This window comes from Plecotus auritus (assembly GCF_963455305.1).
Source record: "Plecotus auritus genome assembly, chromosome: 1".
Taxonomy (NCBI): domain Eukaryota; kingdom Metazoa; phylum Chordata; class Mammalia; order Chiroptera; family Vespertilionidae; genus Plecotus; species Plecotus auritus.
The window spans coordinates 55,061,007-55,133,095 of NC_137770.1; the positions used below are offsets into that span (position 1 = coordinate 55,061,007).

General features: G+C 42.6%; 1 pseudogene across 1 annotated transcript; it reads left to right on the top strand.

Moving 5' to 3' along the window:
* Positions 1-12,842: 12,842 nt before the first annotated feature.
* LOC308234073 (transmembrane protein 248-like) lies at positions 12,843-28,297 on the top strand (annotated as a pseudogene). The gene is made up of 2 exons: positions 12,843-12,921; positions 27,368-28,297. The product of its transcript is annotated as a transmembrane protein 248-like (transcript).
* The last annotated feature ends 43,792 nt before the right edge of the window (positions 28,298-72,089 follow it).

Genomic DNA, 72,089 nt, shown 5'->3' on the forward strand with positions numbered 1-72,089 from the left:
TTTTTAAGTTTTAATCTTAGCAACTGCGACTTTGTTGTCTACAAAAATATAAAGTAAATCTCGTGGTCCACTTTGGAAATGCCCTCAACACCCACTCAAATTGAGATATCTATCTAATGTAACTCCTGGAGGAGATTGCAAAAATGAAATGAGAAAGCAGAAGTGAGCATGCCTTAAATTTTTTTAATGTGTTATATAAGAGAGGCAGCATAATCTAGTGGTTCAGTGCATGGAATCCAGAGCCATGACAGATTGAAGCCCTAAATCTTCCACTAACTACCTCTTTGTTAAATTATCTGTTCCTCAGTTTCCTTATCTGTAAAACGGGGAGAGTAACAGACATACATCTTAAAGTTGCTATAGGGGTTAAATGAGATGTAATAGTACCTGACATATAGTAAGCTCTCAATAAATGTTACTTTATATTACATCCCTTGATATCATAATCTCTATAAGTCCTAATATTAGATCCAGAGGCCTCAAGCAGGTCTAGGAATAAGATCAGAGTGTTTGAGACCTCTCTGGAATTGTACCCCACACAATTGTACCCCAACACACACACACACACTTGTGCATTTTTCTTGGGAACCAGTCCATATTTTCCATCAGATTCTTTAAAAGATATGCAACCAAAAAAAAAAAAGGTTAAGAACCACTTTTGTTTGACTCTAAGGGCATTAAAGCTAAATATTCTTATACATTTCACACAGGTGCTATGGCCCTTGTTTAGCTTGATGAGCATTAATTGGGAGCTTGGCACTGGTCCTTGGCTGTCATTCAGCCATGCAGAGCAACACTCTCACCCAGGTTACTCTCTGTACCGAGGGAAGCCCCAAATGAGAACCCTGTACTTAGGAAAGCTTCAGATGAGAAATCACTCGATGATTTCTGCTGAAGGCCACCCATGTCATGACTTCCTTTATGGGCAATATCCGTGCCTGATTAACCAAACATTACTCAGATTATCTGTGGGAGGACTGAAGATTCACTTCAAGCTTTTGGTTGAGAGTAATCAGGGTTTTATCCCTTCCCATGAAATGCTGGGAGAGCCTTCTGGTCACTTCCAGTCAATACCAAAGGTCATGAGAGTAGGAGACCTTGGTGAAGTGTCCTAAGATGTGTGACAGAGGACTCCTCAGACTTGATGAATTAGACTGTTTTCTTCTATAGTTTGAACCCTCTCTTGCTTTGACTCAGCTTAGGCATTGAAACAGATTTGCAAGGTGTAAATGTCAAACTTTTTAAAAATGGTATGTGTCATCTAAATAGCAATGCCATCAGTGGAGATGTTGTGTTTCTGTTATTTTTTTCCCTTCTACTCTCAGTTGCCTTTTAATCTATGTAAAAATATTTATATAGTGTTTCAAGTCCACAGGATTCAGCACAGACATGCTCTTTTGAGCTCTCCCTTTCGACAATATCATATTTAACTCAAAAGAAGTCATAGGCATATTGAAGGCGGATAGTAGGTACAAATCTGACAAAAAGCTAATGAGCTCTCCTGTGATTACCGGGGAGGATGGTGACTCATTAAATCTCATTTCCTGGGCAAGTCCACATAGGGAGAAGAAATGATCTGAAATACAGGCCTCAGAACCTAATGCAGTCAGATTTACGGGCATCCCGATAAGTAGCCACATGATAATCAATGCAAATAGTAAAATGCTTTAACTAGGCTCACTGAAATATCTAATTGGTTACTTTATTAAATTTTTTAATACTTTTGTTGTTTCTGTTAGGAATTAGCCCCACAGCAGGGAGGGTCCAGAAACCAAATGAGGTTGTCTTTTGGTTGGATTCAATCCCGGCTCTTGTTCCCTGACATAATCTCTCTTCATGAGTATTAACATTGTCAGGGATATTCAAGGCTGTGTGGAAAAGACATTCAGGATGGTGAGAATCCATAAGCACTTCTCCTCTTGGTTCCAAAATATATGAGTATCTATCTGCTTAGAATCAGTCCTCTTCCAGATGCCTTATTGTGAATCATTTTTCATTCTCAGGGTTTTCCTCTGCTAAGAAGAAATGTTTTAAAGGGCAAGCCATAACCAAGATGAGGAAGGCACTGCTATTTGTTTTTGACACATTAACTTCCTTTTAAATGTCCATCTTCACCTTCCTGATGTTTGCTTTATATCTTGTTCCTCACCCTTGTGTTCTGGTAGCTTTCTAATCATGAATTGGTTAAATGAAAATAGCTTAAGATATTGCTCTCCTCAGGGACTCATAAGTGCAAATAAATGATTTTTTCAGGATAGAATTATAGATGTCATAACAGGTTGGGTGTGGTCGTGATATTTTGTATGTCTCAGGTTACACCCACTCATCATGCCAACCTTGTTGCTTGATTATCCCATATATATTGGCACTTAAAACTATTTGTAAGAGGAATTACATGCTGACTGGTAAGACGTGGTGTGTGGTGCCAGTTACTACCTTATCACATACCTCATTTGGGAACCCCATCCTGAAACATGAGAGATCACACTTAGTTTCAAATTCTCCCCTAACTTTATATTTCCAGATTCTATCCATGTCATCAACTTCTAGACTTGTGACTAAGACCTATGATTTCTGCCAACGATAAAGAGAAGGATCATCTACAGGTATGATTTATTTTTAAAGGGCTGTGGGCAAGGTTCCTAATGGGGAAATCATTCCAGTCAGCCTTCTCATAGCAAAAATGGGTTTGCCAGTGCAAAACATCAAGATGATTTAGATCCATTCAGGTCCCAACTCGTGTTCACATCAGACACCCAGTCTTTGAGACTATTCATCTTGTAAGATCACAGTTATCTAAGATGACATATTGGGGTAGATGGGGCCAAAAGATGGGGGTGGGGTACGTGAGTTCTTAGTTCACATCATGAAAAGTGGGTGAAAGTACCATATTTTCTTCATTCAAAAATGCACAGTAAGAAAAACATTTCAATGTTTTATAGTTCATAAAATCATCTTACAGTTTGTAAATATGCTTCATATAGTATTTTGTTATTTCTTCCCCAAATGCCTGTTATTAAATCTTGTAGGCAAGGTTTTCTTATAATGCAGGAAATATTACTTGTTTCCTCTAAGCTAGAAGGTCTTCTTCACAACTTCTTGTTTGCATTTTGGCTTATAAAGACACCATGGCCAACTCTCTTCTATTGCTGATGAGAGGAAGGCCAGGCAACTCTTTAACAAGAGGCTCTCAAGTCGCCGAAATCACAGCTCAGACACAGTAAATGGCTGAACTGACTGAGAGCTAGGCCAAGCAGCCAAGGCAAAGCTGCTGTGGGTGAGAACCTAGCCTGAACCCATGGCAGACATGAGGTTGAGGGTGTATCCAGCGTTAGAGACCAGGGTACCACAAGAGACTATGCAGATTCAGAGCAGCACAGGGGCAGAATCAGTAGAGAAATGGGAGCATATATCTACAGTAATGTATGCTGGGAGATGTGCTTAGAAAACATTTTGGAAGGAAATGCCCCAAAATATTAACAGTGTTGGGTAAGATGGATGGGGTGGGGAGAGACTTAAGCATTCTTATTTTTCAATTGTACATGTCTATTGCTAATCCTATATAATAAAGAGGTAATGTGCAAATTAACCCTCACACCGTCACAAGATGGCTATGCCCACAGCAGAGGCGGGGTTCCAGTAACGAGCGATCAGCAGGGACCTGAGGCTGCATGGCGCTTGGCGGGGGCGGGGGACCTGAGGCTGCGCACCCCCCTCCCCACCCAGCAGGGCTTGACAGTTGACCTCAGGCTGTGCCCACTGCCAGCAGGTCTTGATGGGGGACCTTAGGCCACACCCCCACCCAGTGGGGCTTGACAGGGGACCTCAGGCTGTGCCCTCTGCCCCGGCACCAGGCTGGGGGACCTGAGGGTGTGCCAGGGGACCTGAGGCTGCACCCCCCACCCAGCAGGTCTTGACAGGGGACCTGAGGCTGCACCCCTGACCTGGCAGGGCTTGACACAATGGGGGTGGGGCCAGCCCAATTGTCCAATGGGGGTGGGGCCAGCCGGGTCTGGGTCTCACGCGATTTCGAGGCATGCGCAGGTGAGCAGGGACTTGACTCTAGGTCCCACAGCATGCCCCAGACTCTGACAGAAGGAAAATTTTCATGTACATTTTACTAATTTTCTTTAATCTCTGACACTTCTATTATAGAGAAAGGGCAAATAGCAACATTAAAATATTTCCTCTAATTAATTCCCTTTTAATGTGAACAAATTTTGTGCACCGGGCTACTAGTATACCTTATAATTGGCATGTAAGTTTTTTTATTTAGAAATTATAAAAATTATTAAAGAGAAGAAAATATACCCTAGAACTAAAACCAGTTTTTAGCTGCTGAGGTATGAGCCTGACAAACCCAAATAATTTATTTAGGCAACTGTTGGCACCTATCTCTGCTTCTGTATGACCAGTGCCACTGTCTCTTGGGCCTGCCCTGACCATGTGTGGGCTCAGACCTTCTCCCACCCTGGCAGCAGGACCCAGCCTCCTCCTCGAGTTATTCCCAGGCAGTGTTTGAAAGAGGAAGCCTCGCTCTAGGCTGCAGAGGCCACCCACCCAGGAGAGACCAGGAGGGACCCATGGCTGGGGTTTCCTTCCTCTGAGCCTGGAAGGGTGTGTGGCTTGCTCCACACTGATGGCAGAGGAGAGGATCAAATACCCTGTTTAATGAAAGCAAACACGAAGTTAGTCTCCCATGCATTAGGACCTTTGGTCAGTATCCACCCAGACAGGAGCCTTGTTTCCCCCCAAAGGCCAAGAGCCAGGAAACCTGGACCTCACCAGGGCCCCTGTTTTCTGAGGCCATGTCCAAGCAAGCCAGATTATATGTGTGTGTGGTGGGGGTGGGGGGCTCAGGGGAAGAGATCTTTACTTTCCCTTCTCTTTCATGTGTATAGAACAAGGAAACGAAGGTATGTGGTGGCCAATCTGTGACTGCAATGGAAAATGCCTCCTGTAAACCATCATTCATGATTTAAGTAAAAGGGCAGAGGAGATGCCATTAAGACTACCATGTATTAAGCACCATGTATTTCTTCTCTGGGAAGAGGTTTACCCACAGGCTGAGCCTTCCATCCAGAGTCACCTCCATCTGTGTTGCATTGTCCTTCTGTCATTGGCTGCTGCCTGTTCCTAAGCATCCTTTTTGTTGGAGATACTTCTGTAACTTTGAAGGCTAAGTCCTGGGACCGGTGTGGCTGTCTGGGTGTATGTATATTTTTTTAAATAGGCGCTGTTTCTGAGTTGAAACTGAATCAGCAAAGAATGCCTGGACCTCCATGGTTAAAAATTCTCGAAAAAAAATGTTATTCTTCTAAAAATAGCCAGAAATGGCTCAGTGGTGTTGTCTTCCTTCTGGCCCACCTCCCTGCCTTACTAGGGAGTTGGAGCCACACGAGCATGGCATGAAGGGTGAACCCTAATGAATCGTTACAAGTCCTGGGCAGCAACAAGCAGAATCACGGAGTGGCTTTGCTGTCTGCTGTTGCTCACCTTATAGGCCTATTTTTTCCCCTTTACACTTCAATGTTTCATTCCAGTGTCCCCCTTTGAAAAAGATTGATGTGGCTGGCAACGGTGAGGGAACTGACATGAATAACAAATGATTCTTACACGTTTGAGGTTATAGGCCTATTATCCTTGCCCTTTAGGGAAACACTGGGCTTTACTGAGCTATTGTTATTCTCGACAAATTTCAGTAATTATTAGAGCTCAGAGTTGGGTTGCTTGGTTTCAGCTCAGCTTCTACAAACTGTCTGTGCCTGTTGGGAGGCTCTTCTGACTATCTGGTTACAGCAAGGGAGGCTGCATGGGGCAGGGCAACCTTTCTCAACCCTAAAATTTGCAACTAAGCTTTAAACTAAATGGTTTTGCAACTAAGCTTAAACTAAATGTCTAAATGTTTTTTCATCTTTGGCCTGAGGCATGACCTAGACAAGATGAATGGGTAGAGAGGACCCGGCATAACTGTATTTGTTCAGGAGGAAGTGGAGGAGAAGGGTGGGCTCCAGATAGCAATAGTTTGCTCCCAAACTCCATAGAATGGTGATTGGGAACTAGCAAATAATTGGAAATAGCAGGTTCCTATCTCTGATGGAGCCCAAATCAATCATGTGACTGTGGCAACTGAAGGCATCCTTTGCTCATCTGTAATATGGGTATGGTGAAAAACTGGTTTCAGGCAATGCAGAGGACTAAATAAAATAATGAAAATTTCTTCCTATGTAAATGGTTTTTACAGCTATTTTTTTGTGTACTGCTAATGCCAGCTTGCTTCTCTCTTGTATCTGAAGTTCTGCTCATAACTTTGAAAAGGAGGACCCTCCAATGGGCTGTGTAAAGCATCTACATGGAAGAATATGAGTCAAATTAATAAGTTATATTAAGCACCTATCTGTGCCGTCAGATTCTAAACCCAGCACCGCCATTCGCTGGCTGTGTGACCCTGCGAAAGCTATGCACCATTTTCATGCCTCCACTCCTCTCTCTGCAAATCAACGGTTCCCATTTCTCAAGGTTGTCATGAGAATCAAATAAGGTAACTATCTGTAAAGCACTTAGAAGAGAGCGCTGGAGTTGTCACCTCATCATAACAGGTCACCAGACCTCCTGGTCAGCTCCACGTCTCCCACGGCGATAGGATGAGAACACATTGTTTGCATCACCTCTTAGGAGGCGCGACTACTCTGCCTCCCAGCGGTGCGCCCACCCCCTTCTTGGAGGTGTCTATGGGCATCGTCAGAGTGGTTCTGTTGGTCCATTTCTGGGTGGATGCTTATGTGGCATAGATCCCTATGGGCAGTGTCTCTACCCCAGGCTGCTCTTCTTCCTTCAGGACAGTGTTCCAGACTTTGCCATTAAGAAGAAATTCTAAATCCCCAAATCCCAGGTGACCATAGACGGGAAGCTCAGGCTACATGGACCCAGTTCTGCCTGTGACAGGCAGGTGCTTGACACAGAGAGCACCCTCAATTTGGTTAGAAAAGGTATGCACCCCAATTCAGTCTGAGCTCCCAGTCCTCCCCTTCTCATGCCCTCTCACCAGCATTTGGGGAGTAGCATCCTCCTTTGTGTGCCTCCTTTCCACTCCACTGCTGGGAAAGGAAGCAAACTGTCACTTGTGGGGCCGGCAGGACAGCACCCAGCATGCTCCTCGCGTGTGGTGCACAGGCCTTTGGCTCCACAAGCTCTTTGTTACCAGCCTGAGAGGAGGTGAGCAGAGATGTTGAGGGTAACCCCTGAGAAACTTCTATGGAGACTATTATGCTAAGTGAAATAAGCCAGTCAGAGAAAGATAATATCACATGATCTCACTTATTTGTGGAATCTAATGAACAAAGTGAATTGACCAACAAAATAAGACCTGAAGCAGGGAGGCATGGAACAGACTGACATACCTCGATGGGGGGTGGGGGGGGTGGGGAGGATGAGGAGAGATAAACCAAAGAACTTATATGCTTATATTCATAGCCCATGGACATGGGCAATAAGGTGGTGAAGACCTGGGGGTTGGGGTAGGGGCTAGGTGGAAGGGGGTAAAGTGGGGAAAATGTGAGACATCTGTAGTATTGTCAACAATAAGTAATATAAATAAATAAATAAATAAACAAATAAATAAATAAATAAATTTGCTATGGCTGCTACATGTAAGCATACCTATTGAAATGTGATTTTATGTCTGTGGAATCTAATTTTTAAAAATTGGGTTTACCATTTGTATGTTTTTGTTTCATTTTTCACTTTTCTAGCAATTCATTTTTATTGTTTTGGTGGGTTTGTGTGTGTGTGTATGTGTGTGTGTGTGTTTACAAAGGTATTGGTCTATGACTGATTAGAAAGAAAGAAAAAAGCTTTTCATCACTGATCCTATATAATAAAAGGGCAATATGCAAATTGACCCTAACAACAGTCGCTATGATGTGCACTGACCACCAGAGGGCAGACACTCAATACAGGAGCTGCCCCCTGGTGGTCAGTGCACTTCCACAGGGGGAGCGCTGCTCAGCCAGAAGCCAGCTCATGGCTGGCCAGCACAGCGGCAGTGGCAGTGGGATCCGTGGCAGCACTAAGGATGTCACTGTGGGGAGTGGGCCTAAGCTATTAGTTGGACATCCCCCAAGGGCTCCTGAGCTGCCAGAGGGATGTCTGACTGCCAGCTTAGGCCTAATCCCCGGGGAGTGGGCCTAAGCCAACAAGTGGACATCCCCCAAGGGGTCCTAGACTGCGAGAAGGTGCAGGCTGGGCTGAGGGACCCCCCACCCCCCCGCCGAGTGCACAAATTTTAGTGCACCTGGCCTCTAGTAATTAAATAACTAGGGAGTGCCAGCAGAGAGTTTGAGTGTGTGGACTCTGGAGTAGTAGCACCTCGATAGTGGCCTGGTTCTCTGGGTTACCTCAAATGAGTGTATCTTTATCTGTATGACTTCAGGAACTTATTCTCTCCTGCTCTGATTTCTGTATTTGTAAAATGGGAGCAGTGGTAATGCTACCTACCTCACGGGGTTGTGAGGGGTAAAGAGTGTAATACTCTCAAAGCTCTCAGAAAAGAGCCTCACACAGACTGAGGGCTTGGTGTGTTTTAGGGGTAGTCACCTGCACTGCCAGACCTGATCGCTCACCTGTATCTTCGCATAAGCCAGGGCTTATGACTAATGCATTATGGCTTTTGAGGACCCTAGACACTTTTACCTCTATGGGCCTCATCTTCCATTAAACAAAGATAAGTGTAACACAGGTTAGATTCATTATTCTATATTCATTATCATTGTATTCATTTTTTCCTTCTGATTTTAGAATAAATTAGAGCTAAAACATTTCTGCAGTCCCCTAAACGTATCTTGGGCCCTGAGCACTGTGCCTCTGTGGGCAGCTCAGACAAGTCGGAGTCTTTTGGCTAAGTTGGCCCCGGCATAAGCCCTCTCTTCTCTCACTGGAAAGCTCTTCTCTAAGCATCTTCTTCTCTTGAGCATGTTCCTTCTCCTGTTGAGCATCTCTTCTTCATCATTGGAGACTCTGCCTGAGTTTCCTCCTCAGCTTATTCCAGGGTTACTGTAGTATTATTATTGTCTGTTTACCAGTCTGTCTCCCAGGCTAGACTATACGTTCTTCAAACTCAAGAAACACCTCTGCCCTAACCGGTTTGGCTCAGTGGATAGAGCATCGGCCTGTGGACTCAAGGGTCCCAGGTTCTATTCCAGTCAAGGGCATGTACCTTGGTTGCGAGCAACATGCCCAGTAGGGAGTGTGCAGGAGGCAGCTGATCGATGTTTCTCTCTCATCGATGTTTCTAACTCTCTATCCCTCTCCCTTCCTTTCTGTAAAAAATCAATAAAATATATTTTAAAAAAAGAAACACATCTGCCTCCCCAGTACTAAGCACATTATAGTTAATTAATTATTTCACATGGTTGGGTCAAATGTATCATAGTGGAGAGAGCAGCATGGATTAGAGACCCAGGGAGTCTTGAAAGGTTTAGTTAGAAAACAGGAGAAGGTTAAAGACAATCATTGTATTCCCATTTCCTGCTAGCACCTGAACGGGGTGGATTTCCAAATAGAAAGAAGATGATTTGAGCGTCAAGCTTTACAGGACAGTTGCTGGAGTAGTGGGAACTCTCCACTGATGAACATTACCAAGTCTCTCCATTCATACATCACACTGAGAACAGACCCCTAAAAGCTGGTCTGCTGCCTCATTAGAAGCCAGCCAAATGCTTTCTGTGTTGAGTAATGGGTTTGGCTGAACAGACTCCAGGAGCAAAGCAGCAGCGAGGTTCTCTGCTCATTTCAAAGGTTGAGGCGAGGCTGCTGCAGAGAGGAGGCCCGGCAGGAGGATGTTGTGGCTGAACCACAGAGTAACCTTCTCTACAGGAGGATGGTCCCATCTGCTGAGATTTCCTGCTCTAGCATCCTCCCCACACAGAAGAGACATGCTTTATCTCATAGCACGGCCCAGTCTCTCCAGCCACTGGCTATCGGAGCTGCTCCAATTCCAGGTGCATGCACAGCGCCCCAGAATCTGGTTGAGCATGCAGACCCTGGGCCCACTCCAGAGCTTCTGAGTCAGGGGTCTGGGAGGGAGCCCAGGGCTCACAGGTTTAACAAGAAGCCTGGGTGGATAATGTTGCAGATGGATTAGGTCAGAGCTGAAGAACATAGATGCTGCTGGTTAGATAAGCTATGCTCTGGCCCCAGTGTTCTATGTTTATAGCTCTCATTTCTTGGATGTGTGGAATATAATCCTAAGCATGGAAGGAAGCAAGAAATATTCCCTCTATGTCCCAAACCATCTCCCTTGCAGATCCTGAAGCCTCCCTCATTTTCCTTGCTCTTCTGGTTTTCGGGGTTGACTCGTGGGCACCTGCAAGATAGAGTCGTGTCTCTTTTTCCAATGCAGACCTGATTCCTGTGCCCTGAAGCCAGCTCACTGGAACTCTGCACTGGAGTTCCATTTACTATTAAGGGCTCTAATGAGGAGGGACAGGCAATTATTATTATTTATTTCACTAATTAGCCAGATAATCATTCATTTTGAAACTATTCAGGGTTGGAAATCTGTTCACTTTGTGCCCTTTATGTAATTCGGATTCAAGTTATTTTTCCCCTTTTCTTTACAAAAACAGCTGCTTTGTTAACTGAGGGGTAAGGGTTGGGGGTGAGAAGGAGGGAATTAAAAAAGGAGCAAGAGGTAATTTCTGAGCTGTGAGGATAATGCAACCAGGAGCCAGAGTCCATAAAAACACCACCTTTCTGTCTTGGAAGACATAATGCTTGATGATAACCATAAAACATGGTCGTGCAAAATAAATTGCTGTTCTTTTCAAATCCTTAAGCGTACTACTGTGGGTGTCACTGGAGATATGCAACTCTTTTTTCTGACCCTGAGGTATATTTTATCATAATTTGTAGGGTGGGTGACAGCCTTGTACACATGATTGCCTTTTCCTGCTCAGTTAGCTTGTCAAGGTCATAGTCCTTTGGCCTTTTATGGATGTAGGACTATTAAGAAATGAGCAGGGTAACTGAACAACATGGAGAGGAAACTTTATTTTTCTTCACTAATCAATACACTACATTTTCATAGTTATTTTGGTGGGTGGGAGGGGATGTTGTATTTTTGTTGTGAAATGGAAAGAACTTCTGGGAGGCTGAGATTCATCTTCAATGTCACAAAATGAAGTGTTCAGGAGCACTTCCACCTCCAGGTACAATTTTTTTTTAAAGGTGGATAATTATAATGAGAAGTTGGTGCTTCCATAGGGTGGACATGCAGTATGGCACTGCTTTTGTGAGGCAAGTTTCCTAGATACAACCAGCCTGGTGGATTAGCTGTGTGTGTGTGTGTGTGTGTGTGTGTGTGTGTGTTTTATGACTCCCATTTTGAGAGTTTAAACAAGATCTGTGGATGATAGAAACTGTAGCCAGGCATCTCAATGCAAAGGAATGTGAGATGGTGGCCATTTCACATAGAAATGGAAAGCCTTAGTAAGCACTGGAGTGGGGAAAAGGCTGCCAGCAAAAAGTAGAGGAGGTTTCTCTGCCCCAAAGGATGACCTAGCTACTTCCCATAATGTCACCTTTGCATATCCCTCAGTAGGTTAAAGAATTCAGTGTAGGGAATTTCTAGCCTCAATGAGTCTTTCCCATTAGTGGTTTTTTGTTGTTGTTGTTGTCAATAACACAGGAAATTACTCAAAAGTCTTGCTAAAAACAGTCAAAAAGTCATAAACACGTCCTTGTGCAAGGCTCAAGGAACCATTACCCCCATGTCTTCAATTGCTCCTGCTAAACTTTCAGAAACTCTACCAAAGGGACTCTTTTATGCCCCAATAAAATGGAGGCATCAGGCTTGATTCTGATAGGAGCAGCAGCATGGAAAATGTGCTAGTATCTAATCTACTGACCACGACAGTGATCAAATATTTACTGAAAGAATACGAAGAACTTGAAAAATAAGAAGCCCTTTAGAGCACTGAACATGATCCTAACATGTTAACTTACTGAAGCTGATCTTTATACTTTATATAGAAGACAGTAATGTAAATGAAAGAAATATTCACACTGTTTGAGAATGAGATACAATTACTGAATCCAAGACCCACTTTAATATAGTGTTTGTTAGGTTGCCGAAGGAGGAACACACGAGGCCAGAGTGGTGAGATATTACGAATTTATTCGATCATCTGCACACCAGGTGGCTGAAGGCCTGGATGGCTCCAGTACCCAGTGACAGGAGCCAGTGGCTTTTAAAGGACTGTTGGTGGGCTTTTTTTCTGGGCGGAGACTTCTTTATGCATACACGGAGAGGAGATGATGGAATGTGGTCACCACAAGTGAAATGTGGTCTTGGCAAAGGGAATGTCCGTAGTGAAATAACCTGAAAAGCCAGTTCCTGGGGGCGGGGTATCAATTCAATTATTTGATCAGACCTAACTGTGCTGGCATATTACAAATGAATTTGATTATTTTAAATAATTCTGCCCTATTCTTGAAAGCACTTTCAAGAGCTCTAGGGGAAGAGGAAGAAGAATTTAGACTTCTCCTAAAGGTCATCTTACCAACTCACACCATTGCAGGATGACTAAGAAGGAGAGATAATGGGCAAGTGCCAGAAGTCAGGTTGTAGACAAGCCACTGGAAGGGACAGAATCTTGTAATAATCATTTAATATGGCAAAGGGTAGAAATTAAAAGTTAAGAAAGAAAAATGGCTGAAAGAGAAAACAGGTAGAATTGGATGAGGTAAGCCAGAAGCTCTTGTCCCACTGTAAGGTCCTATGTTTGGTGTGATATTTCAGTGGCTGTGGGAACACTGCCTGTTAATTTCCATGGGGCTAGAGAATGGCGGTGGCCACAGCTGAGAGAGTATTTGCTCCCCTTAAAAATAGGCTCCCAGATCTGAACCAAGATGGCGGCGAAGGTAAACACCTAAACTGCCGCCTCGCACAACAATTTCAAAACTACAACTAAAAGACAAAACGTCTATCACCCAGAACCACGGGAAAGCTGGCTGAGTGGAAGTTCTACAACTAGAAGGAAAGAGAAAAGAGCATTGAGATGTGCACAAGCTCTGAAAAGCTGAGGTACAGAGGCGCACAAATCAGGCTGGCGGCGGGCAACTGGGTGCGCTGCTTTTTTCAACCCGAAGGGAGACAAGCTCCCAATTACTCTGAACTCCAGTCTCTGGGGAGACGCTGGGGACCCAAACTCCTACGGGGAGAAGCTGGACTGTCTGCCACTGGGTCAGAAAGTGAGGGTGGCTTTCTTGCAGAGGTACGCACAGCAATCATTGTTTACTGCGCTGGGGCATGGGACCTGGGGACTTGGAAACGCGGAGACGCAGAGACAGCTGACTGGCAGCCATCACTGTTTGCCACGCTCTAGCCTAGTGACTCCCTGAGACCTCACCCTGCACAATCTACAAAACCACCCAAGCTCCATGCAGCAGCTTTTGCATATAAATGGTCCATCCTATTGCAGCTTAACCTAACAAACTGCAGCTCTGGTCAGACAGCTCCAAAATCTCCAAACCCCAAGCAAAGAGGAGAAAACTATAGTTCTCACTGTAGCTCCTGCTGGGTGGCCTCAGACAGTAGCTGACCTGCACCCCATTGAAGATCCAGAAGCTAGTGTATCTAGTGGTCGGTGCAAGATGACACCAGATTTCAACTACTCACATCCATAAGTGACACATTCAAGAGGCAGACTCAGTGAGCACCAAAGCCCCACTGAAGCAAGTCCTGCCCCATAAGCGTGTCTCCAGCACAGCAGTTCTTCCATTATAGACATAGCGGGTCCTCACAGACAATTGACCTGGAGGTCAATTCCTCCCAGTGTACCAACAGCAATCAAGGCTTAACTACACCAAGACTTAGCACTCAGCCCACAAAGGGGTGCACCAAGAGTGTCCACCTCAGGTGATAGGCTGAACCACTGGTCACCTACCACAGAAAACCACTCCATCAACACAGGGAAGCAGCAAAATGTGGAGACAAAGAACATGTCATGAATGAAAGAAATGGAGGAAAGCAAACTATTGGACATAAGAGTTCTAAACCACATTTATAAGGTTACTCAAGAATCTTCTAAAAACCGCCGAGAAACTTGATGAGACCTCCGAGGAGCTTAGTGAGACCTTCAAGGGCCTTAATAAGAATGCCAAAAAAATGGAAAAGGACCAGTCAGAAATTAAGCATACACTGTATGAAATAAAGAATATACAGAAATTCAACTGTAGATCAAAGGACCCCAAGAATCAAACCAAAGATCTGAAGTATGAGGAAACAAAAAACACCCAACCAGAAAAACAAAAAGAAAAAAGAATCCAAAAATATGAAGATAGTGTAAGGAGCCTCTGGGACAACTTTAAGCGTACCAACATCCGAATTATTGGGGTGCCAGAAGAAGAGAGAGAGCAAAATATTGAAAACCTATTAGAAGAAATAATGACAGAAAACTTTCCCTACCTGGTGAAAGAAATAGACTTACAAGTCCAGGAAGTGCAGAGAACCCCAAGCAAGAGGAATCCAAAGAGGATCACACCAAGACACATCATAATTAAAATGCCAAGGGCAAAAGACAAAGAGAATCTTGAAAGCAGCAAGAGAAAAACAGTTAGTTACCTATAAGGGAGTACCCATATGACTGTCAGCTGATTTCTCAACAGAAACTATGCAGACCAGAAGGGAGTGGCAAGAAATATTCAAAGTGATGAACAGCAAGAACCTACAACCAAGATTACTCTACCCAGCAAAGCTATCATTCAGAATTGAAGGTCAGATAAAGAGCTTCACAGACAAGAAAAAGCCAAAGGAGTTCATCACCACCAAACCAGGGTTATATGAAATGCTGACAGGTATTCTCTAAGAAGAGGAAGAAGAAAAAGGTAAAGATAAAAATTATGAACAACAAAATGACGACAAATACATACCTACCAACAAGTGAATCTAAAAATCAAGTGAATAAAAAATCTGATGAACAGAATGGACTGATGAATATAATAGAATCAGGGACATAGAAAGGGAGTGGACTGACAATTCTCAGGGGGAAGAGGGTGTGAGGGGTGCGAAAAGAGTTTGGACAAAAATCTTACACCTATGGATGAAGACAGTGGCGGGGGGTAAGGGCATGGGGTGGGGTGGGGAATCAGTTGGAGGGGAGCTATGGGGGGGGGGGGAGAGGAACACCTGTAATAATCTGAACAATAAAGATTTATTTAAAAAAATAGGCTCCCAAAGTGGAACTTTCTCAGACCTTGAGACACACAAGGGATTGTCAATGTAAGCTTTGTAAGCAGTGATTCCCATTGGGTTGAAATTGAGAACCTGAGGTCTCTGTGAGGCCAGCATTTCCAGGTAAACTGTCTTGAGGAAACCAAAATATGTTTTCCTGATCAATCTTATCCCTAATGGTTTTCCGCTGACATGTCAAGCACTCATGTGTATCGTCAGAGTGTTTGCACTGAGTGTTCCCTCCTCCTATAATGTTCTTTCCCCAGGTTTGCTCCCTGACTCTGCTCAAATGTCACTCAGCAGCACTGCCTTCCTTCCCCAGCCACCCTATTGAGCATAGCGACTTCTGGTCACTCTCTAACCACACCCTCCTGCCCTCGCCCTTCTTAGCATTTATCATCATCTGATGTAAAGTATTTGTTTTTCTTCCCCCATTAAGAAGGAAATTCTGTGAGGGATAGGGTCTGTGCCATATAGAACTTCCCAACAAGTGGGGGGTTCCTTATGGTTTTATTCCCTGTGCCTCAGCTTATGTCTGCCATATCATAAGAACTCAATGAATGTTTGTTGAATGAATGACTGAGTAATAACAATAATAGCTTTCCTTTCCAAGGGAATAATAGTAATAACTTACTTGTGCCAAGCTGCACCTCTACTTCCCCACATACTTTAGAGCCTGCCATCCACAATGAGCTGTAAGCTGAGTCACTGTACTTTGCACCCATTTTATGGATGAGGAGACTCTCCAAGTGATCCCATGCGCATCAACTTTGCTCCAAGGAATACCAAACTACCCTGAGAATATTAGCATGCCGTATCTTTTCTCCAATAAAGAATTTGCTATCACACACAAATTTAAAAAGAAAAGGAAATCAAAAAAGCATCAACATTACAAAAAAATTAGCAGGAAAGGAGAACTTGACTCAGAAGGATTTTAATTTCAGCAGGCTTCTTAGAAGGGACCAGTTGCTTAAAGTTGCCATGTTTGGGGATAGGGAATGCAGGATGCCTAGTTAAATTTGAATTTCAGACAAGCAATAAATGATTCTGTTAAAGTTATGAGCATGTTCCATATATTGTGTGGGACATACGTATGCTAAAAAATTATACATTGTTTATCTGAAATTCATATTTAACTGGGCATCCTGAACTTCATCTGGCAATTTGGCGCTGAATTTCAGATATAAGTTTTACCAACCCTACCTTTACTGGTTTCCATTTCTAACAAGACAGAGCAGAAACTATAATGGAAATAATAGCAATGAAAACAATTACAGTTACCATTTCTGTTCGCCAGGAACTGTGCCCTTCGCACGCATCATTTCCAGTCCTCACAAGGACCCTGCAGGTAGCATCTATTTTCCATTCTTTAGATAAGGCAAATGAAGCTCAGAGGAGATGAGTAACGTGCCTTAAGTCACACAGTCAAAAAGTCCATTTTCCTTTCACAACACTAATCACCTGAAGTAAAATACTTTGTTTCTGTCTCCTTTACTAGATCTAAGTTCTGTAAGGATACGGTCTGTGACCCCAAAGAACATCCTGATGCCCACATCTCTCTACTTTCCGTGACCCACACTGTTCTTGAGGGTACTAAGTCAGAACCAGGCCACGAGCAGGAAGGGCCATTGCTAGCTGAGCCCCAGAAGGAGTGCCAGGGATCTGAACACCCATCTCTGCCTCCTTGGTCCTCACGTCCTGAGCAACTTTTGTGCCAAGTCTGACCCATCCCTCATGCGACCACTGAGATGCTGAACTTCCTTGCGATTACCATTTTTTATTTTTTTTATTCACTTGAAAAAAAACTAAGGATAAATGGAAAACAGCAGCAGCTGTACTGTTTCATTTCCAGAGTCTCATGCTTTTTATTCTAAATGACAATATTTAACAACAAAATTGCTTCATTTCAACCTCATTGCATTCCTTCAAGAGGGAGTACTATAATTTAAAAATAATAAATGCAACAAAGTGAATATATTGCTTTCATTAATCCCCAATACTGCTTATTTTCAGCACTTTTAAATTATTTGGGTGTGCTCAATAGATTTAGTTGAAGTGGAAAAAGAATCATTCACATTTCAGACCATTTGCAGTTGTCAATTTATCTGCTGTTTTCCAAGCCAAGTAACTGAACTTCAGAGTTGCATTTAGTTTGAATGATTTCCTCCCTGCCCCCTGCCTGGTATGAAACAGTGAATTAGTCAAGTAAAAATGTCTTTGGAATTGAAGGTGCTATAAACAAGGGCATCATATCCTCTGAATGATCAGCCAGCATAGGTGATGTTGATTGCTTGTCATGGTACCCAAGGACATCCAGAGTGACTGTGGCAGCTTGCTTTCTCTATGCCCAAAATGAAGCGAAGAATTAAGGCAATAATCGAAACATTTCATTTCTAACCTGCCCTTTACTCGATCCCCAAGTATTTAAAGGAAAATATGAAATCATAATGTCTTTAAGTATCAGAACTTAAGCACTAAATTGCCAGGTAAAATACAGGATGCCCCATAAAATTTGCATTTCAGACAGACACTGAATAACTCTTTAGTACAAGTATCTCCCAAATATTGCATCCTATATTTTTCTTTGCTACATATGGCAATGCTTTGGAGGACCAAGACTTGCATCTTATTCACTTGCCTGGTGTTGCTTTTTTTTTAAAATATATTTTTATTGATTTCGGAGAGGAAGGAAGAGGGAGAGAGAGAGAGAGATGGAAACATCAATGATGAGAGAGACTCATTGATCGGCTGCCTCCTATATGCCTCCTCTGGGGGTGGAACCCACTGTGACCTCCCAGTTCATAGCTCAGTGCTCAACCAGTGAGCGCACCGGCAGGGCTGCTGTTGCTTTGTAAATATGGCACAAGAGTGCATAATTCTAGTGGCTGGAGTTTATTGAGTGATTATTGTGTGCTGAGCATTATCCTACGTGCTTTATATTTATGATCATCCAGGCCTCACAATTCTTCCAATTAGGAATATTATTATCCCATTTTACAGAAAAATGGGACTTAGAGGTGAAGGTACTTCCCTGAGATCACAGCAAACATGTGGTGGATCGGGGTGGTTGGAGTCTTCACAAAGACCTTTCTGATTTCACTACACCAGTGGTCGGCAAACTCATTAGTCAACAGAGCCAAATATCAACAGTACAACAATTGACATTTCTTTTGAGAGCCAAATTTTTTAAACTTAAACTTCTTCTAACACCACTTCTTCAAAATAGACTTGCCCAGGCCGTGGTATTTTGTGGAAAAGCCACACTCAAGGGGCCAAAGAGCCGCATGTGGCTCGCGAGCCGCAACAGTACAACAATTGACATTTCTTTTGAGAGCCAAATTTTTTAAACTTAAACTTCTTCTAACACCACTTCTTCAAAATAGACTTGCCCAGGCCGTGGTATTTTGTGGAAAAGCCACACTCAAGGGGCCAAAGAGCCGCATGTGGCTCGCGAGCCGCAGTTTGCCGACCACAGCACTACACCATCATGCTTTCTAATGAAATGAAACCAAATGACCAGTTGCCGATAAGATCATGTGTCTAACTTTTCTTTAAAGGTACAAATAACAGTCTTAAGTTCATACAGACATATTCAAGGTTGAGTTTTGCAATGTGTATATTAAGGCATATGTGCAGAACTTGTCTTATTATAAGTTCATCCCCTTGTCATCTTTTTCTGCCTTTTCCCCTGGAACTAGAACCCTCAATTCATTATTGGTAACTGGTCAACGAGAATAAAGGCTATGATTCTTAGAGGCAACCTCAGAAGAGTGTGGTTATATAATTAACCTGTAACATAGAGGGTGAGAGATCCAATTTTGTCACCCCCTTGTTATTAAAAAGAACATCCTAACTATAGCAAAAATATAAATTCAAGGTGTGAAATGCAGTGGTAATAATTGGACAAAACTTCAAATGAGTGTAAGCAGATCCCAAACAATTAGTTGTTTTAAACTCAGTAAAATTACTGTTATTTCATCTAAATTTAAATTCATTATGGTTGCCTGAGGTATTTAAATTTAATTTTGGTGTTTGTGAATTTGCTTGAACATAGTCTCCATCTCCTAATTGCAAAATGAGCAAGTTCATTTGCAAATGGGTCAGGTTCCATGCTGAGGATCTTATCATAACATTTCTTCTTAAATATCTATTGTGTGTAATTATTGAAAGGAGGATGAAACAACATTTTGGGGAAACAATCAAAAGAAGAAAACAGTGCTCACGACACAGCATAATTTTTTTCATTTTTGCACATTTGTTTTTCTATTACTGATTTCTGAAGTAGCTGGAACTGACAGATTCCACAATAATTGTTAGAAATGAATTCATGGTTTCTGTCAGGAAGAATCTGCCTACAGACAGGAAAGAAAACACATCTTGCAGTTCAAAGCAATTCTTTTTTTTCTTTTAATTCCATGAAGAGGGTGTTCAATTAACAGTTTTTTCCTCTTTCACCATAATTACCCCCTTTATTATGGAGGTCTGAGGACCTGACAATTGATTTCTGGAATCTGAGAGCAGGAGGTCCAAGCACCTGCCATAGAATTCACTGAAAGAAATTGAAGTTCAGGTGGGCCTCCTCCGTCCTTCTGTTATCGGGGAAGTTCATATATCCCTTTCCCCAATGAGTGCTGGGGGTGGAGTCCTTACAATATCTCAAGAAAAAGAATTTGCTGAGACTTGCCTGGGAGAACAAATGATTTTTTTAAAATATATTTTATTGATTTTTTACAGAGAGGAAGGGAGAGGGATGGAGAGCTAGAAACATCGAGGAGAGAGAAACATCGATCAGCTGCCTCCTGCACACCCCCCACTGGGGATGTGCCCGCAACCAAGGTACATGCCCTTGACGGGAATTGAACCTGGGAACCTTCAGTCTGCAGGCCAACGCTCTATCCACTGAGCCAAACCAGTCAGGGCACAAATGATTTTTATTTAAGTGGAATTACATGTTTGCGTTTCCGAAGCCCCATTTCCCTTAATCCAGTTATAGAAGAAGTGTAACTGGGGTTTCAGTAGAGCTCAAATCAGAGCCAGTGTCCAGGGTTTCCGTTCCGTATTGCAGTCAGGTCCAGTTCAGCATCAGGCTAGTTACAGTCCATTGTGTGGGGGGCCCACATGGCCATGAATGCAGGAGAGCACAACACACCAAGAACACAAGAGGAACCCAGAGAGACCAAGAGAGCGAACTCCTTTGTTCAGGTCAGGGTGGGGAACATCTAGCCTACGGGCCATATAAGGCCCACAAAATCATTTGGTCTGGCCCTGCCAAGGCATTAGGGGTGAGTTAATTAAATGTTTGACCAAATATAGCAGGCTAATTTTTAAGGTGATAATTTTGTATGGCTCATGAATGATGTTATAAATATCCAAATGGCCCTTGGCAGAAAAAAGGTTCCCCACCCCTGGTCTAGGTGATTAAATGTCTCAAATTCCATGCCCTGGCAGTAACCACACCCATTCTGGCCAATGATCTGTTCCCAAGTCTGACTGACAGACAAGTACCTTCCCAAAGCCAGATTCCCTGGGTGCTTGTCTATCTCCTCTCTGTTGGACCCCTGGGGAGTTAAAGCTACAGCTCTCTAGCAGAGCTGCTCAAGTGACATGCCCATCATATTTGGCCTTCCCTTTGCTCCTTTCCTGTTATTAATAACTAGTTCATTACAACAGCATCACTCCCAGGACTCATTTATTGAGCACCACCTGGCACCCAGCACTAGGCTCAGTACTAGAAATGAACAAACACGTACTGAACTTGAGCTTGCCATGCTGTGACAGAAGTCTGAATTATTGTGGACAGATAGCAGCATTGTGCTGATGGACTAAAATGACTGACAGGACAAGAAGCAAGGTCAAAGGGTCATGTCATGATTCTTCCAAGAGAGATGGCCTCAACCCCAGACAGTGTCCACATGTGACAGGAACAACTGTGGATCATTTGGTCATGGTAAAACATCTAAAGAAAACAATGATTTGCCAGAAAATGAAGAGAATGCAATTGCAGCCCCAAAAGAGCTGCCTTGTTATGTAATGGTTCAATCATAGGACCAATCCAGGGCCTGGGAAGGAGTTAGCCAGCTTCACCAGCAAAAAGCAAAATGATTTACATCTGGAAGCCACAGCTGGCATGAAAATCAACATTGAATCAGTTCCTTCCTCTAAGTCCATGTTCCATTAGAATAACTACGGTAGGTGACATTTTTCACATTTTAATTGGTGTTTTGCTGATTTTATCAGAATTTCTGCTGATCAAAGCAAAGTGGCTATTTATTTATTTTGCAATGAAGCTAACTGTTCACTGCGAGTTTAATGTACTGTAATGAATTTTAAATATCTTCCCAGTCATATTACAAAGTGTTTGAATCAAGATGTCCTTGTTACACTTAAAATTATTAATTACTCAAATGGACAAAAGGCAACTTTCAGATATAAAGTCACATTTCAAATGGATCTGAATTGGGCCAAAATGTTGTGCTGCATTTAGGAGATGTCAGAAAAATAAAAATGTTTTCCCCCTGCAGTCTGCTTAACCCACTCGTACCTGCTTGGTTGTTAGACATATGATAAATACTTTCATTATTAGTTTATCTTCATAGCTCACAGAACAATAAGTTTTTATGTTATTTACACTCCAGTGACTTTGGTTTAATTGGCTTCTTTTATGTTATTTATATAAATATAAATCATACTGGGTTTTAAAGTATTAATGGTGCATTTTATGTTATAATGCTATTTTCATCCAGACTAGCACTCCATAAATGCATACTCTCCAGCTAAGGACCTTTACAAAATCTACTGCAAGAGTTGAAACAGTCCTGTTTGGTGTGGCTCAGTTGGTTGGAGCATTGTCCCATGCACCAAAAGGTTTTGGGTTTGATCCCTAGTAGGGGTGCATATGGGAGGCAACCGATGGATGTTTTTCTCACACATCTACGTTTCTCTCATACATCTATGTCCCCTCCTCTTCATATCTGTCTCTCTCTCTCTCTCTATCTTTATCTCTCTCTCCCTCATCAGGTATGTAGAGCTGAAATGACATCATGTCTGGAGTTTCTTTCAAAATAATTTGCCAAGCCCTGACCTGTTTGCTCAGTGGTTAGAGTGTCAGCCCATACACTGAAGGGTTGCAGGTTCTATTTCCGGTCAAGAGCAAATACCTGAGTTGCAGGTTCAATCCCTGATCCTGGTCAGGGCTTGTGCAGGAGGCAACCAATCAATGTGTCCTTCTCACATTGATTTTTCTCTTTTTCTCTCTCTTCCCCCTCCCTTCCTAAAAATCAATGGAAAAAAAATATCCTTGGGTGAGGATTAACATTAACAGAAACAAAACAACAAAGACAAAAATAAATGATGAAAGGCATATAAAAGTTAATAAGAGAGGTTTTTGAATGGACAAGTGATGTCATTTCATTTGGTTAAAAAATTATGTGCCTTAGGGGTGGGGTTGGAGAACAAATAAAGCACTGTGGTAAGTTTAACAGAACAATAATTGTTTAATGTGATGGAACTGGTCATTTAGTTTCAGTTCATTTAGGGAAAGTTAGGTACCCATCTGAAGCACAGCCTTGATCTTGATGGTGACAGAGAGGGAGTGAAGGACGAAATACTTCTTGAGCACTCCTTTTTCAATGTCACTCAAACCTGACCCAAACACAGGTTTTCTTATTGAAAGTCGTGTGACATGAGCTGGTTCATTCACCTTTGACTATGTTCAGTTTTTAAAGTGCCAAATAAATTCAGGACAAGATGGTTTTAGGATTTTGTTTTACAGGGTGAGCCCATTGAAAGAACTCTTGGAATAAAAAAGAAAGAAAGAAAGAAAGAAATCCTTGCTGGAAAGCTTTGGTCAAGTTCCTTAACCGCTCTTGGCCGTGGTTGTCTTATGTGTGAAACACGGAGAGCTGTAGCACGTGCATCAGGATTGTTTTGAGAAACAAATGAAATAAGATACGTGGAGCTCTAGCATAGTACCTTGTTCCTAACAGTTGCTCAATAAAGAGTTATTATTGTAATGCAACTTCAGTATCCTTCCTCTATATAAGTTTAAAGGGTATCAACAAGTAATTCATTCTGCTAAATATGGCATGTTTTAAACTCAGATAGAAACTACTGGGGAAGTAACAAATATTTATTTAGTGAGAATGATGTCACCAAAGAGGAGAGATAATGTCTGGCATCTAAAGAAGTACCAGAAAAAAAAAAGAAGAAGAAAAGAGAAGAAGTATGGAAATGAGTACTACACAAGACACGAGGGAAATAGCTTGTAGACTATGGCAGCTGCTCTCAGAATGAATCGAGTGCTCTGAACAAGGGGCACGGTGACCAGCTGATGGAAAGAAACCTAGAGATAGTTCGAACTCCACCTGATGACGGGAAATCATATTCACGCGGGTGAGTGTGGCATATGTTTGCCTTAAATAGCACTTTCCGTTTACCAAGAACTTACACATTTTCTCACTCTGTCTTCACACCAGCCCAGTGAGGTAAGTGGCTCAGATGTAACTGTCTCGTGTACAGAGGAAGTCGCTGTGTCTCTGGGAAGGAAAGGGGTTTGCCCAGGGCAGAGCTTGCGCCAGATCACCCTTCCTCAGAAGGAGCCGCCTCAGTGAGTTGTTAAACCTCACAAAGTAGCTAACAATGAGCAAAAACAATGTATTTCATTCTTACAACCATCCTGTGCATCGGTATATGACCACTAACCTCATTTTACAGATAGGAAACAGAGGCACAGGAAAGTGAAGCAATGTGTACATTAAAATGTAGTTAGTGGGAGACCAGGAATTTGAAGTCAGAAAGTCTGGCCCTGGAATCTACACTTTTTAAAAAATTTGTTTTATTGATTAAGGTATTACATGTGTCCATATCCCGCCATTGCCCCTCCCACCCCACTCCCATACATGCCCTCACCCCCCAGTGTCTTGTGTCCATTGATTATGCTTATATGCATGCATACAAGTCCTTCGGTTGATCTCTTACCTCCCTCCCCCCTCCCCAGCCTTCCTGCTGTAATTTGACAGTCTGTTCGATGCTTCTCTGCCTCTGTATCTATCTTTTTGTTCATCAGGTTATAATGTTCTTTATTTTCCATAAATGAGTGAGATCATGTGGTATTTCTCTTTCACTGACTCTACAATCTACACTTTTTACACTACTCTCTCCTGTGACCAGAAACATAATTATCTGTGGTTCTCAAACTCTAGCAAGTATCAGAATCACCTGGAGGGTTTCCTCAGGTGAGGATTAACAAAACAAAAAACAAAACAAACAAACAAAAAGCATTGCTGGTACTCACATCCCGAATTCTGATTCATCGGGCCTGAAGTGAAGCTCTATAATTTGCACTTCTTTTCTTTTCTTTCTCTTTTTTTTGTTTTGTTTTGTTAATCCTTAACCAAGGATATTTTTCCCATTGATTTTTAGAGAGAGTGCAAGGGAGGGGGATGAGACAGAGAGAAACATCCATGTGAGAGGAACACATCGATTGGTTGCTTCCCCCATGCTCCCTGACCGGGGCCAGGGATTGAGCATGCAACTGAGGTATGTGCCCTCGACCAGAATCAAAACTGCAACTCCAGCCCTAGCTGGTTTGGCTCAGTGGATAGAGCATCGGCCTATGGACTGAAAGGTCCCAGGTTCAATTCTGGTCAAGGACACATGCTTGTGTTGCAGGCTCGATCCCCAGTAGGGGGCGTGCAGGAGGCTGCCAATCAATGATTCTCTCTCATCATTGATGTTTCTGTCTCTTTCTCCCTCTCCCTTTCTCTCTGAAATCAATGAAAATATATATATTTTTTAAAAAACTGCATCCCTTCAGTCTATGGGCCAGTGGTCTAATTACTGAGCAAAACAGCCAAGGCTCTTTTTTTTAAAAAAAAAAAAAAAAAAAAGATTGATTGATTTTAGAGAGGAAGGATGGGAGGAGAAAGAAAGAGAGGGAGAGAGAGAGACTTATTGTTCCACTTACTTATGCATTCATTAGTTGATTCTTATATGTGCCCTGTCTGGGCATTGAACCTGAAGCCTTGGCATATTGGGACGATGCTCTGGCCAGGGCTGGAATTTGCATTTCTAACAAGTTCCCCATGAGATGCCAATCCTGGTGGTCTGGAGACCATACTTTGAGAACCACTGGTCTAGACTAGAGAAACAACCTTTTGATGGTGCAGACACACTGTATATACTGCATGGTTCTTTGGTCTATGAAAGAGTGTTGGTAAATATCTGACTTGGGGGTAAGGGACTACACCTGGTGCTCCCAGGAGGCTCATATCGCGAGGCTTTTTTAACGCCCACAAAATACCAAGGTGAAGACACTTGTTTGAATGTTTATAAAGACCTCCCCTGGAAAAGCTAATTTGTGTAGTTATTGTCATTCTCGAGATAGTCTGAGGATGGGAAGCAAGGAAAAGCATATGCAATTAGTGGAAGTCATTTTCACAGGAAGTCTGGAATGGACAAGAAAAAAGAAGCTGGAAGAAATGGGAACATCATTCCTTTCCTTCCATAGCAAGGGTCCACCAGTGTTGTAGGAGAGTTGTATGTATTCACATCTCCAGAACTATGGCTGCTTTCCTGAGATTTTTAGCATTATTATTATTTTAACCTGAGGCCCAGTACATGAAATTCGTGCACTGTTGGGGGTTCTCTCAGCCCGGCCTTTGCCCTCTTGCAGTCTGGGACGCCTTGGGGAATGTCTGCTGCTGGTTTTCTTCTGACTACTTTTAAGATGTTCTTTGCCTTTGTTTTTGTTTTTGTTTTGTTTTGTAGTTTTCCTCTAATGCACCCAGGTAATAATTCTCTTTCTCCTCGCAGTCCTCACAGTCCTTGCAGTCCCCTCAGTCCAGGACCCCATAGGGGATGTCCTCCTAAGCCGGCAGTTGGACATCCCTCTTGTAGTCCAGAACCCCTCTCTCCTTACCACCTGCCTGCTCGCTGGTCCTTACCACTCAGCTTGCTGCTCCTTAGCACTGCCACAAAGTCAGGAGAGGCTTCTGCCACCACCACTGTGCTTGCCAGCTATGAGCCTGGCTTCTGGCTGAGCAGCACTTCCCCTGTGGGAGCACACTGACCACCAGGGGGCAGCTCCTGCACTGAGTGTCTGCCCCTGGTGGTCAGTGCACATCATAGTGACCACTTGTTCTGAACATTCTGCTGTAACAGTCGCTTAGGCTTTTATTATATAGACTAGAGAGAGGCCCGGTGCACGAAATTCGTGCATGGGGTGTGTGTGTGTGTGTGTGTGTGTGTGTGTGTGTGTGTCCCTCAGCCCAGCCTGCACTCTCTCCAATCTGGGACCCCTCGAGGGATGTCCGACAGCCCATTTAGGCCCGATCCCACAATGGGCAGTCAGACATCCTTCTCAGAATCCAGGACTGCTGGCTCCCAACAGCTTGCCTGCCTACCTGCCTGCCTGCCTGATTGCCCCTAACCGCTTCTGCCTGCCAGCCTGATCACCCCCTAACCACTCCTCTGCCAGCCTGATCGACGACTAACTGCTCTCCTGCAGGCCCGATTGCCCCTAACTGCCCTCCCCTGCTGGCCTGGTCACCCCCAACTGCCCTCCCATCCAGGCCTGGTCCCCCCCAACTGCCCTCCCCTGTAGGCCTGGTCCCCCCCAACTGCCCTCCTCTGCTGACCCGGTCCCCCCCTAACTGCCCTCCCCTACTGGCCTGATTGCCCACAACTGCCCTCCCCTGCTGGCCATCTGTGGTGGCCATCTTGTGTCCACATGGGGGCAGGATCTTTGACCACATGGGGGCGGCCATCTTGTGTGTTGGAGTGATGGTCAATTTGCATATTACTCTTTTATTAGCTAGGATGATCAAGGTGGCAAACTGGTTACGTTGCTTAGAAATACCCAGACGTGAACTTGTTTCTTCATTAGCTGAGGTGTTGCAATTAAAATAACACAGGAATAAAGAATATAATAAGGGGAAACCATGGCTGCGAGACCCTGACCAACCCGTGCCACAGCTGCATGCACCTGGCTGGGCATCTGGTCCTTGTGTCTGTGCTGCTCCCAGAGCAGCAGAGAGGATGGTGCCAAGTGGCCCAGACCCAGCACGAGTGAGGGTGGAGCGGCCACAGGCTTGGCCCGGGGCACACTGCTGCCCCGGACGTGAGGTGGATGACCAGACATCAAACTCCTGGAGAACCTGACACTGCCATCAGCAGTGGGCCTCCCCTGGTGGTCTTGATGATCAGTGTAAGCGCCCTGGCAATAGCTTTCCTGACCTTGGGCTACTTCTTCAAAATCAAGGAGATTAAGTCACCTGGAATGGCAGAGGACTGGAATACTTTTCTGCTGCAGTTTAATGACTTGGACTTTTGTGTATCAGAGAATGAAACATTAAAGCATCTCACAAATGACACCGTGACTCTGGGAAGCACAGTGACCAGTGGGCAGGCAGAGTGTCCACCCAGTCCCCACAGGCACTGGAGGATTCAGGCCCTGTTAACATCTCAGTTGCAATCACCCTCACCCTGGACCTACTCACACCCTTTGGAGGGTCCTCTCGCAATGTCACCCATCTGTACTCGACCATCTTAGGGCATCAGATTGGACTCTCATGCAGGGAAGCCCACAAAGAGATAAACATTAGCTTTACCCTGCCAGCTGCTTGGCACACGGATGGCTGTGCCCTTCAGTCACTGTGAGCAGATGGCGTTCACAGCCTGCATGTCGCTCACAGCCAACCCTGGTGTGTTCCCCGTCACAGTACAGCCACTGCACTGTGTTCTGGATGCCCACAGCAATGCCACACTCTGGTACCCAATCTTCATGACTGCTAGAGATGCCAACACAAAATATGCTCAAGATTGCAATCCTTTCTGGTGTTATAAGGGGGCCATTGGAAAAGTCTATCACACTTTAATCCCAAGCTTACAGTTATTGTTCCAGATGATGACGGTTCATTAATAAATATGCACCTCATGCACACCAGTTACTTCCTCTTCGTGATGGTGACAACAAGGTTTTGCTCTGCGGTTATTAAGGGCAAACCTAGCAAATTGCCTCAGAGCACTGAATTTTGTCCTGAGAAGGTTGCTTTGGCTGATGCCTAATCCCACAGCTGCCCGTTTTCTGAGAGAGACGGAGTAAACCGTAAGTACTGCCTGCTGACGCCAGCCTGGGCCTGAACACTCTGTGAATACATTCTCTTGCAATGTTGGGTTTTTCCAGCCAAAGACATTTCAAGTGCCTGTAATTGATTTATACATGTTTATAAAAACCTATTCAGAAATTGATCCACTGGTGCACGTGCCTCACACTGGGTGCAGTCTGAACCCCGCAGCCTTTCCTGTGGACTTGGCGGGATGATCCACATAGTGCCCGCCACGATGCCTGATCTCCCTGCCTCAGAGCAGGCCTTGCTGTCTTTACCAAGATCTCAGGGCAGTTCATGGCTGGAGGGGTTGAGGTTTGCTTCGGTTCGAAACAGTCTGCACTTTTGACGTGATATTGCATTTCCCAAGCCACCAATCCATTTTGTGGATTTTACGTGTCTGTGGCTTAATACTCATAGTACCAATAATAATACCCTTTTCTCTGTTTTGCTTGCAAGGAAACATACATAGCTTTTTAAGTTTTCTTTTGGAAAAAAAAATAGCCACATTGTAATATTACTCTAGTTAAGACACACTTGTGCTTTCAAAATCTTGAGTAAAATGTTCAATATTTTAAAAAAAGAATATAATAAGGACTTTGAGCTATTACGCTCCGTTAATATTGAATGTAGTTATCCAAACTTCTCCCTGTTTTATGCATTTATTCCACTTCATATAGAAACATACTACACTAACAGTTATGATTGATTGCATTGTTCATTTGAAACAGAAATTAAGTCTGAAATAGTAGTGATCTGACTCTGCATAGAGAGCTGGTGCCTTGCTGCTACCCTGCCTGGACTCCAGCGATCTCTGCCCACCGGTACCCTCAGCACTGCTTGTCCCGGGGGCCTTACATCGAGGCACTTGTCTTTGTCAGGTTCCACCAAGCTCTGAGAGGGAATCTGTCCTCTGCCAGCTTGGCCGAGTATCCAAGGCACTGAATTTAACAGAAGAACTAAGTACTTGGCAGGGAATAAAACTTTGAACCCAGGACTGTCTGTTGCGAATCAAGATCTCAGTTAGGAATAATCTCATTTAGGGAGAATTTTCTGGAGGAGAGAACATCAATCTGACACAGTGTAGTATTCTGTATCACTGGGGTTGACCAGACCACCCAAAAAACAGGTCTTTAGTTGGCATCATTTTGGCCACCTCCCCTTCTCACCGAGATGCTTACACTAAATTGCATTTCTTTCAGCTGTTTGCCATTGGCTTTCACCAGGCAGCATTAAAAAGAAAGGGCTGGAAGACCTTATACTTATTACATTTACTTTTGGGTTGTTGAAACACTTTACCCATTACTTCACACATGTAAGCATTCAAACTTTTTCTTTATATTTATAAAATGTTTCAAACTTACTGAAAGTAATAGACCCAAAGTAGTTATGAAACACTTACTTTTTGCCATATCTGTTTCATTTTGAAAAAGAAGTAGAATGTTTTAATTACAGTTTACTATTCCCCCCACTCCACTCCTTTCCCTTCCTGACTCCCTAGAAATAACCACTGTCCCAGAGTTTGTATGTATCTTTCCTGTCCACATTTTGTGTGCTGTTAGTGCATGACGAAGTATCTACAAACAATATGTAGTCTTGCTCCAGAGGTTTTCTAAAGTTTCCATTAAGTGCCATATAGCACATCTACATTTGCATACAGTGGGTTCTTCCTGAGGAGATTTGTGAGAAACTTGTGTTGGGTGTGATGCTGAGCACGTTTGTCTCAGGGACACCATGGAACATGTACGTGGAACTCTGTGCAGGGCTGGTTGGGATTCTGAACTCTCATTTGTCCACTGTCATTTTGTCTGTTTACTTCATCTGAATAGTTCCTTACCTTATTTTCCATCTGCCTACATTTATTCATTAATTTCTTGAAGCTTGTTGCATTTATGTTTTTGTATCAAGATCCCTTTTTTTCTTACATGTTTGAGCTCCACTTCCTCTCCCATTCAATGCCTCCTCCAGTTACATACTAGTTACCAGCAGGCACTAACACCCATCCCCTCACCCCTTTGAGCACTGAACCCATGACAATAGGCAGGATTTACTATATACTAAGCAGGACATTATTTAGCAAAATAAATTTGATGAGCCTAAAATCCAGATGCATTATCTGTTAATATCCAGGAAAATAGGTACAAAATGTGCAATGAGTTTCTATGTTAAAATACTTCCTTCCCGGGAGTGGGCCCCTGTAGTTTATTCCCCAGTCCAAAAGTTGTTTTCGGTAGTAGAAACAGCCTTAGGATAGTAGACTGATGAGCACACATAGCAATATTTTTATAATTCGGAGCCAAGATGATAGCACAGCAAAGGAGCAGAAGCCTGAGGAAGCTATTAACAATTTAAGAATTTACCATTTCCAGTTAGTACAGGAATGTTAATTCCATTTCCAAGGAGAAGCATAAAAATGGCATGTGTTAGGACTCTTAGAGATATACTTTGTATAGTAGAATATTAAAATCTCAGAGTTTGGTGTTTTTACCCTCTGAGATTTGCTAAGTTTCCCTCCACCTTATAGTTAAGCACAACGCTGGGATAGTTTTTAAAGGCAGTCATTCCAAATGCATCTGAACTCATCTCCTTGGAGTTACAATGGGCGCCTTGAATGGCTGTGTTAGCCTCAAGATAACCAAGTGATCCCCAAGATTTAGGCAAGAGACAAAAGTAGTTATACATTAATTTTAGTATGAAAGAGCATTTTTGAACAGGATAGAAATGTTTAATCAAATAGGGGTAAGTTTCTACAAGACATACAGAGAAATGAGTATCTATAATTGTTTTTAAATAACAAATAATTATGAATTTTAGTATCATATTGATTCACCCATGTGTTCAACTAAGGCTCTCTATTTTCATATTCAGCACATCATAGCTCTAATATCTGCACAGATTATTGTGTTGTTAAGTAATACAGCTTTCTTTATGAATACACCGATTATAATAATGTCATACTATCTTATTCATTTTTCCACATGTGCATATACTTATAGATAAAAATATTTACTGAGTTCATTGTACTGCAGATACTCAGGTACTAGAAATACAAAGATAAATAAGGTCTGTACCATGCTGTCAAGAAACTGACATCTTTTTGGTAACTGATAGAATTATAAGCAAGTAATTATAGTAAAATGTTATTATTGATATTGTTGATTAATATGAAAAATGTATGAAAATACTGATAAAGAAGTAAATGAATCCTGCCAGAAACCATCAAGGGTAGTAAGAAACAGAGGTTACATTTGAATAAGGATAATTTAAGATAGCATTCCCTGACTCCCCAGAACGGATTTAATCTTCCTTGATCTCTCTCCCCAGAATAATGTATGCCTATCTCCATTAGTATGTATTATTGTATTTCATTATAGTTAACTAGAGGCCCGATGCACAAAAATTCGTGCAAGAGTAGGCCTTCCTTCCCCTGGCTGCTGGCACTGGCTTCCCTCCGGCACCCGGGACCCGGGCTTCCCTCCTCGGGCTGCCCGCAGGCACCCGGGACCTGGGCTGGCTTCCCTTGGGCCGCCCACAGGCACCGGGACCTGGGTTGGCTCCCTCCAGCCCCAGCTTCACGTCTGGAATGACGTCTGGAAGACATGGGTCTAATTAGCATATTACCCTTTTATTATCATAGACTGGAGGCCCAATGCATGAAATTCATGCACCGGGGTGGGGGTGGGGGTGTCCCTCAAACTGGTCTGCACCCTCTCCAATCTGGGACCCCTCCAGGGATGTCTGACTGCTGGTTTAAGCCCAATCTATGGGATCAGGCCTAAACCAGCAGTCAGACATCCTTCTCGCAATCCAGGACCACTGGCTCCTAATCACTCACCTGCCTGCCTGCCTACTGCCCCCAACTGCCCCCCCTTCCCTCCCCTGCCCTCCCCTGCTTTCCCCTGCCAGCCTGGTCACCCCCAATGGCCCTTCCCTGTCAGCCTGGTCACCCGCAACTGCCCTTCCCTGACAGCCTGATCATCCCCAACTGCCCTCCCCTGATGGCCTGATCGCCCCTAACCCCCTGCCAGCCTGATCTCATCCCCAACTGCCCTCCCCTGCAGGCCAGTTCACCCCCAACTGCCCTCCCCTGCCAGCTTGATCGCCCCCAACTGCCCTCCCCTGCAGGCCTGATCACCCCCAACTGCCCTCCCCTGCAGGCCAATTCGCCCCCAACTGCCCTCCCCTGCAGGCCTAGCTGCCCCCAACTGCCCTTCCCTGACAGCCAATTAGTCCCCAAATGCCCTCCCCTGCTAGCCTGGTTGCCCCCAGCTGCCCACCCCTACTGGCCTGATCTCACCCCCTACTGCCCTCCCCTGCCAGCCTGATCTCGCCCCCAACTGCCCTCCCCTGCTGGCCTGATCATCCCCAACTGCCCTCCCCTGATGGCCTTATCGCCCGTAACCCCCTGCCAACTTGATCTCATCCCCAACTGCCCTCCCCTGCAGGTCAGTTCACCCCCAACTGCCCTCCCCTGCAGGCCAGTTCACCCTCAACTGCCCTCCCCTGCCAGCCTGTCACCCCAACTGCCCTCCCCTGCCAGCCTGGCTGCCCCCAACTGCCCTCTCCTGCCAGCCTGATTGCCCCTAACTGGCTCTGCCTCGGCCCCCACCACCATGGCTTTGTCTGGAAGGAAGTCAGACATCCGGAAGATGGCCTGTCAACCCAGTCTAATTAGCATATTACCCTTTTATTAGTATAGATAGATTATATAGGATAGGATTGCTTAAAAGGGGGGGGGGTGGAGCCTTTTTCAACAGGAGAAGATGCTCTTGGCAGACAAAAGGGACTTCTTTAAGTGGAAAAGAAAAGACCATCACTAGAAATAAGAAAATATATGAAAGAAAAAAATCTCATTGATAAAAGCAAACATAGTGAAGGTAATAGATCAACTACTTATAAAACTAGTATGAAGGTAAAAATAGTAAAATCATCTATATCTACAATAATTAGTTAAATAAAAATTTATAAAATATGATGGCAAAAACATAAAATGTGGTGGCAGGGATGTTAAAATGTAGTGTTTTTAGAATGTGTTCGAACTTAAGCGACCATCAACCAATTGCTATATACATAGGTTGTTATTGTGAAACCTGATGGTAACCACAAACCAAGTACCTATACTAGATACACCAAAAAATGAAGAGAAAGAAATCCAAACATAACACTAAATAAAGTCATCACAAGTGAAGAGAGCAGAGAAGAAGAAAGGAACAGATAACTACAAAAACAACCAGAAAACAATTAACAAAATGGCAGTAAGTACATATGTATCAATAATTATCTTAAATGTAAATGGACTAAATGCATAGGGTGGCTGAATGGATAAAAATATATATTATATTTAAATATTATATATATTAAATATTATATATATTATATAATAATATATATAAGAGACTCACGACTCACTTCAGGTCTAAAGATATACACACAATGAAAGTGAATGGATGGAGAAAGATATTTTATGCAAATGGAAATGAAAAGAAAGCTGGGATAGCTTTTGTCTACCAGAGAAAAAAGACCTTAAAACAAAGACTGTAACGAGACACAGAAGGCCATTACATAATGATAAAGGGATCAATCTAGTAAGAGGATATAACACTTATAAATATCTATGCACCCTATGTAGGAACACCTAAAGACATAAATAAAAAATTAACAGACACTACAGGAGAAATTGACAGTATTACAGTAATAGTAGGGGACTTTAGCACCCTACTTACATCAATGGATAGATCATCTAAACAGAAAATCAATAAGGAAACATTGGCCTTAACTGACACATTAGACTTAGTAGATACAAATGGAGTATTCCATCCCAAAACAGCAGAAACACATTCTTTTCAAGTGTACATGGCACATTCTCCAGGATAGGTCATATGTTAGTTCACAAAACAAATTTCAATAAACTTAAGATAATTAAAATAATATTAATCAACTTTTCCAATCACAACAGTATGAAACTAGAAATGAATTATATGGAGCACAAACATATGGAGACTAAAAATCATGCTACTAAACAATGGGTCAATGAAGAAATCAAAGAGGAAATTAAAAAATACATTGAGAGAAATAAAAAGGGAAACATGGTATTCCAAAATCTATGGGATGCAGCAAAAGCAGCTCTAAAGCAGAAGTTTATAGCAATACAGGCCAACCTTAAGAAACAAACAAAAAATTCAAATAAACAATCTAATCTTACACATAAAGGAACTAGAAGACGAAGAACAAACAAAAAATGTTAGTAGAATGAAGGAAATAATAAACATTAGAGTGGAAATAAATGAAATAGAGACTAAAAAACAATAGAAAACAGTAGTGAAACTAACAGTAGATTTATTGAAAAGATAAACAAAATAGCCTTTAGCCAGACTCATCAAGAAAAAAAAAGAGAGATGATCCAAATAAAAAAATCAGAAATAAAAGAGGAGACGTTAAAACCAACACCACAAAGGATCTTAAAAGAATACTAGGAACAATTATACACAAACAAATTGGATACCCTAGAAGAAATTGATTAATTTCAAAAACATGCAATCTTCCAAGACTGAATCAGGAGGAGATAGAAAATCTGAACAGACTAATTACTAGTAATGAAATTAAATCAGTTATAAAATAAAATAAAAAAAACTCCCAACAAACAAAATTCCAGGACCAGACGTCTTCACAAGTGAATTCTACCAAATATTTAAAGAAGAGTTAATGCCTATGCTTCTCAAACTATCCCAAAAAATTGAAGAGGGAAGAACATTTCCAAACTTATTCTACAGAGCCAGCATTACCTCAATACCAAAACCAGACAAAAATACTACCAAAAAGTTACAGGCCAATATCCCTGATGAAGATAGATGCAAATATCCTTAGCAAAATATTAGCAAACTGGCCCTAGTCCGTTTGGCTCAGTGGATAGAGTGTCGGCCTGTGGGACCAAAGAGTCCCACCCAGGTTTGCTTCCAGTCAAACGTACCTTGGTTGCAGGCTTCTTCCTGGCCCAGGCCCTGGTTGGGGCTATTGCAGGAGGCAACCAATCGTTGTGATTCTCTGTCTTTTCCTCTCTCTTTCATTCTCTCTAAAATCAATGGAAAAATATCCTTGGGTAACGATTAAAAAAAGAGAAAAAAAGGCAACCTACTGGCAGTTGAGTGTGACTCAGTGGTTGAGGTTGAACCTATGAATCAGAAGGTCACGCTTATATTCCTCATTAAAGCACATGCCCAGGTTGTGGGCTCATTCCCTAGTAGGGGTCATGCAGGAGGCCAGCAATCAGTGATTCTCTTTCATCATTGATGTTTCTGTCTCTCCCCCCCCACCTTTCTTCTTTTCTGAAATCAATAAAAATATATTTTTTTAAAAAAAATAAAGATTGGGTTATCTAAACAAAAGTCAACCTATTGAATGGGAGTAGATATTTGCAAGTGATATATCTAATAAGAGATGATATCCAAAATATATAAAGAACTCATATAACTCAATAAGAAAAATACCCCAAGCAATTTAATTTAAAAATGGGCAGAGTGCCTGAATAGACATTTTTCCCAAGAAGACATACAGATGGCCAACAGACACATGAAAAGATGCTCAACACCACTAAGCAAATCACAATCACAATGAGATATCACTTCACACCTGTCAGAATGACTATTATCAAAGACAGCAAATAATAGATATTGGCAAGGATGTGGAGAAAAGAGAACTTAGTGCATTGTTGGTGGGAATGTAAATTGGTATAGCTACCATGAAAAACAGTGTAGAGGTTACTAAAAAAAATAAGAACAGAACTGCCACATTACCCAGCAATTCCACTTTTGGGTATTTACCTGAAGAAAATGAAAATACTAATTTGAAAAGATATATGCACCCCTATGTTCATTGCAGCATTATTTATAACTAGGGGCCCAGTGCATGAATTTGTGCACCTTGAAAGGAACTGTGGGCCATGAGGCTGCAGTGGGCACAGGAGTGGGTCTCGGTCCATCCTCCACGCCCCTGCCCAGCCCCTCCCACCTTGGCCCCTGGTCCCCTCTCTGCCGGCAGCCCCGCTCCTGCTGCCACCACTCCCACATGCTAACAGTGCCAGCCCCACTTGCACCTGCTGATAGTGCAGAATGATTGGGGCCGGCTCCAGCAGTGGGTGCGAGAGGTGGCTGCTGGCACCGATTGCCCCTCAGGAGCAGGGGGAGGTGGAGAAGCCTGCTGGCCCTGATTGCCCCTCAGGAGCAGGGGGAGGTGGAGAAGCCCTGATGGGCAATTGGGGCCAGCAGCCACCACTCACACCTGCTGACGGTGCTGAGCAATTAGGACTGGTGCCGGTTGCTGGCAGTGGGTGCGAGTGCCGGGTGGGACCGTGGCACACAGGAGCAAAGAATTTTCAGTAATCACCAGAAGCTCCCATGATGACAGCAACCTAAACCCCACCTTGGTCTGGAGCCCCCGCTCACCTGCTGCACCATCCCACCATGGCCAACGCCTGCCATGTTCCACGTGCGCCCCCTGATGGTCAGCGCACATCATAGCACTGTTCGTCATTCAGTCTATTTGCATATTAGCCTTTTATTATATAGGATAGCCAAGATAGAGAAGCTACCTAAGTGTTCATTGATAGATTAACACATTAAGCGCCCAGCCTGTTTTGTCTTCCAGACGGAAAGTATAGTGTCAGTCACCGGTGACTGACTGGGCACTAACGTGTTAATGGATAAAGAAGATGTGGTGCACATACACTCAGGAATATTACTCAGCCATAAAAACAATGGAATCTTGCCATTTACAACAACATGCATGGAGTTGGGATATTATGCTAAGTGAAATAAGTCAGACAGAGAAAGACAAATACCATATGATTTCACTTATATTTGAAATCTGAAAGGCAAAACAAACAAAACAGAAACAGACTCATAGACACACACAAAAAAACTGATCAATAGAGGAATGATTAAATTAGGGTAAATTTAGTGGCAAGAGGGGAGGGGTTGAGGAGGTAGGAAAAATAGGTAAAAGGGATTAAGAGGTACAAACTTCCATTTATAAAATAAATAAGTCATGGAAATTGAATGTACAGTATAGGGAATATAGTCAATAATATTGTAATAACTATGTGTGGTAACAGATGGTTACTAGACTTGGTGTGGTGATCATTTTGTATGATATTTAAATGTTGAATCACTATGTTGTACACTGAAACTAATATAATATTGTATGTCAACTATGCTTCAATAAAAGAGAAATTAGAACAATAATTTATTACTCTAAAAGGTGTCAATTATAAGGAAAGATTAAGCATTTAGGTTGTCTTTCATGTACAAACAGTTCATTGGATAACCAAGTAGCCCTAGGTGATGAGTGAGAGTTCTTTACAGAAAATTTCCACATAATAGAAGTATAAAGAATAATATATTTAGAAAGTCAGCATTTTAACCTCTAATTAACAGTAGATTGGGGCAACAATCATCAATTGATAAAACCATTAGATAACATTTTGTTGGAAACTTCCAACTGGAAGAAGTAGATTATCATACCCCAAACCTATTGGTTAATCTTAGCATCAGACAGGGCATGCTTCCTCTCCTGACAGGCCTCCAGTTATAATGTGCTATTTATGATCTATAAAGTACTATGTATGATCTGAACCAGAATCTAATAAAATTTTTAAAGCTAACTTCAATTTGGAGAAGATATGAGAGATTAATGAATAACCAATTGACACTACAAAGAATTGAACAGACAAATCCCAAATTATGGATCTTCTGTAGAACAATACATTTGATTTTTTCTCAAGTCAATTACCTGAAAAAAGGGAAAAAATAAAGGGGAGGGAGGAGAGACAATTCTAAATTGAAGGACTTCAGACAATTAAATATAATATGTGGACCTTCTTTGGGTCCCATAAAACCAAACGGAAAAGCATTTTAAATACCTAGGAAAATCTGAACATGTCTAAATTTTATATGATACCAAGAAAATTTATGTTTACTTATGTGTGTAAAAATGGTAATATGGTTATGAAAGGGAATATCATATTTTTTAGATATGTACACTCAAGTATTTAGAGCGGAAATGACATGACGTCTGGGTTTTCTTTAAAATAATTTGCCAAGACCTGGCCAATTTGCTCAGTGGTTAGGGTTTCAGGTTCAATTCCTGGTCAAGGGCACGTACCTGGGTTGCAAGTTTGATCCCAAGTCCCAGTCAGGGCATGTATGGGAGGTAACCAATTGATGTGTCTCTCTCACATCTCACATCAATGTTTCTCTCTCTTTCTCTCTCCCTTTCCCTTCCACTCTCTCTCTGAAAATCAATAGAAAAAATAACCTCAGGTGATGGTTAACAAAAAATAATAATAATGTGCCAAAAGAGGAGGGGGTGGGGGAAGAGAGAGAGAAGCAGAGAGAGAAGGGGAAGAGGAAGAAGAAGAAGAGGAGAGAGGATAACAACGGATATGATAAAGACAGGGAAAGCAAGAAAAAATGGGAAAGTAATCATGGCTATAAAAATATTTCCCTAAACTAAACTGAAGAAAGACTCAAGTGTTGATGACATCCCTCAAGAATCAATATATCATGTAAATCCAGAAAATGTGTACTTGGTTGGGGGAAATTAACAAGCTTGAGTATGAATATGTATTATTTTTTTAGCCAACAAAGAACATCTATTCCTTCCAAATAATTCCTAAACTTTTACTGTAATTGACAGTTACAAAGAACTATTGATTTTTTTTAATGCTAGTGTTGTGGAATTTTGATTTTCAAATTTATCTTATTGGATCTCTCTCTCTCTCTCTCTCTCTCTCTCTCTCTCTCTCTCTCTCTCTCTCTCTCTCTCTCTCTTCTCTGTCTCTCTCTCTCCTCCCCTCTCTCCCTCTCCCTCCCTCCCCTTCTCCAATACAAAACATACTTTTGCTAGCTGTGGGTTCCTAAGTTGTAGTGATATTAAAGATAAAACAAATTCACTCCCCAACATTGAGGGTATCTTAGCTGTCTTCTTTCTCTTCCCTAAGTTTATTTGGTTGTTTCTCACACTTACTATTCTAGAATAACTACACCCAGTTTATGAAGTTGTATAAACTATCCCGATACCATTTTGTTTAGAATTCCACTGATTTTTGTAAGGATAACTGAGATAATTAATATATTACAATATTATATGGTCTCACCTAGGAGCAAGGTATATATGCCTCTACTATTCTGGTCTTCTTTTAAATCTGCCAATAGATTTTACAGATTTTTTTTCACATTGTTCTTACACATTTCTTCTTTTCTATCACTGTGAATGGGCTTTTTTAAAATGGCATTTCTAATTAATTATTAGTAGTGTATGAGAAGTTCTTGATTTTCATATGTTGCTCTTATATCTGGAATCTGAGAAAATTGTCGTAATTGTTAAAAAATTGATTGGAAATCATCTAAATCTTTATCAATAGAGGAATGATTAAGTTAAGGCAAATCTAGTTAATAGGACATGATACAGCTATTTAGAAAAAAAATATGTGTTTATAGTGATAGAGGGAGGGAGAGAGAGAGAGAGAGAGAAAACCATCTCCAAGATAAAGTGAGGCCCTCGCCGATGTGCTCAGTTGGTTGAATGTCATCCCATGCACTGAAAAGTCACTGGTTCGATTCCTGGCCAGAGCACATGCCCAGGTTGTGGGCTTGATCATCAGTTGGGGTGTGTGCAGTAGGCAGTCAATCGATATTCAGTTGGGGTGCGTGCGGGATGCAGTCAATCGATATTTATTTCTCTCTCCCTCCCCCTTTCTCTCTCCCTAAAAAAAATCAATAAAAACATATTTTTTAAAATAAAGTGGGGAAAAAACAAGTAAGAAAAAAAGAATAATAGCATAGTGTGGCTTAAAGATGTAAACGACTACAGGTGGATATATGCATAAACCCTATAAATGCATAGAATAAGGTCTGGAAAATGCATCCCAATGTTAATTGTGGTTACCCTTAGGTTGGGGAATAAAGCAGGTTTTTTTTTTCTATTTATTTTTTTGTATTTAAAATTTTTCTAAAATGTGAATTTAAAAATGCTTTTGTAATTTAAAAAATTTTAAAAGGTGAAAAAATAAGATGCTGGGAATAGACAAGTTGATAAAGATTGACATGGAGGAAACTCCGGGGAGGGTAGATATAAGTCCATAGAAAACCCTCACGGGTCATTAATTTCTACAATATCTTTAAAGTCACTTCCATTTGGCTTTGGAAATCTGTGGCTCTACACAACCTGTCAAGAAGTATTACCAGATCTATTAGAGCAGAAAATGAAGATAAAATGTAACACAACTGCCCAATGAAATCAGTGGAGACAACCCCTCCCCTGTGTTTATCTACCTCATGTGATGTCTCCCATGCTAGGGCCATGGACTAGTGAAAGACCTAAATAAATTAGCTGGCTAAATGAATTGGATAATTTTCCTTCTAGTCCTCTCTCCTTGTCAGCTGGAAACAAGATGAGACCAGCCTTTATTTCCTAGGTCTTTCAGGGTCTAGTTTCTGCATGGGAAATTCTTTCAACCTGAAGTTAGGAAGCGGATTCCTGTTAGTTTACCTGCATCAGGTAGCTTGAGGCACACTTGTTTGCTCTGAAGCAAGGCTATCCCTGGGCTTGGTATGTGAGGTCTTTATGAAAGGTGCCTGACTGTCTCACATCACCGTAGATATTTGTGCTGTGTCCCTTGCAATGAATTAGAGTTACATCTTAAGTTGTGCCATCAGCAAGTTTTGGCAGATGTGTAACCTGGACTTTTATTTTATACACATTAAGTGGAGATCAATGATGAACACCTAACACAGTGTCTAGCAGTGGTTTTCAAAGTTTAATGTAGGAATCATGTCAGCATGCTGATAGGGTCTGGGGTAGACACTTGCATTTCTTAGAAGCTCCTAGGTCTGTGGATGTGGCTGGTTTGAGGAACCACACTTAAAGTATCAGCAGTGAATGGCATATGCTTGGTACTCAATAAATATTTGTTGAATGAGTCCTTTTCTGTCCTAACCTCCAGAAACGTGGAACCTCCTGTAGAGGCACACACTTCCTCTTTCGTGTCTATGTTAGACAACGAGGAATTTTTACTGGAAAGCTACGTCTATCAAGCTATTGTGTTTCACATACTTCCACCCTCACCCCAAAGTTCTACTCACGCAGTTTCATATAGCCAACATCATTCTGCGCAGCCTGACCTGGTCACCCTCTCCCATCCCAATGTAGCATAATTACCTGTCTCTGCACCTGTAAGATGCCCCATTGGAGCAGCACGTCACATCACAGGCAAAGCCAAGAGGGAAACGGAAGGCCCTTTGTGTAAAACCAGGTTTCCCCCAGAGCCACAGTCCCTTTCCTACTCTGGGGCAGTGATTTGCAGGAGCACTAAGTTGGTTCACAAAACTTAACAAACCAAAAAGTAAAAATCTAGCATCACATGGACTCTGATACAGAGGTGCCCTAAACAGAACAAGGATTAAAAGTTAACTAGACTGGTCCTGGCTGGGTGGCTCAGTTGGTTGGAGTGTTGTCCTGTACACCAAAGAAGGTTGCGGGTTTGATTCCCAATTGGGTCACATACCTAGGTTGTGGGTTTGATCCTCAGGTGGGGCATGTATGGGAGGCAACAGGTCGATGTTTCTCACATTAATGTTTCTCTCTTTCTCTCACTCTTCCTCTCTCTCTAAAAAAAATAAAAAATATATATCTTCAGGTGAGGACTTAAAAAAAAAAGTTAACTAGACTGCTATCTTGAGAAATGTATTGCCTACTTAGATTTTCCTTTCACTGGAGATAAAACAGTGTTTGCCTATTGAGCTATGGTGAAAATGCCTCATAAATTAGAATCTCAAGCCTGGTTCTTTTTGGAGTTATTTTCCTTAGAGTAGGATCAAAAGCTGAGCTGGAAAATGATGCAAATATGTATGTTGAAATATTCTTTTGGAATGAACTAGGTATGTTTTGGACAGATGGAGATGTTAGTTTTATTGTGTGAAACCATGTTTAATATTTTAAGAACTGTCTTGTTCAAGGTGACTGAATTGTGTAGACAGAAAAATTCTGTTGTCTTATAATCAATTTAACAGTTATTCTCACTTATTGGCCACTCATCTGGGGACTCTGAGGGTACAGTATTAGCAGAATTCACTTGGGGATTCTAGCATGTGCACATTAGCAGAATAGATTGGACTGTGATTTGTAGCACAAGCCTGCTTTTACAGGGAGCATTTTCTACCCACCCACAGCTTCGCGGTGATGTTGGAATCTGTCTAGTCGGTGGAGGATCAGTAGCTTAAGGAGCTAATGAATATTCATTTCTTTTCCCTGGGTGCAAAGTAAAATAACCAGTAATTAGTATAATATTTAATACTTCTATTCAAAATAAATAAATCTTTTGTGAAAAAAAAAACCCTAATTATTATAATGTAGCAAATTCCGCGTATGTAACTGGAATTGGATGTGGTAATTTGAAAATGTTTCTAAGCCCTCATTTACATGTTTGAGATTAGTTAATTATTCCCCTTGTATGCATAAAACAGAACTTTAAATTTTTACCTGCATTTATTATTCATTTTCCTATCTCCCAAGCTTAGCTGAGTCTAATATTTAAATTTTACATTTTCTTCGATACTGGAGATATTTGTATTTTGAAGTAATGTTTTGAGTTTGCTCTTGTCCTCCCCTTCTCTTGTTCCACAGATATAGGATGCAAATGGCTTATGGCTAATTCCCAGGTGGTGTTTCTCATCTGATCCTTGGTTCATGGGGCAAGGTTTAGCAGTTCCAATTTTTTTAGATATACATTTTAATACATAATATATGTCAGCACTGAGCAGGGTACTTTCATACATGTCATCATGTTTTATTCTGCAACCGTACCCTGGATTTGTTTTTCTACTGCTATTTTATAGATGAGGAAACTGAGCTCAAAAAGGTTAACTCCTTTCGTGCAAAGTATAAAATTCTAAATTATCCATGTATCTGAGTCTAAATCCAGTTTACACCACAGCGACAAGATTCTGAACTTGTTCTTCCAAGTTGCTGAGGCGGGAAAGGTTTGGAGGAGGTGATGGTATGCTTGTGTGCAAACAAAAATTCTCCAGGGTGTTGTCATGGGCTTGGGTGCTTGTAAGTGCCAACCACTGCTGGGAGTGAGGGACAGCCCAGCATCATTGGCTTTGCAGGCAATTACTTTCTGGGTCTGTGATCAGCAAGGACACCAGATCTACAGCCCAGCGGTTTCTCAGTGATACTAGCTAGTGCCTGCCAGAGAGAATTCACATTCTTGCCCAAATGCAAATGTATAGCTCTATGTAGGATGTGGTCAAAATCCACAAAGACTTATAGTGCTGTAATTTCTCAATTCTGTGAAAAAAATGGGAAGCTGACATACTGGGAGTTTGTATGATTCATTTGGGGTAGGGAGCAGAGACAAGAGCCTCTGTTTTAGATTCTTTTGAAAGTCCCAGGACTAGAATAAAATTCTGATTTCTGACCATGTACTACAGGCCCCAAGAGGCCCAGCTACTGCCTGCTTCTCCCAGCTCCTCGTGTGTCCCCTTCCATTCCTTTTCCGTGCTCAGCCCCCTCCGGCCACACTAGTCACCTCCTTTCTATTCCTCCAACTTGCAAGTTTGTTCTTGCCTCAAAACCTTTGCATTTAGCCCTAGCTGGTTTGGCTCAGTGGATAGAGTGTTCACTTGTGGACTGAAGGGTCCCAGGTTCGATTCAGGCCAAGGGCACATTCCCAGGTTGCGGGCTCAACCCCCAGTGGGCATGTGTGTGTGCAAGAGGCAGCAGATCAATGGTTCTCTTTCATCACTGCTATTTCTATCTCTCTCTCTCCCTCTCCCTTCCTCTCTGAAATCAATAAAAATGTATTAAAAACAAAAACCTTTTCATTTATTGTTCCTCCTACTTGGGGTGATCTTCCCTGCTACCTCCAGGTGGCTGATTTTTTTTTACCTCATCTTTGGGCTTCAGTTCAGATACCTCCTCCACAGGGAGCCTTCCCTGCCGAGCCACATCTACAGGGGCCTCTCCCCATGATCACCCATATCCCAGCAGGGACTCATTATCCTAAGACCCTGTTCACTCAACTTCAGAGCACGTTTGCTTTCTGAAATGGTCTTTATTTTTATACTATTTTGTTCTCACTTTGGCATCTAGAGCAGCTCTGATACATAATAGGTACTTGATAAATGTGTTGAATAAATGAATGCATAAATCCACGAATGAATGGAAATTAGACTCAAAGAATTACACATTCTAGCATTTGAAGACACTTGCTAGCTAATCAATCCCAACTTTATACCCAGTATCTGTATTTGATTATTTCCAGTGAGAGAAAGCTCATTCGTTTACATAATAGAGTCTCCAATTTTTATATTGAGAGGCAGTGTCGGACTATGAAAAATAAGTCAAACTCACCTTAATTCAAATTGAAATCTGTTATATACTAGCTGTGAATCTTGGTAAGGTCAGTTAACTTCGCTGTGTCCTGTTTCATCTGAAAAGGGAGTAACAATACTTACCTGGGCAAACTGTTGTCAGAAATAAACAAAGCCATGTAGACAGAGAGTCATACTGGTACATATTTATAAACACTGAATTCATGCACTGGTGGGGTCCAGCTGGCCCAGCCCTAATCAGAGCGGATCGGGGTTGGGCCTATTGAGAGGAGGAGACAGGGGGGAGTTTGGCTGGCCGGCCCATACTGATGGGGCTCGATCAGAGCTGGGCCAGCTGGGGGGGAGGAGCTGTGGGTGATTGGCCAGCGGGCCCCGCCCCTGATTGAGATGGGGGGGCTGATTGAGGGTGGGGTCAGCCATGGGGAGGGGCTGTGGGTGGTGGGCCAGGTGACCCTGCCCCCAAATGGGGTGGGGGAACTGATCAAGGGTCAGCGGCTGTGGGAGGGGCCCTGGGAGGTTGTCCAGCCAGCCCCACCCACGATTGGTGTGGGGGGGACTGATTGGGGGTGAAGCTGGCTGGGGGGAGGGGCCACAGGCAGTTGGCCAGCTGGCCCTGCCCCTGATCAGGGTGGGGGGGCTGATCTGGGGTGGGGCCAGGCACGGGGAGGGGCTGTAGGAGGTTGGCCAGCTAGCCCTACCCCCTGATCAGGCCGGTTCGCTGGCCACAATGGGCATCATAGTGACCAGTCATTCCAGTCGTTCCAGTGTTCTGGTCACTGGCTTTTTATATATATGGACTAGAGGCCCAGTGCATAAAATTAGTGTACAGGGGGGTCCCTCAGCACAGCCTGCACCCTCTCCAATCCTAACCGCTCACCTGCCTGCCTGCCTGATTGCCCCTAACTGCTCCCCTGCCTGCCTGATTGCCCCTAACCACCTTTGCCTGCCTGCCTGATTACCCCTAAATGCCTTTGCCTGCCTGCCTAATGCCCCTAAATGCTCTCCCCTGCTGGCCTGATCTCTCTAACTGCTCTCCCCTGCCAGCCTGATCCCCCTAACTGCTCTCCCCTGCCAGCCTGATCCCCCTAACTGCTCTCCCCTGCCAGCCTGATCCCCCTAACTGCTCTCCCCTGTCAGCCTGATCCCCCTAACTGCTCTCCCCTGCCAGCCTGATCCCCCTAACTGCTCTCCCCTTCCAGCCTGATCCCCCTAACTGTTCTCCCCTGCCAGCCTGATCCCCCTAACTGCTCTCCCTTGCCAGCCTGATCCCCCTAACTGCTCTTCCCTACTGGCCTGATCTCCCCTAACTGCTCTCTCCCCTGCTGACCTGATTGCCCCTAACTGCCTCTGCCTCAGCCCTGCTACCGTGGCTTTGTCCCAGAAGGACGCCTGGAAGATGCCCAGTCTAATTAGCATATTACTCTTTTATTAGTATAGATGGTATAGAAAGGTTAGCATGTTAAGGGGGTCAGATAAATGTTATTTTTCTTCTTTTTCTGTTCTCTCTGCTGCTTTGTCCTGTACTGTGCATCACACACACATTCACATGTAATTATTCCCATGAGGTAGGTACTGTGCATCAGATCTGTTTTACAGATGAGAAAACCAAGGGTAATGCTGTTAAGTGATTTGGCCAAAGTGCCCCTTCTAAAAAATGGTGCAGTCACTGTTGTCAGGTTTTCATTGCGCCAAAGCTACCTCCTTCCTCTGCCCCCAACACCAAAGAGCAAGCAGGTTGATAAAATGGAAGGATATAAATCTATTGGCCAATTTAACTCTCAGAATGGCAGAGGGCATCTGCTTCACCCCCAGGAAGCATAGTTGACTAGAGCTAGAGGGCCTGTGCAAAAGAGATGAGCAAACATGTGCAAAGGAGGATGCAGCAACCTCTCATGCTAGGGGCCCAGTCCCTCTGCCTTTAGAGCACCACACCCCTTCTTTAGTTAATTCTGGCATTGACTCTGAAGTGAATTAAAGTGATGGGCAAGTTGTTATCACTTGTCATGATTATTGCATACCAAGGAACCCTAGCAAATTGCTACTGGGCACTGTGATGCTCCAGCCATAGTTGCTGGGCATCATGGGAGCTAATTTGGAGATGGTCACTTAGGAGGGCAGCAGGGCATCAGAGAGCATGTGATTCAGAGTCAGACTTGAGTTTAAACTCATTCCATCATGTACCAATGGTGTGACATTGGGCAGGTTGTTTTCTAAATATTCTATTTGCTCCCTCTGTATAATAAGAATAATTCCATTTACCTCCCAAGGCTTATGTAAAGAATTAAATAGACCCAGCACATGTCAACTTGTAACATATGATAGCTACTGCAACCACCCCCTTCTCCTGCAGATAGCGTCCTTCTCCAGGTAGAAAGTTGATGGAAATGGTTGGAAGTATCTAGTGGCTCCTGCCATGACCCCACTGTAACAGGGCCAAAGCAGGGAGGCTCTTCCTGTTTCCAACCTGTGTTTTGCTTTCCAAGAAATAAGTGAATTCTGGGGGAATTAGACAGTTTACTTCTGAACACTTCTTGTGTAGAGTGGAAGTAATGTGAGTAATAAATTATCCTCTCTTCCCCAAGATCTTCCTGGTCATTATTCTCTAATGTAATTAGAATGCCAGATGTGGATCCATCCGTCTTCATCGAGAAGCACTGGTAAACTGGGGGAAATGCTTACTGCAAAGGAAGGGTAGATTTTCCATGGAGTGGTGGAGATTGACTTAAAAACTTGAGCTGACATTCAGGGCTTTGTTGTGCTTTCTTTTCCAATATGCATGTCTAGGCGCTTGCTTTCCTTTTAATAGTCAGTCAAGTGTCTTTGTTAGAAATCTCCCTAAGGTGTCTCTAGAGTATATTCTTGCTTATGTGGTTTTCCTCCCTTCACATGAAGGAAAACATCCAAACTTTCTTGGGATCCCTCTCACCACATCCCTCGAAGTTTCATGAGCCTAGAATCTAGGCTATCAGTATCATTTGTGGTTGTTCGTGGCATCATTGGCTTACATTTGTGTGGCTAACACATCCAGATATGACAGTCAAAATACCTACCAAATGAATCTCAGAGGGAAGGGGGGAGGTAAGGGGGTGGGAAGAGATTAACCAAAGAACTTGTATACGTATATGCATAACCCATGGACACAGACAATAGTGTGGTAAAGGCCGAGGGGAGGGCATGTGTGAGAGGGGGGAGTGTGCAGGCTAGAAGGGGTCAATGGGGAAAAGGGGGACATCTGTAATATAATAAAGATAAATTAAAAATAAATTAAAATTAAAAATAAATATCTACCAAATGGATCCATTACTGCTAGAAGACAATCCATACTGATGGAGAAAGTTCTATCTCTTCTGAATCTTCAAAGAAAAATAAGCAAATCTGTATGATCTATATGCTTCTCTCCATTGGAAATGTAATCAGGTGGTATGATCTCAGCACCTGTTAGAGATTTCCCAGTACGGAAAATCTTTCTTCTGTAGCCCTAATATATTCATTTAAATTTCTGTCTTTAATATACCTTTCTCCTTCCCTCCCTCTTTTCCTTCATGAGAATGACTGTAGCTGGGTGAGGGTAGGGGTCCTAGCTATCTTGCTCACCACTCTTTCTCTAGCACTTAGCACATATAGTAGAAGCTCAATCAGGTTTTGCTAAATATGAATGGACTCTTACTGAGTACCTTTTATGTCCCTAGTTCTTTGATTCCTAGGGTTAAAATTGTGTTTTCCAAACTCAGTTATTTACATACTTCCTTTGGGATATTTGCCAGATCTCTGAATCACTTTTTTCCTTTTATTTGACATTTTTTTTAAATGGACTTTACATTTAGCATCATCCAAAGCAATAATATTCATGAAATTATAGATTTGGTATCTATTTACAATTTTTTCTAATGCCCATTAAAGTGAATTTGTAACTATTAAAATAAAAAAAATTCTTGTGTCACCTAAAATCATCTAAACGACCTCTATTAAAATACCAATCTATGTAGAATGAGTTTAAAATGCATTGATCACCTCTACTAGCTATGAACCTCTGAAGAAAAGGGGGCCCAGGAACAGCAGTTCTGCAGAGGAAAGACTTCCTAGTGGGGGTCGGTGCTCAAGGTTGCAGATGGCCCCTACATCCCAAGTGTCAGTGGGTACTGTGGGAAGTGTCTGCTGTATGGTTCTGGCTCTTTGTGACTTTGCTTGGGTAAATTCAGGGTGTCCCCAAAAATGTCTATACACTTCAGCAGCTGGTAGCTCACTTTTGAAAATGCAATAGATTTTAATAAACACTGCCTTTATAATTATTCAAAGTGTATATATACATTTTCAGGGGATACCCTAAGTTTGCTGAGCCTCTCATTCCTCAAATCTAGTATGAAAGCAATAACCACATCACCTCAGGGTTTGGAAAGCACTGAAAAAGTGTGAAAGACCATTTATATCCAATAATAACTATATGGCAGATGCACAATAAATATTTTTAAATTTATATTATCACGAGGTCAGTAAGCAATTAATATGAAGTTGAATGCCAGAAAGCAGAAAGAAGTTAAGAAAAAGGCTAGAAAAATATTTCATTTACTTATTTATTCATTTACTCATCATTTATTCCTTCATGCAGTTGTTTTATAAATGTTTAACTATATCTTGCCCCAGAATGAGGTGCTAAGAATATTACAGCAAAAAGACAGACATAGTCTCGTGGGAGAGACAGTTACACCAACAATCACACTTACAGTTATTTGGATGCAGCAGTGGTAGATGCCACAGTGAAAAATCCAAAATGCAGCAGTGGTGTACAGCAGGGAACCAGCTAATCTGAGGAGTCTGGGAGGGCGTGCTTCCTGAAGAGACATGGAAGCCACGGCCTACAACATCTGTACAGGTTAAGCAAACATATAAGGGAGCACTGAAAACCTACTTTGCAAATTGTTATGAGGCCGGGTGACCCCTCTCCTTACTGCTTAATCTGTTTCTCACCAACCAACTAGCCCTTGACATTCTGGTGGGTTTCTCTTCTTACTCTCTTACCAGTTGGTGGAGCACATTGGCCGCCACTGCCTTTAAAAGGGCACATCTGGAAGTGTGGCCTGAGAAAAGATCACAGACCGGAGAGAATGTCACACAGAAAGCACCAAGGAGAATCTGTCTCCATCCCTCATCATAAAGAATTAACTGTTAAAAAGTCAGTGTTTCCTCTTCTTGTGGGAATTCCCTTTACCAAAGAAAGGAACATATGTGATAGGCACATTGTAAATGTAGGGCGATTAGAATGTAAAATCTATACCATAACATGTGTAAGTGCCTAAGTGAAATCTCTCATTCTGTCCTACATATAAATATCACTACCTGCCCTGACCGGTTTGGCTCAGTGGATAGAGCATCGGCCTGCAGACTGAAGGGTCCCAGGTTCGATTCCAGTCAAGGGTATGTACCTTGGTTGCGGGCACATCCCCAGTAGGGGGTGTGCAAGAGGCAGCTGATCGATGTTTCTCTCTCATCGATGTTTCTAACTGTCTATCCTTCTCCCTTCCTCTCTGTAAAAAATCAATAAAATATATTTTTAAAAAAATATCACTACCAAGCATGTTAGGCCCCTGTGGGGTCCTAGTGGGGTTTTCCTTGTCAGGTGGGCCGAGAGAAGGGGCCATTCGCATGCATCAATGAAAACAAGAGTTATTCTGCTTACAGTAGCCAAGCCTCCCCCTGCTTACGCTCCCAGAATGCTTAGATTTGTTTTTCTTCAGTTGATTTTATTCTTTTCTTTAAACAAGAAATACATATTCATTATAAACAAAAACAACAAATACCTATTGGTAAACTATAGTGAAGTAAAAATTAGCCATTATTACACTGCCCAGGACATATTAACAACCGTACGCATTTTGTAGTATATCCATGTATATAATTAACTTGAGTTCATAGTGATATCACACTGTTGGTTATTAGCCTTTTACAATTTTTTTTAAACTTTCCACAACGAGTGATTTTAGAATAAACCTTAGGCTTTCTCGGGAGCCAAGTCTCCTAACAAAATCATTTGAGGAGATTACTCATCCTAATAATCCACAATTCACAATCCCTCTCAGGAGAGTTTGTTAACCTTAGGGATTAACAACAGGCTGCTCGCAATGCCTGCCAGTTGCTGCTTCTGTGGGGGCCTGGGGACTGCTGGGGTGGGGAAGCATTTTTGCAAATTTGCACAGGAAAGTGTCACTTAGGCTTTCCCCCTTCGTTTCTCTTCAGTTTTCAAAAGCAGAGCTAGCAATAGCCTTGGGTAGAAGAGTGACTTCGGCTGCAGTTGATAGGAGCTGAATGTTTTGGAGGATTGCAAGGAAAAGTCATTCTGCAAGAATTTTAGGTTAATAAAGATGAATTCAAACTCTTCCTGGTAGGGTGACAGTATACCTGAGTTCACACGTGGGGTTCATGCCCAGCTGCCGTTGGGTTGTTTCTCCTGTTCCATGTTCTTGAGGCGGCTCACATGGCCATGCTGTAAATGTGCTCAGATGGGACCCCTGTGCTTTCCTGTTCCATCACCAAATGCTTCCAAACCCCGGCCCCCTAGTTTGCACCCACTTCCCCACATTCTGGGACCATTATGCTCCAAACTTCCAGACACAGACCATCAGGGGGAGAGCTGGCGATAGAAGGGACCATGGGCAAACCGGGGTTCACGCTGGTGAAGGCGAGTTTGTTATGAAACGATGCAGTTAGTGTACCAGCTGAGGAAGGAGAGATTGCTACATTGTTCTCCCAGGGCCTGTGTGGGCTGATGATGGAGGAAAAGGAATGCAACACGGATAAGCACATCCAGAATGGCATAGCAGGCGAGAGAGGAGTCACAGCCCTGTCGAGGTGCCCAAGATAAACTTGGCTTGAGGGCCCATAAGATTTTAAAAAGGATAGCCCAGCCGGCATGGCTCAGTGGTTGAGGGTCTGCCTATGAACCTGGTGGTCACAGTTCGATTCCAACCAGGGCATATGCCCAGGTTGAGGGCTCGATCCCCCATAGGAGGGGTGCAGCGGGCAGCCAATGAATGATTCTCTCTCATCATTGATGTTTCTGTATTTTTCCCTTCCTCTCTGAAATCAACAAAAAAATTTTAAAGAGTTTAACAAATAAACTTATGTTGGGAAATTTAATGCTTTCATTATAATCATTGTCCAAAACTTCTGTTGGAACTTCAATTTCTAAATGACTCTTGAAAGGTAACAATGATTGTTTAGTCTCTCCAAAACAAAAACTATGAAAAGCAGACCAAGCACAGAAGGTTAGTTCGCTTAGTTATGATGATGCTAACTGACGTCTCCTCAGTACTTACTATGTCTGCCATTATCTTGTTTATTAGCTTATTAAATTCCAGTGGCAGGCCCTAGTCAGTTTGGCTCAGTGGATAGAGCATCAGCCTGTGGACTGAGGGTCCTAGGTTCGATTCTAATCCAGGGCACATGCCTGGGTTGCTGGTTTGATCCCCAGTAGGGGGCGTCCAGGAGGCAGCCGATCAATGATTCTCTCTCATCATTGATGTTTCTGTCTCTCTCTCCCTCTCCATTCCTCTCTGAAATCAATAAAAAATTAAAATTAAAATTAAAAAAGCCTTTCTTCTGTCATATGTTTCTAAAACAAATTCCAATGACAGTATGAAGTAAATGCTCAGTGTTTCAGAAGAGGAAACTGAGTCAAGAAAAAGTTTCCCCAGATCTAGTTTGACTCCTAAATCCATGTCCTTAACACTGAGCTCTCCTGCCCACCCCAAGTTCCTTGGTTTTGCATTGTGACATTCCTGCAAGAGCTGGCACTCTCTTGCCACATGGGAGAGATGAACTTGAGGCTCTCAAGTGCTTCTTAGCAAACTGGAGAAGCTTTGCAAAGCATCTTGCTAATGGGCCTGCTCCTGGGGGCTCATTTTTCTGGGTTCCTAAAGCCAGGACAGAATGAGAGATTTCACTTAGACAATCAATTTAGAGTGGAAACAGTGCGTAAAAAGTTGTGATGCTCAGAAATGATGAGAAACATGATTTAATAGAAGTTGCAGTTTCGCTTTCACTTGAGCTTGAGGCATCTTAAAGGAAGGGGGGAAGCATGCTAGTGTTCAGCCTGTTCTGGTTCCACTGTCTGGCTCGAGTCAAACTCTTGTCTTCTCTGAGGCTTGCTTTTTTCATATACTAAGTAAGAGGACTGGGGGGGCCATCCCCACTGTGTCTCAGTGCTGAGTGGGAGATGGGTCTGTCTCTGCTGTGGCTGGAAAGTTACAGAAAGAGGGCCACCTCTGCTTGTCTTCCATTTCTGCTTTACCCGGAACCCTCATATCGGGGAACAGCATCCCTTTGGAGAGTCAGGGTACAGACAAGCAAACTTGTCCTTCCGTCTAGAGCAGTGGTTCTCAACCTTCCTAATGCCACGACCCTTTAATACAGTTCCTCATGTTGTGGTGACCCCCAACCATAAAATTATTTTCGTTGCTACTTCATAACTGTAATTTTGCTACTGTTATGAATCGTAATGTAAATATCTGTGTTTTCCGATGGTCTTAGGTTCTACAGTAGTGGTTCTGTCGCGACCCACAGGTTGAGAACTGCTAGCAGGGTTGCCTAAGACCATCGGAAAACACAGATATTTACAAACCCAAGAGCTGTGGATGTCAGATAGTGTGTGTGTTTGTGTGTGTGTGTGTGTGTGTGTGTGTGTGTGTATTAAAAAACCCCAAATCCAAAAACCAAAACAGAAGGCAGAAGGCAGGGACCAATGTATGCTCAATACCGTTTTCCCAAAAACATCTATTGCTGCCTTCTTTCTGATTTTCCCACAGTGATATAGAGGGAAATGTCCCTATGATAAGAAAAACAACTGAGCAGGCGCACTATGCAAGCCACACGGAGCACAGTGGTGAGGGCCTGGCTGGGGCTTGCTCTCTGTGCTCTGCAGGTGTGCTCCTAGGTCAGCAAGTGGACACAATGTCAGTTTTAGAGTATCGAGAGAACTCTTGTATTGTTTTTATGCTGATTATTTCTATTCACCCACAAGTTTTCTTATGGGTTAGCAGGAATCTGGCCTTCTCAAAAGTGCCTACAGTTACCTGTGCACAAGGAGGGGAAGGAGGGAAGTGGATCCCAGCAAAGATCACTTATGAGTAGTTTACTCAGCTTTTGGAAGTCTGTGTTTCTGGAAGCAGACAAGCCTTCCTAGTGTAGTACCTGGTATATACTGGGCACTCAAAAAACATCTGTGGAATGAGAGAATAGATAGCTACATGGAGAGATACATAGATACAGAGGTAGAGAGATAGTCCTGTGTTGATGACAGGTAGACAGTTAGAGGCAAAACTGGGGCTAACACCCAGATCTGCCAATTCCAAACACAGTGTTCTTTCCTCAGTCTTCTGCCTGCTTCAGTTTTCTCATATACAATTTAGTCCCTTAATCTCATGCAACTAAACTCATGGTCTCCTGGATGCTTCCTCATGCTCAAATGTATGATCTCTTCTCACAGTTTGGAAAAGTGTCCCAACACGAAACAGGTGGGATGTGACTGCTGCCCCTTCTCAGGTAAACCTGGAGGTGGACACAGGGTAGACTAGGTAGGAAGGAAGGAAGAGTTCTGTGTCCACCCCCAGCTAAACAAGTCGTCAAGTAGCTGAATTCTTCAGGGTTAGCAAAGTGAAGCAGAAGCCACATTGCTAGCCCTTTTAGGATTGCTATTCAAATGTGAGGCAGAATACTCTGAGGGCCTGTGCTTCTCCTCAGCCTTACTGTCAGCGGAGAGCTGAAGGCTGCTCTAGCCTGGGATTTACAACACTCACTTGTCCTTGGCATCCTCCTGCCTTGGTTTTCTTAATGGGAAATCACGAGGAATAACATTTCCTGCATGCTGTTTGAGAAACACATTCTAAATGTTTTTGGACTCTTGAGTGGTTTCTAAGCTATTTATTCAACACAATGCGTTGTGCAAATTCATGTAATTTGAAAATATTAAAAAATACAGTTACTCCTACTAAGAATTAAGTCAATGTCAATGCTCTTTTAAAAAGCTGTTTGAGCCCTAGCTGGTTTGGCTCAGTGGATAGAGGGTTGGCCTGAGGACTGAAGGGTCCTGGGTTCGATTCTGGTCAAGGGCATGGACCTTGGTTGCAGGCCCAGTCCCCAGTAGGGGGTGTGCAGGAGGCAGCTGATCAATGTTCTCTCTCATCGATGTTTCTCTCTGTCTCTTTCCCTGCCTCTCTGTAAAAATCAATAAACTATATTTAAAAAAAAAACTTGCTATAGTCAGTATATCTGTAAAAAAAAAAAAAGCTGTTTGAGAATTTTTTTCTTTTACATCATTCATGTCTTAATTAGGTAAAATTGACCACTTACTTCACCAGGAACATTGGGAAATAAAAGAATTCTAGACTTTTATTGGGTGGATCTCTATCTGTCTGTCCCTCTATTGGTATGTATATCTATCTATCCATCTATCCATCTATCTATCTAATATTAGCACTTTTAAACAAAATGATAGCCTAATAAATACCTATGTATCCATTTTCTTGATTAATACTTATCAACATGTTACCATAAATGCTCCACCAAATTCTTTGCACTGAGTATTTTTTAAATTACCAATGTCATGATTTTTACCCCTAAAATTTTTAGTATATATCTTTTGAAAATAAGGACAGACTGCCTCCTATATAACCAATAACATATCTCACCTGACATAATTGTCAGAGATGCCTCAATGTCATCTAATAGCCAGTCCCTGTTCAGTTCCTCAGTTGTCCTCAAAATGTCTTTTACAGCTGGTTTATTCAAACCAGGATCCAACCAGGAACCACACATAACATTTGCTTGTTATGCCTCTAAACAAAAATCACAAAAATAGAGAATTATGAACAAGCACCAGGTTAGGGATTGATAGATCTATTTTTAGTCCTAGCTCTGCCCCCCACCAGATGCCTGCCATAGAACACAGCACTTAGGCCTCTGTGCCTCTTTGATCTCATCTATAGAATTCATTCACTTACTATTCATTCTTTCATTTAACAAATATGTATTGAGTACCCACTGTGGCCTGGTTCTTGCATTGGGCACTGTTCTAGAAAGAAAGTCAGCTTCCAGAAAATGATAGAATTGCATAATTCTAATTCTTGTGGATAATCTATGCCAAGATCCATCTCTTTCTTTCCTCTCCATTTTCATGACATTGCTTTATTGAGGATACAAGACCAGTTGTCCCATAGAATGTTGAATTGTTTGATTTCCCCCCCCCTCTTGTGATGTCATTTGTTTTGTTTTTCTACCTCCTATATTTCCTGTAAGGTGGAAGTAGTATCTAACGGCTTGACTAGATTTGGGTGAAACAATTTTGATGAGAATATTATGGAAGTGGTGTTGTGTACTTTATATTGCATTTCATCAAGAGGTATATGATGTCTGGCTGTTCTACCTGTAGAGTGCTAGGACTGATCCCAGGTTTATGTCACATCACCTGATTCCCCATCTTTTCCCCATCTCTTGGGGTGGGGAAGGTAGTACTTTGATACCAGATAAATCTAATTCCCTATCAACCTTTCCCTATTTCCCATAGATAATCCTTTGTTAAATCTATTTTTTCTTAGGGGTTGCAAAATGATGATTTTTCTAATTTTATCATTTCTTCTACATTTACTAACCAGTACTCATCTATAAAGAATTCTTTATCTCATCACCTGGGGCTTATTGACTACACTAAAATGTAAACTATTTACCAATTTTCAGAGTAAGGAGTCGGTATGATAGCCACCTCCAGCGATAAATGGGATTTATTTGCTTGCTTTCTCTTTTGTAGTATCTTTATAGACTCATGGATTTTTAGATGTTCACTGTGCTTCAATCTATTACAGTCAGTTATTCATTTTGATACTTAATTTATCCCATCTTTGTGGGTATCCCTTCAAGTGGGGTCAATATTTGAAGATGATAAATGATGGAAAGATACGTTCAGCAGAAAACACTTCTAAGAACTTGGGTGTGGCCCTAACTGGTTTGGCTCAGTGGATAGAGCGTCAGCCTGCGGACTGAAGGGTCCCAGGTTCCATTCCGGTCAAGGGCATGTACCTTGGTTGCGGGCACATCCTCAGTAGGGGGTGTGCAGGAGGCAGCTGATCAATGTTTCTCTCCCATCGATGTTTCTAGCTCTCTATCCCTCTCCCTTCTTCTCTGTAAAAAATCAATAAAATATATTTTAAATAAAGAACTTGGGTGTGCCTGGTACTGAGCTAGATGCTAGGCAAAAAGGGCCACATTCACACCTTAACATGTAAGAGGTAAGTCCTGAAAGTCTGAGTGAGTAAGCAAGCGCAAACTGCGGAGTGAGCAGGTTTGCCTTTGAATGTGCCCTCTTGTCACCAAGCAAATGGGCAAATTGAGTCAGCTGTGGCCCCCTGGGGATGCTGTCAGGTAGCTAGTTGCTGGCAATGACGCAAATCTACAAAAAGGTAAATCAGAACTGAGATGTGAGGTGGGTTTCAGTTTTTCTCTGTTTGTTCTGTTTCAGCTATTCTCCTAATTGCAGTCACAAAAGCCAAATCAAAGTGATCTCAGCATTTGAGGCATAGTAGTTGGGGTGGGGTGGGTGGAGGTGAAGGGGAGTTGAGAAAAGCAGGTGTGGAGGGGAAAGGATGCTGTGTTCTTCCTTCAGTACATACTAGCTGTGTGGTGGGGAGGCAAGGCAGCTAGCTCTCTTCATGCACCAGTTCCCCATCTACAAACTGGGCCCGAGCCCTGCCCGGGCCCCCCACCCTCCACCACCAAGGCTTCTGGTGATGACCAAAGGCAAATAGGAGACATGGGAGCATGAGACTAATTGGAAGACTCATTATTGTTGGATAATGTTAAACAATAATTTTAATTTTCTTTTAAGGAAAGGTTTTATTGAGCCAAAAATGCTAGCCAAACGACCCACCTGCAGCATGGCTGGGTGGAAAAGGCTTATGTGTACATCATCTGGGAGTTTGCAAGCATTTTTATACATTGAGTAGGAGGAAGAAAGAAGAAGTAAGCTGTCTGAAAGAATTTGCATTAGTTATAGAGTAAGAGGTGGGAGAAGGTGACGTGGGGCCAGCTCGGAGATAGGCACCGAGTTTGCAAAAAGGAATATCCACTCCTGTGGAATGGCTGCTGTGGGCAGCAGTCCGCAAAGCCCATGTGCAAACAAGAAGGGGAGGCTCCTGGAGTTCGAGGGTGACCGGCCAAAATAATCTGTGCAAATAGCCATCTGGAAATTAATCCGAAACTCCAGGAGACATAGAAGGAATGTGAGCAGTCTTTTGTCATTTGGCCCACAGCCATAAACAGACTAACCGTGCTGTCTCTCTCTCACTTTCCTGCCCTGTGATTTAACTTAGAACTTCTCAGAATTTTCTCCTCGTCAATAATAATCAGGGGGAGGATCCTGGCCAGTTGTCCTAGAGCCTGTATCATGATTTTGGAAGTGTCTGATGTTTTTGTCTTGTAGCACCCTTTATCTTGTTCTTCTACCCTGTGTATGTTCTAAGCCTGCAAGGAGGAGCAAAGGCTTGGTTAAATTCTGGTGAAATGTTTTGATAAGAATACTTTGGAGGCCTAATTTCCTCTCAATTTAAAATAGTAACAGCAGGTACCATTCATTCAGTGCTTAACTTATGTAACCTTTTCAACTATCTCCCATTTGATATAGGTGCTGTTGTTATTCCCATTTTACAGATGAGGAAACTGAGGCTCAGAAGGGTTAAGTTACTTACTCAAGATCACAGCTAATAAATGACAGACACAGGATCGAAACCCGAGTTTTCAGGCTCCAAAGTTGGGGCTCTTAACCACTCTGCTGTTAAGTGAATACTTTCTAGAGAAATCTGTAAGAGGTGTTTGCATCGTTTGAGTTCCACTTCAGAGATTTGAATTTTTAATCTGGGCTTCTGGGTAGCATAAGATCATTGAAGATGGTGCTTCAGGCAACAAGATGACTAAAACACATTTTTTCATCACATCTTTTTTTGTGTCCTGTAGTCACCTTCTCTAGTGGGTCCCTGGAGGGGCTCGACTACCTGCCTAGAAAAGCAAAGCTGATACTTTCTGTCATTTTTTTGGCTCTAACTTGAAGACCTACATTCATCCTTCAGACAGCGTGGTTTGCCCACCTCAGTGAAGAGCATCTCACTTGGGGCAGAACGTCCCATGGTTGCATGCACAGGCTCTCCACGGAAGCTTTGGGGTTGAATGGGGCTCTCTTGGATGCTTCACTTGTGTTTTATGTTAGGAGAACCTGCCTCGGGTTGTGTTCAGTGTGTGAACTTGAGAGCAAGGCTGCCTTTGTTTTCAAGACACACACAAAGCTTGGTGCATGGTAATCACTCAACAAAGACCAGCTATTGTTACTGGAATGAATGGCTTTCTTAGCTCCCAAGTGGGTTATGAAGAGTATCTTTAGGTTCTTCTTTGGAGATTAAGACTAAGAAACACTAGGCCAGAGATTCTGAACAGGGTTCTAATACCACCTGCAGGGTGCAACCTCCTTCAGGCCGGGATGCGGCCTATTTGTAACAATGATGAGGAATTCCCCTCCCTCGTCCGTCCCTGCACATGCACACGGGTTACACCTGTGTCCTGGGACAAGCTGGTGTTAATCCGCACCCCCCATGCCAACCAGGCAGTGCCTTTGAAGCTCCACTTCCCGTGGATCCTTCCAGCTGTGCCGCTCAGTGACTTGAAAAGACCTTTGAGTCCCACTGACCGGCTTGAATCTCAGTCTCCCTACAGAGTCGCTGTGTGACTCTGGGCAACTTACCCAGCTTTTCTGAGCTTCATCTCCCCATCTGTGAAAGAGAGACAATACCTACCTCATGGGTCATTGTGAACACTTAATAATAAGTTAAACAGTGCCTGGGCCTCCCTTCGGAGGCTCCTCCTTCCTACTGTAACCACCTGCCAAGGCCACAGAGTGGCAGGGCGGTGCCTGGGAACAAGGGCATCGCATTTACTGCTCTTTTTAGCAGACAGAGTTGAGATCTTAAAATAGTGAATTTTTAAAAATTCAATCTGCTAAGCATTTCCCCCATCCAACACACTGAACTGAAACCAGTAAGATAATGTAAGAATTGCTAATTACTGAACCAGATGATTCAAACAAAGGAATAGTTTATTCTTAAAAAGCAATATGTTTATCCTTTTCATCTTAAACCCTGAAAGGTTGATCTTTTTTTTTTTTAAATTAGAGTAGTCAAAGTCATAGAGACAGACAGTAAAAGGATGGTTGTCAGGGGGCTGGGGCCAAGAGGGCTGGGGAGTTATTGTTAATTGGGTACAGAGTTTCAGTTTTGTAACATGAAAAGAATTCTGTAGCTGGATGGTGGTGACCGTCACACAACAATGTGAATGTACTTCATGCCATGGAAATGGACACTTAAAAATAGTAAAAATGGTACATTTTATGTTATATGTATTGGGCCATAATTTTTTTAAAAATGATGTTCAAAACACGAATGAGCACAATCTTAGTTCCCATAAGCCTCTGAATCCAACAAGGAGGCTGGAAAGAGGCACCCCTGGCCCGTGTTCTAGATTCTCACACAAGGGAGTCACAGCCCCTTTTCAGCAGCAGCATCCCTGTGTGTGGTCTGCGGCCACCGGCTGTGGCCAGTATTGGGGCAATCCTGGGATCTGGACATTTTTGTCTCATTTCTAAACCGGAGTCCACGGAAAGGAAGGGACCTATTTGTTGAGGACTGTGCTAAAATCAGGTTGGGGAGAATTTTCAGGGAAATAGCTTCATAAATTGTGTGTAGATGCAAAACTAACAGGCACATGAAAGATTTGTATTTTGAAAACAAAACCCCTGTGGGATTCTCTCAGCAGAAAATGAAAAGGTCTTCTTAACATTCCGTTGAACTATTAGAGCCACTTTTTGCTGTTGCAAGCACTAATGCAGGTACGGACACCGCCACGGCCCCAGATTGCAGCGCGGCAAATTAGCAAGGTTTTAACTTGGCTGCAAATATCAAGCTGGCTGCTTGTCATTATGCAAAAAGGGCCGGGTGGGCGGAGGGGACCGGCACCTAGCGGCAAAGCACATTATAATTGTTTAAGCAGGCCCCACAAGTCATGCATTTCAATTATTTGTTCAAAGCAGCCTGCAATTAGGAGTTGCAAACAAGGCTTTTGAATGCAAAGTCAGACAATTAAAATGTTTCATGAGTGCATTAGAGAAAGAAGTTCTGAATTAGCACTTTGAATACACAGACCTCTTTTTCTAATCTCTAGTCCCTTTCACTCTTTGAAAAGAGAGAGAGAGAGAGAGAGAGAGAGAGAGAGAGAGAAGGCATTTGGGGCTGTGGTGGAGGTGATTTGGATGTTTACTTATTTATATCAAATGCTTGACTAATCCAGGGAAGATTGAACCATCCAAATCGATCCCTCATACATTTCAGTGTCTCTTGTTACTAGCCAGATCCTTGTCCCACAATAATGGCCCAGGTGCCAAAACCCTTCTCCTAGGGGGGTCGTAAATCACTTTAAGCATCTCTCCTCCCTCTGGCCTCCCCACTCCCCACTCTGTCCTTTGAAGAAGCGGGTCTATTTGAACCAGTGATTTGTGACTTTCCAGTATTTAGGGCACAGCCCCGTGCTGGTAGCACTGACACACGGGATGGGAGGGAGGGTCACTGCACCGTGCTGGGATTGGGAGGAGAGTGCCTGTGTGTTCCGGGGTGACGGGTGAGCAGAAGCTGGAGCTCTGCGGAAGCACGAAAAATACTCTACCCTGCCTTATTTCTTTGAAGGAAGACCAGCTGCTGAGACCCTTCCCCTCCCCCACCTCCACCCATTCACACATTCCCTTCCCCAACCCACAAACACCCTACTGATACTTAAATTTTATTTTATGATTTAATGTAATCTAGGACATCTTTAAAAATTTTTGTCAGAATGCTCACTGATAGGTAAGGAGGTTTTTTCCAGCATAAGGGAAAAGTGAATGTTCATCCTTTGACCTTTTTTTTTTCCTTTAAATATTAAGACTTCCTAAAAGGCATTATTTGTGCAAGGAATCAACAATTAAGTATTGCAACCCAAAGTACTTTATGTTAGTATTCAATATGTGAGATTAACCAGGAAAACCCTGACAATTTAAGGTAAAAATTGCCAACATACCAGTTTAATGTGTGTGTGTGTGCGTGTGCATGCCTAATTTGAGAGTCTAGTGGCTAGTAGCCTTAATTTATCATTTCCTGTCTGTAGTTGATTTATGAAACATCATTTAAATAATCCTATCTCTTCTCCTTTATAATGAAAACACTTTTTAAGAACGTTGCTTGGTTTGGGTATGGGGAAGCCCTTACAAAATAGTCCCACTCTCTACAAGGATAGTTTGAATATTGCATATGCAATTTTTTTAAGTTACTTTGCCTCCAAGCAATCATTGAGGATTCAGAGCACTGTTAAAATGCCTTCATAGGATCAATACATTTTATTAGTGGAGAAATTTTTATGATTTTCCATGGGAAATATTTCTATGATGTAGGCCTATGTAAAAAAAAAAAAAAAAAAAAAGTTGTTTTTTTTTTTCAGTTAGACGATGCATAACTAAGGATGCTGACATGATTAGTATTAAAATCATGTTACTTAAATATTTTTATCTATAGGTACAACAAAATAATTGCTTTCTTTCTGTTTCTTTTTCTTTTTTTAGTGGGCATCATTTCGAATCTCTGGCTTTTTTTAAAAACAGGCTCTGACATTTAAAATATCTTTTGACATGCCCAGGTGATAAACTGAATTACTTTAGATTGATTGTATTTTTGGCAATCTGTTTTTGAAAGTAGTGTCAAAAGAGGGAGAGAGACTTTTATTTTAAAATTTTAAAAGCTGCAGATTCTTTACCATAAGCTTGTGTCAGGTAATTTACAATAGAAAGGGGTGGGGTGGGGTGCAGCTGTGGGGAAGCGCTGCATAACATCACACTTAGATGCCACAAGATTCCTCTCCCATGAGGCCCTTAACAACAGCTGCTCAAGTGGGAAACTTGAATCTGAAGGTGAAACCTACTGAAATAAGCAATAGCCAGGTCACATGTTAAACTATTGCAACGTGACAAATAATAAATTATATCAGATTTGACGATTTCTATGTTGCTTCACAACTTTTTTGGCCTGCTCACTTACTCATTAGGTTTCTGAGTGCTAGGTTGGTAGCTGGCTTTTTTTCTCTAAAGAGGTAATTCCATCAGAGAGTGTGCCTATACACTGTACCAACACAGCCGTAGTTAAAACAGTCTGAAAACCAGCTTTTCAGGCCTCCTTATTCATTTGAGTGGGCATAGGGGGAGAAAAGAAATACCCCACAAAGTACTTCTCTCTCAGGCTACTTTCCTGAGGGTGAGTAAAAGAACAAGCAGTTGCTACTATAAATAAGAAAGGAAGAGAGAAAAGACCTTCCGACTCCTGCTTTTCTGGAACTTGTGCGAAGCTGGGAACACAGCTGCAGCTTTTCAGGAGGAAGATAGGGGACAGGATTCCACTCTCCCCTCGCCCCCACATTAGACCCACTTACGCTGAACATTTTATTCCAACCCGTTTCACGATCAAGAGGTAGTGGGAATCTTGCCACTAAAATGCCACCATCTCTGGAACCCAGGCTGGAAGCCAGCCAGCCCTTTGGATATCTCAGTAGGAGGCAGAGCGTAGGTTCTGCTGAAGGACACCAGCACAAACGCCTTTTATGCAAGGGGACATGGGAATACTTCAAATTATCTACCTTCAAAAGCCGGGTGTTTGAGTCGTGCCCCTCCCTGAGAACGGATTCCCGAGTCTGTGAAATGGAAAGACAAAGGTGTTCAGGGCCAGGTAACGGGATGAAGACTTTTCCCAGCTGTAGAATTCAAGGATGATGAAAGGGAGATGCAGCAGAATATAAAACAAATTGTGCACTAGAGGGTGGAAAATACAGATTTGAAAGTTAAGTGTCCGGAACAAGAGAGAGATGAGTCACTGGAATTTACAAGTTACTAAAGGAAACAAAGATAAAGAGATCATGAGAGGAGTAGTAACACTCCCAGCAAAATGGCATTTGTTAACTGCAAAACTAGAGGATGGCAGAAACTGTTCATCAACTCAGGAAAGGGGTGGTAATTATAAGACAACAGCAGATCATAACATTTACCGAGTGACCTACAGGGACATGATTGGGTGTCTGGCAATTACGTCAAATGGTAGCACAGATTTTTCCTCTCCCTCAAAATGGTAAATCGGAGGAAATTAGGTCTAGAGGGTGTTCCATTTCTAGGAGGGGAGACAGTGACGCTTGGTTTGCTGTGGGGCAATGCTGTTCCAGACACAGGGAAGCAGCCTTTCTCTGTACCAAACAGCATGATCTCTTATGTTAAGGTAGAAAACACATCTGGCTCTTTGAATGTTAAAATGTAGTTATAAAATGTAGTACATGTGAGAAAAAGTGCATAAACACCTGCATAACTATGACAGTCTATCCTTCCAGCCCTAAATCCCTCCTTCCCACGAAGTACTATCCCAACTTTTTGTTATCATTATGATTTTTTAATCCTCATCTGAAGATATTTTTTCCATTGATTTTTTAGAGAGAGTAGAAGGGAGTAAGATGGGAGAGAGAAAAAAAGAGAGAAACATCAACGTGAGAGAGACACATCAATTGGTTGTCTCCTGCTCCCTCCCCGCAACTGAGGTACATGCCCTTGACTGGGAATCGAACCCAAGACCCTTTGGTCCATGGGCCAACTCTCTAACCACTGAGCAAACCAGCCAGGGCCTATCCCAACTTTTGTTGGAACAATTCTCTTGCTTTTCTTTATAATTTTATTACCTATGTATACTCCCTAAACTATATAGTTTAGTTTTTTTTAACTATATATATTTTTATAAATATAGATCAGAGGCCAAAGGCCATTTGGATATTTATAACATCATTTGTGGGCTATACAAAATTATCAACTTAAAAATTAGTCTGTGGGGAGCTGGGGGGAGGGAAGTTAATCGGGGGAAAAAGAAGATATGTAATACTTTAAACAATAAAAACATAAAAATAAAAATAAAAGACTCCAGCAAGGTGAGGAAGAAAAAAAAATTAGTCTGCTATATTTGGTCAAATATTTAATAAACTCAACCCTAAAGCCTTGGCAGGGCCAGACCAAATAATTTTTCAGACATTATATGGCCCACAGGCCAGACATTTCCCATTCCTGATATAGACAGAAATGAAACCACATTCTAAATATCCTTTGGGTCTGGATTCTTTTGTTCAACATTACTTTTGTTGGATCCATTCGCATTGTTGTGTGCAGGAATCGTTTGTTCACTCCCATTGCCAGATCATTCTTCACTGTATGACACTGTCACAATTTATCTGTTCCATCGTTTATGGACATTTTGGTTCGTGCCAGAGGTGAATAGCAAATCCCCTTCCCTGTTTTCTCCTGGGTACCTCTTCTTCCTGGGACCATCTGGACTACAGTTCCCAGCTCCCTTCCAGTAAGGCATGGACATGGGTTCTGGCCTGGCCCATACGAACCTCCCATGTATTGTCCTCTGTGATCTTTCCTATCCACTAGACTGGAGATGACCTCTGGGTGACCTTGAAAGCCATGTGTGGAAGATGGGAGAGCCACAAAGGAGAGAAATGCTGGGTTCCTAAGCCACCAGCAGAACGAGAGCTGCTCAATAGAGAACCCTGACCGGGAACATCCACACTGGGCCACTATGGGAGTAAGAAATAAACCTTCATTGTGTCAAGCCCTGAGATTCCACAGGTTGTTGTAGCAGCAGCCAGCTTCACCTTAACTAACAGAGTTGTTTTCATGTTTGGCAATTATGAGCAATGCTGCTATGAACAGTCTTGAATACATATCTTGCTGTACATAGTTTGCATTTCTGCAGGGTATATACTTGGGAGGGCAGCTCCTAGGTCAAGGACTATGTAAATTTCCAACTAGTTCCCAAACTACTTCCCAAATGGTTGGCCAGTTTACATTCTCATCAGCAGTGTGTCCGACTTCCTGTGCTCCACGTCCTTGTCGGTACTCGGAATGGCCAGAATTTTTAACCTTCTGCCAAACAGAAAGAAGTATAGTTATTTCTCACTGTGGTATCAAATTTGCATTTCCTTAACAAATGAGATTGCTCATATTTTCATGTGTTTATTGGCTATTTGGATTTCCTCTTATATAAGGTCCCTGACAAAGTGTTTGTCCAAATTTACCTTGGGTGTCTTTTTCCTGTGGCATATAGGATTTCTTTATATATTCTGGATGCTAGATTTTTATTAATTTTATGTATTGGCAATTATCTTCATCCATTCAATGGCAAAAACTGTCTTTGCAGGTTTTTTTTTTAAGTGCTGTCTTTGGTAAATATAGTTTTCATGTAGTGGGATTTATTAACATTTCCTTTATTGTTAATATTTTTTAAGTGTCTACATTAAGAAATTATTTTCTTCTCTTTTCTGAAATTCTAAAAATATATTCTCATATTATCTTATAAAATCTTTATAGGTTTGTCATTTACATTTAGCTTTTTAATCCATCCATAATAATTATTTGTATATTGTATAAGATAGGAAACCAGTTTCAATTTCCCATGTGGATATCCAATTGTTCCAAAATCATTAATTGAAACATTTTCAAATTTTTTCCACTGCTCTGCTTTGCTATGTCTGTCACCTATCAGGTGTTCATACATGTAAGGGTTTGTTTTGGTGCTCTCTAATTTTTTCCAATGGTCTATTTACCTCTGCACCAATTCTACAATATCTTGATTATTACCTATAATAATAAAAGGTTAATATGCTAATTAGACCGTACATAATTCTGGACATCCTTCTTGACGAAGCCGGGGCAGGAGGGAAGCTAGCCTGGGTCCTGGGTGCCTGCGGGCAGGCTGGGGGAATACAGCCCAAGGGAAGGCACCCCGGGTCCCCGGTGCCGGAGGGAAGCCAGTGCCAGCAGCCGGGGAAAGGAAGACCTACTCTTGCACAAATTTCCGTGCATCAGGCCTCTAATAGCTTTATAATGTCTTAGTGTCTGATATAGCAAGACATCCTAAGAATTCTTTTCTCAAAAATGTGTTTCATTTTTGAAGCTCTTTCCATTTCCATGTGAATTTTATGATTAACTTGAATTATTCCAAAATAATTACATATCATTAAATGTGTAAATATATTTATAAAGAATTGACAACATTATTGAGCCCTCCAACTCAAGAATATGGCATATCCCTCCAAGTATTTAGATCTTTATTAATGTCTCTCAATTGACTTTGTATATTGATTTTGCATCTAGAAACTTCACAAAGTCATGTTAATTCTAATAATTTGATTAATTTTTTTCTACTTACTCATATTACCCACAAATAATGAGTGTTATTTCTTTCTTTGCAATTCTTGCAACTTTTATTTCTTTTTCTTGTTTGTATTGTCTAGGGCTTCCACTACAAGGTTCAGTGTAAGTGATCATAGCAAGCTTCCTCATCTATTTCTCAATATTAGAGAGAAAGCTTTTAACATTTTACCATGAAATACGATGTTTGCTCTAGGATTTTTATAGATACCCCTCATCAGAGTAAGGAATTTCCCTCCGAATTCTGGTTTGCTAAGAATAACTTTATCACATGCTAAGTTTGCATACTGGTATAAACCCACTTGATCATAATGCATTATTATCCTCTTCAAACATTGTTGGATTTTTGCTTACCAAACATTTCTTAATGATTTTTGCATCAGTGTTTATAAGTGATGTTGGCTCTGATTTACCTTTGTTATCTCTGGTGTTTGTGAAGTTTTAAAATAGAAGTTACACTAGTTTCATATGAGTTGGGGATGTGTCCATTTAATATAAATCATCAAATATATAGGCAGAGAGTAGTTCATAATATCCCCATTCTCTCTTAATTATCTGAAGAATTTATAGTGATTCCCCTTTTTCATTCCTCATATTGCTTATTTGTGCCTTTTATTTTTCTTGATCAGTCTCAATTATGACTTATCACTTTTATTAACTTTTTCAAACAACCAACTCTTCTTTGTTGATCTTCTCTATTATATATTTACTAGAGGCTCAGTGCATGAAATTCATGCATTGGGGGGGGGGGTTGTCCCTCAGCCCAGCCTGCACCCTCTCCAATCTGAGACCCCTCTCACAATCCGGGACTGCTGGCTCCCAACTGCTTGCCTGCCTGCCAGCCTGATCACCCCTAACCCAGCCGTGGGCAAACTACGGCCCGCAGGCTGGATCCGGCCCGTTCAGCTGTTCTATCTGGCCCGCAGAGCCAAAAGAGCAGAGGGTTCTCTTGCTCTCCCCTCCGCTCCTTTACTTTGAATTTATATTAGTTCACACAAACACTCCATCCATGTTTTGTTCTGGCCCTCCGGTCCAGTTTAAGAACCCATTGTGGCCCTCGAGTCAAAAAGTTTGTCCACCCCTGCCCTAACCACTCCTCTGCCAGCCTGATCAACACCTAACTGCTCCCCTGCCAACCCAGTCACCCCTAACTGCCCTCCCCTGCTGGCCCAGTCACCCCCAACTGCTCTCCCCTGCAGGCCTGGTCCCCCCCAACTTCCCTCCCCTGCAGGCCTGGTTGCCCCCAACTGCCCTCCCCTACCAGCCCAGTCACACCTAACTGCCCTCCCCTGCTGACCTGGTCTCCCCCAACTGCCCTCCCTCTCCTGCAGGTCTGGTCACCCCCAACTGCCCTCCTCTGCTGGCCTGATCGCCCACAACTACCCTCCCCTGCCAGCCATCTTGTGGCAGCCATCTTTGACCACATGGGGGTGGCCATCTTGTGTGAGGGTATGAGGGTCAATTTGCATATTACCTCTTTATTATATAGGACTAGAGGCCCAATGCACGAAAATTTGTGCAAGGATAGGCCTTCCTTCCCCCATCTGCTGGCACCAGCTTCCTTCCAACACCTGGGACCGGGCTGGCTTTCCCTGGGCTGGCTTCCCCCAGGCTGCCCACAGGCACCTGGGACCTGGGCTGGCTTCCCTCCGGCCCTTGCTTTGTCAGGAAGGAGGTCCAAAATGATGTCCAGTCTAATTAGCATATTACCCTTTTATTATTATAGATTTTCTATTTTCTAAATTGTCCCGTATCTTGATTAATTCCTTCCTGTTCTTTTAATTTATTTTGCAATTCCCTTGCATTTGTTTTACATAATTTAATGCTCACTTGGTAAAAGGAAATAATAGTGACATCATCTGATATCTCATGCAGTTGAAGAGAGTTGAAATCTTGTTTAGCATGAACTCTCATTAGAAGCTATACAAATGGAATATCATGAGCTCCAACAGTAGGGATGACCATTCAGATATCATTTCTTTTCATAATAAATGAGAATCAATTCAGTTATAATTTATTTTTAAGGCTTAGAAAGGAATGTAGAAGTCACTCTACAACTTAGGGGTTGGGATCCTGATAGTTGCTACTATAAGAAAATTTGAAATTAAGTAGCTTGGTATTTAAGGGAGGAAATATGATTGAGAAGCCAAAAGACAAAGAAAATCTATAAAAGCCCACTAAATAGTAAAGTATTTACTAAGCTAACACAACAGAGACCACACCTTCAAAAAAGGCAATCTTCAATGATGTTTCACATACTTTAACTAGTAATAATGAAATTGTATCATTGGTTTCCAGTGACTATTTCTTCTTCTATAGAAACTTGTTTTGCAGTATTAGTAGACTTGTAAATTCATTGTATGCCTGTGTGAAGGCAATTCAGGATGGCAACCTAAGTCTGTGCCCAATCAAACCTGCATTCTAGCATGTATGTGTACAAGCCTATAATTAAGCCCCAACCCCCTTTCCCTTGTGGCCTAGCCTTGAAAAACCTGCTTTGCCCTAACTTGTTTGGCTCAGTGGATAGAGCGTAGGCCTGCGGACTGAAGGGTCCCAGGTTTGATTCCGGTCAAGGGCATGTACCTTGGTTGCAGGCACATCCCCAGTAGGGGGTGTGCAGGAGGCAGCTGATCAATGTTTCTCTGTCATCGATGTTTCTGACTCTCTATTCCTCTCCCTTCCTCTCTGTTAAAAAAAAATCAATAAAATTATTTTTTTTAAAAAAAGAAAGAAAAACTGGTCTTACAGGAGCCATAAAACTGTGCAAAACCCGTGCAAGGGTGGCTGGCTCCTGGCACCAGACCGAGTCTTGGTCAAAATCTCACTTCCCCCCTTACAACAGTCAAAGGGGCTGCAAAAGCCTGTGAAAAGTCTGGAGGCCTAGTCCATATTTGGGGGACAAAGAAATTGGGAGGATAAAAGGGAAAGCCCCACCATATTCGGCACTCAACTTTGGGAAACTGATTCCCCTGAGTCACAGCACCGGTGCTCCTGCCATAAAAGTGCATTTTCTGAATCTTCCAAGTGCCAGGCTACTTTGTCTTCCTGCTGCCTGGTAACGTCTGTAACAAAATTTGGTTCCCTGACCAGGAAGACGCAGCTGAGCTGCCCCTTTGAGGCACCACTGTGTGAGAGCAGGCAGGTGGGCCCACTCAACTGAGCCCCCGCTACAAAGGGAAAGGTGCCACCAGCAGTTGACTGGGTCCCAGTCTTCGCCAGGCTCAGACAGATTGGGCCCCCCCCCACTCACCCCCAACCCCCAGGCTCCAGTGGACTCCAAGGAAGGCAGGAAAGCCTTTCAGGGACCAGATGTCTGATCGGTGAGTTTCCCCGGGAAACCAGTCTGAGTTCAGGCCTGCCTTTAGGGGCAGAAGAGGGGGCTGATCACCTCCTAGGCCAGTGGTCGGCAAACCGCGGCTTGCGAGCCACATGCTGCTCTGTTGACTAATGAGTTTGCTGACCACTGGACTAGACTAAATGTTACCATGTAGTTGGAAGCTGTGAGGATTGGGCAATTGTGGCATATTGTGTGCAAAGAGGTAAAGGGTAGTATATGACAGTGGTCGGCAAACTCATTAGTCAACAGAGCAGCAAACCACGGCGGCTCGCGAGCCGCGGTTTGCCGACCACTGTCCTAGGGAGTATTTACTGCCTTAGTTCAGGGACTTTCCGGGGTGGAAGTCAAGGTCGGACTGACTGGTGTGTGAATGTGAGTATGAGAGTCCACGCTTCACAGCAAAAGCTACGGAGCCTGAGAGAGCTCTAATCTGCTGTTCTGTGGTCATCCTCATACAGCTTAGGGCAGTCCTGGCACCTGGCGGACAGGGGCAACTCGGTCCCTCCCTGTGGTATCGATCTGGGTCATTAATGCCAAGAGAGACCTAATTCTTCACGAGGAGGGCGGCTGTACGGGTGAAGTGAAAGTTACCTTATGTTTGTCCTGCATCTCCATACACTGGGAGGGACTGCACACACAAACTTGGGAAGTAGAAATCTCACTTCCCCCCTTACAACTGTCACAGGGGCTGCAAAAGCCCGTGAAAAGTCCAGAAGCCTAGTCCATATTTGAGGGACAAAGAAAATGGTGGGTGAAAGGGAAAGCCCCACCATATTCTGAGCTCAGCTTTGGGAAACTGATTCCCCTGAGACACAGCACCAGTGCTCCTGCAATAAAAGTGCATTTTCTGAATCTTCCGAATGCCAGGCTGTTTTGTCTTCCTGCTGCCTGGTAACGTCTGTAACACCTGTATGTGTGCACGTGTGTGTGTGTGCGTGTGTGTGTGCGTGTGTGTACTAGTAGGTATGCATCCTAAGCAGTCTTTTTAAAAATATATATCTTTATTGATTTCAGAGAGGAAGGGAGAAGGAGAGAGAGAGATAGAAACATCAACGATGTGAGTGAATCATTGACCAGCTGCCTCCTGCACTCCCCCTATTGGGGATGGACTGGAATCGAACCTGGGACCCTTCAGTCTGCAGGCTGAAGCTCTATCCACCACGCCAAACCAGCTATGGCCTAAGCAGTCTTTTTGCTGGGGTCTTGTTCTTCTCTTAATGTCCAGTGCTCTTCTGAATTTATTTTTCTAGAATTTTTGAGTTCACCTCCAACAATTGCTCTTATATTTAGCACTCCACCAACACTAATGGAGTGCATTTATAAGTCCTTGGTTCCTCTTCCTTCTTCTTCCTTTCTCCTACAAACACTTATTAAGTGCCTACTATTTCCTGTCCAAGCATTGTCCAAGGGACTAAGGATAAAACAATTAACATGATAGAGGAAAATGTTAGTCTTTATGTAGTTTACAGATCTAGTGAGAGTAGGCAGACAATACCAAGACAGACAAAATATAAATGTCAGATGGTGGTGAATGTTATAGAGAAACATAAATTAGATCAAGAGGGTAAGGGGTGCCAGGAAGTGGAAAATTTGGCTGAGGGAAGTTTGCAATTTAGACGTTAAGTTTAACCAGGGAAGACCTCACTGGGAAAGTGACATTCAAGTAAAGACTTAAGGGGAATGAAGG